A 72089-nucleotide genomic window follows, 5' to 3' on the forward strand; every position below is an offset into this window, starting at 1 on the left:
TTTAGCTTTTGAATTTGATAATTAAATCGACTTTGGTCTATTAATTTAATTTCTGTCAAGATTTGATGATGTGACTATAGTTACCAGAACATTAACAAATTGGACAGATCGAGAATCGATCGATATAACGATTCAAACAAAGGAATTGAACCAATTGGCTTGGAAACAAATTGCTTTAAATTGGTTGAACCGCTTATAATATTTTTATTGTTGGTCCGACGATCGAACTGATTAAATTGTGAATCGATAATCTGACATGTTCAACTACCGGTCCGATTATTAAAACACTAAATGTGGCACAATCTCAATTTATCACATCATCAAACTTTTTATAATTTTTAAGTTTAAGAACCAAAATAAACATATTTGTCAAGTTCAAGCGTCAAAGTGTACCAAATTTAGAGGTAAAAAATTATCGTCAGCACAAATATTAATCTTTTTTCAATGATCTATGGTTATCTCTCCTAACAATATTGTCTCCAATTTTTAAACTTATATTTTTTTAAAGTACAATATGTGTTACCATTACACCCAATATTTTTTTTTGTGAATTACAAGAGGAGGGCTAAGCTTTAACAGCAACACAACTAACCCGACTCGAACTCAAATTATATTTAAAACAGTAAACACCCTAACTATCAAACTAACACACGGAATTCGATATATTTAATTTTAAATACGAAATGGAAGGTAACTTTATTTTTTGTTCTTGGATCACTTGCTTTTTTGAGAATAGACAGCTTCTTTATTTAATTAATTTTGTGACGTTTAAATGAGATATAATTATTGCTAAAGAAACAGGACTTAATTAGTTTTTTATTTTGATAATTATTGAAGAATCTTTACTCATCATTAATATTTTTACAAGTAATTGGATTTAGCAGTTTAGCATTATTTGTCTCCTAGAATAACCATAGAATATCGAATATAGAATTAGCGTACGCTCACCAACTAATATCTACCCGTAAAAAGACAAATGCTTTTTTTTTTTAAATAATATTTAAATAGATTGAGTATTAGTTCGATTGGTATCAGTATTATTATCAGTACATAGAGATATGAGTTCAAGTGTGTTGAAGTACATTATCTTTTTTTTTTAAGAATTAGAGAACAGTTATTGATAGTTCTAGGTATTATATTAAAAAAAGAAAGAATTGTATGAAATTGTGTTAAACACTAAAAATCAAGAGGAAAAAATTGATTTATTATTCTTTCATTGGAAAGAGATAAGGATGACATGGAATAACAGTTTCATACAATCTTTTCTCTATTAAAAACAGCGGATATAATAATAACAACCTTTAATGAAATTAATGTTAAAAATAATATAGGTAATTTTTAAAATAATCATTTGTTTAATAAATAAGTAAATAAAACTTAGTGTTCAAATTTTTATTGCTTAATTGGGTTTCTTTTATTAATTAATTATTATTATTGAAAGGAATGGGTTCTTTTTTTTTCTTTTACAAAGTGTTTGGAATCTATTTAATCAAAATTTGCATATGTTGTGGTGTATTTGATATTCCATTACCACAAACGAAAATATTATTCCACTTTTAATTTATTATTTCTATTTGAAATGCTATTCTCAATTACTTTTGCATCTTTATTAATATTTTAATAAATTAATCATTCTATTAAATAATTTAATTGTGTTAATCAGGCGCAAAAATTTTAAGTTGATTTAGGTTTTTGTCAGATGAACGGTGTGTTTGTTTCTAATGAAGTTAAAAATAACGGTAAAAGTGAAATTGGATACGTGAGATTAAAAACAACAGTAAGGTATGTGTTTAGATTCAAACGTGGTTGTAGTGGTGAGGTGAGAATAGAATATTACTATTAAGGATATTAGATTAAAAATAATATTTTTTTTACCATTATTAGAAATGATATATAATAGAAGTTGTAATTTATTTTATTTTATAAAATTATTAAAATATGTGAAATTATAATTTTATTTAACCATTGTAATAAACTACTAATATTAATATTAATATAATTATGAAAATTAAATTTAAGAAAATTGCTTTAATATATAATACAAAATCTAGTACAATTCTTTTTAAAATAGATAGATATGAACTATCATATGGATCAACTTTTTTTTTCTATGGAATTAAGGTATTTTTCATATCCGTTTTATATTTCATATCTGTTTTATAATTCATAAACATTAATTCTTTTGAGATTCATGTCTGTCCATCTTAACAATACCATTGTCAAGGTTTGAACCCAAGTTATCGTTTTAAAAGTCAAATATACTTTATTATTATTCATTATATCCAACACTTATCGGTATGGAACAACTACTTTAAACAAAATAATCAAATATATAAAAGAACAGCATCTTATCTATTACGGATCATATAATAAAATAATGTTTTAATTTTTTTTTGGATGAGTCTAGTACTTATTTTAATCATACTCATATTCAACAAATGGTTAAAATTGTCATTTAAAAATAAAATAAAATACTTAAATCTTCACATTTAAAATAATTAGTAAAATAAAAATTTTAAAATAGATCAGCTATAAAATTGATTCATGAATTATATGCAACAACACATTAAAAAATCGTTTAAAAATAATCGAATGCCGATTAAGACTTAGCTTGATTGGCATTGATGTTGTTACGAGTGCAGGAAGATGTAGGTTCTAGTACGTTAAAGCACATTATCCTCCTATTTAAGGGTTGAAGAAGGGCTATGAGTAGTTTATAGGTATTGTATCAAAAAAAGCAGATACGATAAGAACCTATAACGAGATTAAGGTCAACATTAATTAATATTATTTTTTTATTATCACATCTTATTTATTAATATACTAATAAATTGTTTTTAATGTTGACTTAGTAATATAATTAAGGCATAATGATAAATTTAGCCCTCTATGTTTACATTTTTTTGTCAATTTAACTGTAACATTCATACTCGACCCGCTCACCAAGTTTGGATACCGGATGCTACAATTACCTGCCATATCTTATTAAATTCCTAATTGATTATTTGCAATCCTAGCCATAGTATCTACTCTTACCCATTACCAAATTTTCATAAGAAATAACAATAATAACTTTTCATTCTAAACGTTGAAATAATTACTATTCCATACAAGTATTGGGCTTATGCCACCCTTCCAACCTAAAAGACTATAGCAATCATTTACAGCTTAACGAGACATATGAATTTACTATGGTTATACTCAACAAATCCCCGAGGCGTGGCCTTTAAGGGTGCCCCTCTATATGCATGAAACAACTACCCCAATTCACATGGGTCTGGCTATGTCTGGCTTGATTCCCCTATCACAATCCTTGAGTCAAACCTTAACCTTGCAACCATATGGTTAAAACGTAAGTTTAGACAAACTTAGTGAGATTCCATTCAGTAATGCTATACATATTATCTAGTACAGGAGATAAGAAATGAAATAAAAAATTTTAAAACTCTCTATGTATCTTTAGAAGCATCATGGACATCTTGGCGTAGCCAATGCTTAGCATTCCTTGTGCTATAGTGGTGGTCTGTCGGATGATCCGTCCCAATTGGTGGATTCTTACTGCGTTACGCTCATTGAGTCTTTCTTACGGTTCTGCACGTGTTGGAACTTTTATTCGGGGTGAAACCCCTTTTAAATCATTCTTATTGGCCATCTTGATTGGAAGATTTAGCGAATATGTGAACTCCCAGATCAGGATGATTTCGTACCTGCCTTATAGACCTTATAGGGCTTTTCCATTTCTAGTTATTTTCCCATGACATCCGCAAAATGTTAGTCAGTACCTAATGGCTCACTCTTCCTTAGGTTTTTCCTTGGCGAATTCATTTACATGCCCATGGTTCCATCCCATATCACATTTGGTGAGTTTCTGTATTATCTAGGTGGTTTATGCCTTTCTAGCAAGCCTCTTTTATGCATATTGGTAATTTATCATGTCATTCGTATTGTTCTTTCTAGGTGGTGAACTTCCTCGTTAGGGTCTCACGTTTTACATTTTGGCGAACTTATCTATGTTTACTATCCCAACGGACTTTCCATAATGTCGTAACGCTATACCGCCATGGTCTGACTTAGCGTAATCCCAATGTTTAACATCCTAGTGGACTATCTGCACTCGCATTCTGGCGAACTCCTTTGGTTTCCTTAGTAAGACCCTTCTCACTACGTATTCCTTTAATCCTGGCGGACCTCCCGGTGTTTACTATCTTGGCGGACTATTTGTTTTGTGTTTACTATCCCAGCGGACTATGTAATGACTTGAAAGTTGGGGGATGTTGAAAAATGTACTTTCGGGACCCCGCCTTTGTGTGTCGAGTTTAAATATATTAATATTATATTTTTTGGAAATTAGTTTAGAAGTTAATTGAATGTTAATTTGATAAATTTTAATTTTTAGGGACTATATTAACCATGAAAAGAGAAATAGTTGCTAGAACTATTTGAATAAATAGTTTATTTCTTATGTTAGTCAAATGGAGTTAGTGGATGTTTATGAGACTAATATAGATATATAGGTTATATCATTAATAATTATAATAGGATAACTATTATATATGAAAGAGAAGTGAATAAATAAAAGAAAAGGAAATAAAGTAATGAATAAAATGATAATAATAGAAGATAAAAGAGAAAGTAGGTGAAAAAAAAGATAGAAAGGTAGAGTGAAAGTCTTTGTTTCTCTTGCTGCTGAATATTAGAGGAAGAAAAGAAGAAGAATGTTCAGCCATGGTTGTTTAATGCATGTATAAAATTGTAAGTAAGGTTTAGTATCTAGGCATGAAATTTTATGTTTTTGATAATATAATGCTATGATCTAGGTCACCCATGTTGAAATTTCAAGAATGAATGAAAATTATGAAAGTTACCATGGATGAGAAACTTAAAGGTTTGGGATTATTTTGTTGAATATTAAATGTTTTTGAGGTGATGATTTGAGTATAAATTTTGTAGATTAAATTGGTCATATTGAGTAGTGATTTTATTGATAATAATTCCTAGGGACTAAAATGTTGTTAAGTCAAAATAACATAGGGGCTGCTTCAGTGGACTATTATTATGCTGGAAAAATTGGGACTTATTTGCTAAGTCTATAAATACATGAAATATGTTGTGATATGAAATTGACTAGCAATAACTAGAAATGAGTAAAATGTTATAATATAAATTTGATTAATATTAGTAGAAACAAGAATGGTATTAATTGAGCTAAATTGTTAAAAATAGATCAAGAGAAGAATAGAGCGAGTAGCAACCGTGGAAAGGAAAAGATCACTGAGTAGATATCCGTCGTATTTTGGTAAGTTCGTAGACTCGAACTTCATTTTACTCCTAATTACCATTTAAATTAGTAATGTTAAATTTGCTAATGATATAAAATGTATCTATGTTATTGAATAATAGTAAAGAAAATAAGTGAGGAAAAAAATGTTGAAGTAAACAATTGTATAATCGTCGATATGTTCGACTAGCACTGGGCGCAATCTTCGCTAGCTCATATGACTAGTGCTGGGCACTAACCGTCTGTTAATCCGACTAGCGCTGGGCGCAATTGCCGTTGGTTTATCCAAATAGAGTTGGGCTCATAATTATTATCGTCGACATATCTGACTAGTACTGGGTGCAAATATTGTTGGTTAATCCAACTAGAGCTGGGCTCACCTTCATTATCGTCTGTTAATCCAGCTAGCGCTAGGCGTAACCCCTTTCTGCGGCTTACTGCTAGGCACTGGGTGCCACATCGTTAATTGATCTCATGAAAAAGTTACTTGAATTATTGAGAGAATTGAAATCTTATTTGGCTAAGTTAAAATTTCATATTAAAGAGAGGTTAGAATTGTGTTTAGATAATAAATGAAACCTATTAATGATAAATTGATTTACATGTTGCAGGTTATATATATAGTAGAATTGGAGACAGCATCCAGTGAGAATCTCGTACTCAAAGTTGGTGACGTTTTTTTTTGTTTTGTTTTAGCATGTACATAGGATGCAAATTTAACGATAGTGTTCTTTTGTTTAATGAACTCTAGAGTACTATTTTTTGTAAGTGTATATAATTGTAAATACTTGTTGACATTTTATACTATGTTTTGAAAATGATGTTTGCTTAAATGAGTTGAATATGAATGATAAATGAAGAATGTGCATTTAACAAATTCAATGTTTTATGTGATGATATATGTTTTAAGTATAATTTTGGGTTGGTTTTAATGCCTATTATATCATGGTCATATGCATATGGTTGAACTTAAGTTGGTACCAATTTGGACGAGAAATAAGGCTTGGAAAATAGCCTAATTTTTATCCACACGGGTAGAGACATTGGCATGTGTCTTAGTCGTATGTGACACACGGTCATGCGTACAGGCGTGTGGTTTGGCCGTGTGTCCTTTGTATCCTTAAAATATGGAAATAGAATGCTTAGGAAATTTCATACGAGCAATGACACGGACGTGTGTCTCAACCGTGTGTGATACAAGACCTAGCACACGGGCGTGTAACTTGGCCGTGTGACCCCTACACCTAAATTGTGAATTTTACATTATTCACACGATCTAGCACACGGGCGTGTGGTTGGCCATGTGACCCAAGTCAGAGAGTTACATAAGTATGGATATGGGCTGGGACATTGCCGTGTGCCTCACATCGAATGTCCACACGGCCTGGGACATGGGTGTATCGCTTGACTGTGTGGATGGCCACACGGGCGTGTGTCCCCTACATCTTTGAAAAATTTCTATGTTTTTTGAAAAAAATTATTGAGTACCTGGTTTAGCCCCAACTAATTTTAATGATTATTTTGGACTTCGAGGGCTTATATTAAGGACCATATGAATGTTTATGAATAATTTGTGAATTGAATGAAATATGTGTATGAAATGTTGATTGATTGAGTTATAAGTCCGGTAATACTCTGTAACCCTGTTCCGGCGATGATGGATATGGGCTGGGACACGGCCGTGTGCCTCACATCAAATGTCCACACGGCCTAGGACATGGCGTATCGCTTGGCCGTGTGGATGGCCACACGGGCGTGTGTCCCCTGCATATTTGAAAATTTTCTATATTTTTTGAAAAAATTTCTTGAGTACCTGGTTTAGCCCCAACTAATTTTAATGATTATTTTAGACTTCGAGGGCTTATATTAAGGACCATATAAATGTTTTTGAATAATTTGTGAATTGAATGAAATATGTGCATGAAATGTTAATTGATTGAGTTATAAGTCCAGTAATATTCTGTAACCCTGTTCCGGCGACGAATATGAGTTTAGGGTGTTACAGACTATCTCTATGGATACCATGAAGTCTTCCATCCATGGTTTTACTTAATATACTTGGTTGCCACATCGTTTTTCATCTATGGTCTTACACTGTATATCATATACCTTGTACCATGCTGTCATGACATCTTTCATCCATGGCCTTATGCTACGTACCTCATACTTAGATTGTTATGATGTTTTTCATTTATGGTCTTAGGTCATATACCGTCATCACAATCTCGCCCCGAAGGACCAATCGATACCGTCATTACAGTAAATACCTTTCTATCATTTTTATTTCCTAAATTCTCTTCCTATTACCTCCTTTACACCACCTAACCTTGATACTCGAACACCCAATGTTCCCTCTGCAAGGTCCGGAGCTTCGCCCGTGACGATAACTGATAATGTCACTCTCTATTTCCCTTCCTAACTTCATCTGTCCATTCACAGTTTTCCCTACGGATATCGTGCAATGTATGCAAGTGTTATCATACAACACAATAGCATGAAGTACTACAAACCCCTAAATCATACCATGATCATTTCATGCATATTGACATGCATCGGTGAATACTCATGTTACTAAGCATACATGTTGTGATAGCCAATTTTGGCCCGGGCAAGTAAAAAAATAAAAAAACCCAAATAAAAGTCCAATTTCTTTAGTCCATTTACAATATGTGTGACCCAAATTACTAAACTCAATAGGCCTAAACCAAAACCCTATTAGCCCATTACCTAAACTAACCCTAATAGCCCACTATCTTTATTTTTTTCAGCAGCCACCAACCCTTCCCCAAGATGCAGCAGCCGCTCAGCCCCTACGCGCGCCGCCTCGCCTTTTCACCAGCCAACCACCGGCCTTTCACTCCTCTGACACCTGCAATCAAATCCAACACAACAACAGAGAGCATGCAGAAGAAATAAATAGCTAAAGAACAAAAAACATAGAACGAACGGTTTGTGAATTGGCTTTTAAAAGCCAAAATCTATCATTTGTAATGTTTTTTTTTACGAACACTGGAAATAAAAAAAAAACACAAAAGGTTGATATCTGATTCTTCTCTCTTTGTTTTTCATTTCGTTTCCTTTTATTTCTCTAATATTTCTTTTGATTTTAATACAAATCTATTAAATCAAAGTGGACATAAAACAAAAATAATAAGGGAGGGAGAAGGCTTGACCGGAATCGCTCGTCGTTTAGTCGCCGGAGGGTTCTCCTTCGTCGTAGGGATCGGGCCGAATAAGGAGGGGAAGACCTTTACTTTCGCAACTTTTGGGCTGAGAAGGCTCCGCCTTCGGGGACGCCTTGAAACGCAGCTTAAAGCCCGCCCTCGCGTGTCGTCGGCCGTCGTGTTCAGTGGCGGTGCGGCGGTGGGATGGTGCCTCCCTTGGTCGGCCAAACAAAAGGCTACAAGGGAGGAGAGAAAAGCTGCTGTTTTTTTTTTCTTTTTTTAAACCTAGGGCTAAAATGAAACAAGCACAAAATTTAACCTTTTATCAAGCTACAAAATGGCACCGTTTAGAAAGGGGAGGGGTCCGCATGTCTCCCTTGAATGGGAAATTACCGGCTTTGGTCCCTCCCACTTTTCCTGATATTCAATTTAGTTCCGATTTCCTTTTTTTTCTTTTTAAATCTAGCCCGATCATTTTATTCCCTCTCTGATTTGGTCCCTGATCTGGACTAATGAAACACAGCGTATAGACTTGAGACATTACTCCAATTGGTCCTTGCAAGTCTCAGCGCGTTTCAATTTAGTCCCTGGTGGCCCCTTTTTATTATTTCAAATTTATACCCTGAAGTTTTGATTTGTTTTCATCTATATCCTAAATTCATTTAATTTATTCTCTTTACATCTATCTTAATTTGTTTAATATACTGTTTGTTCATATCATTATTGTTTGTTGTAACTCACTTTAATATGTTGTTTATTCTAATTATTACTTTATCTCAACTTACTTTATGTATGTATTATTTATTTTATAATCCTTACTTATCATATTTGTATATATATATATATGCCATCTATTTCAAGTTTCTGTATGTGTGCTATTATTTCAAAACTGCTTTGCTATATACTTATTTCATATATTATATCTAAATCGTTATGATAAAGTATATTTATATTGTCTATTTTTAATTCTTTTACGTATCATATATTTTAAACTTCTTATTAATTACTTTTAAATTAACTTATATATTATTTATTTTAGAACTATTCATATATGTCATTCTTTAATTTGCTTTGTGTATTATAGATTTTAAAATGCTTTATACATTATTTATTTTAAACTTGTTTCTATGTATTATTCATTTTAAATTGTTTTATTGTTTACTTTAATTTCTTTTCCCTATATTATCAATTTCAAATTTTTATATGTATTATCCATTTTTATATATACCCTTTTTAAATGTTTTGTATGTTACTTATTTTAAATAATATTTATTTTTGACTTATTTTTATTATTCATCATAAACTATCTTATATATTATCTATTTCATACTGTTTTGGTTTTACATATCATTTTAAATTATTATATACATGTTAATCATTTTACATTGCTTTTCATTTATTTATTTTAGACCTTTTTATATATCATTTTTGAATTACTTATTATTTTAAATTTATATAATATTTATTCTTAAACTGCCTTTTGTATAGGGCATTTATTTTCAAATTTTCATATGTTTTTATCTTAAACTCTTTGTACATTGTTTATTTTTTTGTTGCATATACTTTGAACTTCTTTTTATGTATTATAATTTTAAACTTTTCATTAATGATTTTAGATTTTTTTTATTTACTTTAAGCTGCCTTTATAGTATTTTATTTTAAAATCCTTATGTATATATTTTATATTTAAGATTATCTATTTGTTTGATTTAAATCATTTTATATTATTACCTCATTTCTGTGTTTATTAAGCTTCTTATTTAATTGACATATGTTATGTTATTGCCATTGTGTGTGTTATAATTCGTTTATTCGTATTTCCACTATTGTCATTTGCTCGCGTAATACTTTATTAATGTATCATCACTCTATGTCGTATCATATTTTTATTTCTTATTATCGCCTTATGAATTAAATTTCGCTACATTTATCCAATAAATCGCTTCGTTTTAACCTAAATAAATAACACATGTTGCTTGAATATTGTATTCATTACTATTCAAAAACAAAATTTTCCAAATAAGGCAATGTTATGCATTTTGAAATATCGAGGAATTGTACCCTAACTTACGGGGTTTCGATTTTCTCGTTGTTTCTAAATGGCTAAATATCATTTTCGAGTTTTAAAATACGAAACTCTCATTTAAATTAAAAGACGACCTTGTGTTCGGGAATTCATGGTATTGTGTCCTAACTTACGGGATGTGATACTCCGATATCTTGAGATAAGAAAATCTTTAAACAAATTGTTTTGAGCTAATTCAAAAATTTTAAAATCGATATTTATAGAAAAGATCGTATTTCAAATTCATTCCCGATTTTCGATTTTCGACATTAAGACACTAAATAATCAATTCGGTACCAATTTTTGGGCGTGTCGGGGGTGTTAATCTTTCCTCGCACGTAACCGACTCACGAACCCATTCTCTCGAGTTTCGTAGACTAAAAATGTCGTTTTAGTAAACTAAAAATTGTTTTATTAAAACAAAGGTGATTCGATCACATCTAATAAAGATCGGTGGCGACTCCCGTTTTAATTTTCACTTTCAAACAAAGTCGATCCCCGTTTTTCAAAAAAGGGTTTCAACACATGTCATACTAATCCAATAGAGAAAAAGAAGAATAGATAAACAGAATTATAAAGAATTTTGTTCCCAACTTGTCCTATTTTCCCTTGGCACGATCTCCACAGACTGTTGTCACCACTCAGTTCTAATTATTGTGTCTTCCACTATGGAACCAGTCGGTTTTAGTCCAACCAAATTGGGTTTGAGATTTAACTTTCCCTAACCAGCCATTAAAATTTCTAAGTGCCTTGTTAATGCCCGTGAATTTATACTCCTATTCAATTAGATCCCCGACTCTATTTCGAGTTCAGGTATTTAAGATAACCAGGTTTGATATTAGCCTTTATTCTTTTTTTTTAGCTAAACTTGATCATTTTCCTTTCAAAAAGAGTCGAATTATTTTTTAATGGAAATGCTCACTAAAATATTAATTTTTTAATGATGTTGGCATGACAACCTGCATGACAGTTCATGTGCACTTTATGCTTACATTGCTCTATTTATTTATATGCCACGTCAACAAATAATAAAAATTATTAGAATATTCTAAAAATAAAAAACATATAAAGTTCATAATTTTAAAAAAAAACATTAAGTATATATGGATTGTCAATGGAAGTTGCTATGCTTAAAATTTTAACGTTTTAGTTAGTATTTTCGTTTAAAAAAAAACAATTCAATTCTTTTTAAAAGGTTGTTGTTCAAACTTGATTCATTTTAAAAAGTTGAAAGTCAATTTAGTCCAAGAAGAAGAATAAGGGCCAAATTGACATAAAATATAAACGTTAAGGGCTAAATTTATCATTATACTTATCATTAAGGATATTTTTATCCGTTGAAAACTTTCTCCGAACTTATACTTATATATATTATAAATTTAAAGTAAAAGTTATTTTATTATTAATAGTAATTCATACCGACCCTAAGGGAATTACAAATTACTTATCTAAAACTCAAATCGGATAAATGGTATTACTTTAGACAGGTTCGAAAATAGACTTGTCCATGGGCTGTGCCACTTGAAAAGTGAGAGGATTTGGGCAAAAATATAAGCTTGAAAATTGGACTTGGGCAAAAAAATTCTCATTTAAAAAATAGGTCAAGCCTCGAATAAGGCTTTTTTGAACCAGGCTCAGCTCAAATAAGCAAAAAGAAAAAAAATGTTGTTTTCTTGTTATTTTCTCATTGTTTTGCTACAAATTTTTTATTATTTTACTACTATTTTGTTGTTATTGTTTAGTTATTGTATAACTCTTATTTTATTATTAATTTTATTGCTATTTTAGAGGCATTTGTTTGTTAAGTTACACTATTTTAGTATAAATATTTTTTAATTTATTTTCAATTTATTGGGAAACATTTATTTTAATGTTTTTAGTATTTTTGATATATTATATTTTTTTAAAAAAATATATAACAAAAAAAGTAATTTGAGCGGGTCGAGTCAAATTCGAGTTTTAACATTTTTATCTGAGTCGAGTTTATATAAAATTTTGACAAAACTTAACTTGAACCCAATGGAAAAATCTATTTGAAGAGTTTAAGTGTTGTAGTTTGGTAGATGTGGTTTTTAATGAAAAGCAAATTATGGATTTATATCCATATGAAATTTCAAAATTGGAATGATGATGGAGAATTTCTCCATCAAAGCAATCAAAATAGAGCGCTATATTATTATCTTCAAAATTATTCTTTTGTGAGTAACAACAAACCAACTAGAAGGATCTAAGCTTTATGACGCTACATTTATGATGTCACCAAGTATTTATTCAACAAATTCTAGAATATTAAATATGACTTCAATTAATTGTATAATAAATATTTTCTATTCGTATTTCGTGTAAATATTTTATATAAAAAAATCAAAATTACTCTTAAAATAATAAAGTTATGAAAATTTAGATTATTCATTGAATTAAATTCTGAAATTTTCAATAAAAATCTTATATAGTAAAATAAATATATAAATATCCAGAGGAGAAATTAAGGGCGGTTGGCAGGCTCGACCTCCTAAAATATAAAATTATTATTTAGACTTTTAATTTTTTTAAAAATTTTAAATTAATAAATATAAAATTACATTTCGACCTCTTAAAATTATAAAAATTTAATTTAATCTTTTAAAATATATAGATAGATGGGAGAAAAGCCTTGAAACAGAATTAAGCCATGCGCGTGCACGTCACACTCTTCTAGATGGAATTTAACAACACAACATTGTTGTCTAATGCTTCCTAATCTTATCCTTTTCTTGAAAATTTTAGGATAGAAATATATTTTATTCATTGTTAAAATTTATCTGAACCTTTCCACATCATGCCTGACCTTTTAGGGTCTCTTGAAATTTGAAAAACACAAATTTAAAAATATGTTTTAAATTTTGGTAAAAAGGGAAAAAAAAATCCCTGCATTGGGTAAAGAGAGAAGCATTGACGTATAAAAAATGATGATAATGAAATTTTAGAAAGCAAAAGCAAGAAAACAGACAGAAAAGAAAGTATTTTATATATTTTGATGAAATTTAAAAGTTTAAATTCAGAAAAAGCAGAATGAAGGGGATAAACGTCAACTTTTAATCCCCAGTAAAGGGCTACCAACTTCCCTTTCAATGGAAAAAAAAGGGGGCAAAATGATTGGTCCTCTAAATGGAAATTTTGAGATACCAACTTCCCTTTCAATCACAAAAAGAAGAATGCTTTTCACAATTATCAATATTTTTTTAAAGTAATAAATATGGTTTTCAGAATTAAAATTTCCTGAAATATTATATATAGCTTTAGCAGCACAAATTCTGAGATTTATTCATTAAATTTGTATTAATTAATAAACCAACCCTTGTAAACTCCTTGCTTTTCAATTAATAGACACCAATACATACATGGAGGCCCAATTTGTAATTCACGAAATACAGGGACTCCACCCCTTTCACTGGATTACCTTCTAATTTTTTTTATAATTTTATAATGTATTTCCTCCCTTTTTTGAACTTTAATGTATTTTTTATATTTATATTTTTTTACAAATCTAATTTACATATTTTTATACTATTCATTTTTAATATGATTATTTTTAAAAAACTATGAAACTTTAATAAGTAATTTTAAAAAAATTCAAGACATAAACACTTCTAATCTTAATCTTAATATATCGTATAAATCATACCAATTCAATAAGAATAAATTGGTATGTACTTATTTTAAAAATAAACTTTGTCTTTCTTTTTCTTTTTAATAAAATGTAATCATGAGAATTAAATAAAAAAAATAGCGATCCATATCACTGTCCTTAGTTAAAAAGGTGTCACCAAAAAATAAAATATGGAATGTGTTTGACATCAACTAAATGAAATCAAAAGTCACACTATCTGTGGCTGAAATCATAGTTCATAAATCTTTTCTTATATAATTAGAATAAATATCAAAATTATACATTACCTTTTAATATAATTTACAATATTATATATTAATTTTAACTTGGTGTATTTATATATATCAATTTTTTATTTTAGTTCAATTTTCATATTTCCTAACCCCATTTTATATGTGACACAATTTTACGTTTAAGTCATAAATTTCTGACATTACATTTTGTTAAATTAGAACACAAACAAATAAATTTAAATTATTTCCACTTAAATTAAAAATATGCACTCTTGATAAAAATGTTTCTTATTTTCTCATGAACTTCCTGTTTTTAATCTAGATAGAAATAATATAAATTTGTTTGTTTGTTTTTAACCTAAAAAATGTCATGTTAACATTTACACGACTTAATAGAAATTTATTTCACATAGATAATGGAGTTAGTGAAACTTAAGGAAATGTAAAAATTAAACCAAAATTAAAGTTTGATGTATATAAATGTACTAAATTAAAGTTGCTATATAACATTACAAGCTGTGTCAAAATTAATGTATAATTTTAATATTTATCTCTATTTTCATTTCTACCCAAACTCTTCTTTTACATATATATATACACCACTGCCTATGTATCTCAACTATAAATTTTAGAAAAATAACATAACATGGTTTTTCCTCATTAAGCAGCAGTGTAACGCTTATTAAAATGATTTTTATAGAAATAAACCTATAATTGATGCATTTTGCTTAAAAAAACCTAAAATGTTTAAATAATCCTTAAATTCTGCAAAAATTTAATTGCAGAACTGTTTCTTTACAGAGCTCAATGCAGCAGCCTACATGCAAATGCAATCATCAGCTTTTATGACAGTTGATGCTTGCATGCGAGGAGAGTTACCTTAATTTATACATACATCATGTATTTGTTTCAGAGATCTACATTTTCTGTTTCAACGATCAGCTCAGACATCTGATGCAGATCCCTCAGACGTTCCTTGAGCCAGCTCCTCACTCTGATGTCACCGAGTTTCGGTAATTGATCATTGAAACAATTTGAGCAGCAATCAGCAGTAGATATCAAAAGTTCTCTTCGTTTTAAACCCCCGACTCCAGGCCACTTAGAGCTACAATGAAAAGGCACAGCACGCAGCAATAGAGAAAAGGATACCTATCGTCTTTTTGATCTTCGACGCTTCCCCAAAAGTTTTAACATGTTGTCAGTGACATCAAGAGGGGAACCATCATCACCACGACTATTGTCAGAGGTATGAGTCAACCATGCCAATGCTTCTACAGCGGCATCCCTCTCAGCAAGCTGCTTGTTTTTCATAGGCTTTCCCACAAACTGCATTCCTTTGAATTCCACCAGTGCCCTAAATTCATTTGTCTTTAGATGCTTCGTCTTGTATTTTGGAGGTGAGTGCCCAGCCCTCATTAACAAAGTTTGTAGCAAGCTCTTCGGATTTGTTCCATCCCTCGTGAATCTACTGTTGTCAGCAGAATCCTTGGGCTTCCTACTTGCACGGCCAAAAACAAATCGCCCTTCACATAGATCTCCAGACACTAGCTCTTGAACTGCAAGCATAAGGTACTTCCCTTCCTGGAGAATATCAACACTAGGATCTTGAAGCTGCATATAACAAGGCAACATATCATTTTAAACACAAGGCAGGTCATGCAGCAAAATACAAAAGCCAAAGCATAAAATCTATGTTAATCTCAACCGAGAGCCGGATATGGGTATGTTCAAATTTTCTTTTTTTAAGTTCTTCATATTTAGAGAGACATTTTCCCAAACTCATGTCCATATGTGCATCGGACACAGATACCTGCTACATCTACACTATAGAGCACCTTAGCATGAACCGGAACTAAATAAATCCCACCAATGCTACATTTGACCTCATCCTCGAAGTCAGCAACAGGATTTAACAGCTATTTGCAATGCTCAATACATGAAATCTTGAATTCAATTAAATCGTGTGAAGAGAAAAGAATAGAAGGGCAAAAATTGTGGTGTGATGATTCAAAATGCCAACTGAATACATGAATTCTTTTTTCCCATTCTCGATAAACTATTCAGATTTTTTCAAACAGATAGGTGTGCTATAATCAGTGAGATAAAGAATTAACAACTCAGAAGAAAAAAAAAGTACACTCAAGATATTGACATCCAAGTCGAGGCGGTATATATTATGCTAGTAAAATAAATATGGTAAAAATATCAAAAAGAAAGAATCAACTTTTGATTGATAAGACAAGCAGCAAAATCCTAACACTTAACACAAGACACATTTTGTAATTTCTAATATGTAAAAGAATGCATCATAAGAATTGCATATAGAAGTATTCTTTCACCTTCTTCTGAATAAGTCTATCAAGTTCTTCTTTGAGCTTCAAATAGCATTCAGCCAAGGTAGAATCCATGAAGAAATCAATGTACCCTTGCAACATTTTCAAATGCCCAACCTGGAAGCAACCAAGAGATTAGTTAGAAATTTTTTAACAGTTCAATTCTATAGGAAGGAAAATTATGCGTAGGTTTTCAAAAAATGAAATCACCTCTGCCCCACGGCTTAGAGAGCCACCAAAGAGCATTAATATAGAATCCGATACGCCAGTGGAGTCACGTATGAAAACTGTATTGACCTTTACTTTTTCACCAAACACTAGCCACGGATAAGGTATTGTTTGGTACCGTGCATTCACAGAATTCTGAAACAAAAATCATTATCAGCCTCAAATAATAGCAGTGGCATCTGGAATTTAAATTCCAACAAGAGAAAGAAAGGGGGGGGGGGGACACACGCTAACAGTTCTTCCGCTAAAAGTTCTTTTCTGAAGATTGTCATGCAAACTAAAGCCCTAAATGCACCTTTATCTTTTTTGATAACTGACAATAACGCACAAAATTACAAGATGTAGTTTTGAGTAAATAACCCTTTCAATATCCACCCGAAGATTCGCCTTTTTATAGCATTATTGACTAACCATAGATGTCTGGCTAGTTATTAGGACCAACTGATCCATAAATTTGTATCCATGTATGATGAACTATGTAACTCAAACTTCGGGGTGACTGCTGGATGGGGTATGCTCAATTTTCAGGTTTACTATGTACTTGAAAGGTCAGTGAATAAAAACTAAATAAATAATTCAAAATAATTTCTAAAACTGACACTATAAAGGCCTTGCATGGATTTCCAAAATAAGCTATTACTTCACAAATTTGTACTTTGGTGCCAAACTTATAAATTTTGGCCCTCGTTACAAATATTTTCTTGACTTGTGTGCATTCGTATATAAACTAGAAAAAAAAGGTTGAAACAATCTGATTGGCAGCAGAAAATAAAATATAAAAGTAAAATGATTGACAATAACTTTCTGGCCTAAAGGAGTTCAAAGAATGTAAAAAAAAAAATTGTTGTTTTAATTTGCAACTTGCGCCTCCCATGATGAAATAAAATTGTACAGGAAGCAAAATAATTAAATATCATTCTTGCTCTACTTCTGGTAAAGAAAAAGGCAATCTCAAGACAAGATTTGCTCTAGCTTCCTTTAAAAAATGCAGATAAGGATTATTAAATTTTTGTTTCATTGCAAAGGATGAGTTGCCAAGGAAGCATGGTTCATGGAACAGCAGAGTCTTAATTTGGTGTTTTCACTTACAGCATATAACAAAACCTGGCCATCATCCATTGTTTTAAAAGACATTGATGTCTCTCTGTGCTGCACATAAGACACAAAAATGAAGATATCATCTCATATAATCAATAAGAAATATTGAAGCTGCATTTACAGATAATAAAGATGTCTCACCACTACAGATGCTATTCCAGGAAAGAGTCCGGAGCATATGACAGCTCGAACTAGAGACTGGTTGTGACTTAATTTATTGTTTGCAGCTACATCTTCATCTACCAAGCCAGCTTCTCTTAGAATATAACCAAATTGCTTCCTAAGAGAATGAATAGCCTGAAGAGTTTGTGCAGACAGGAAGTTTCTCCAACAATACTCGTATGCTGATCCTTCTCTTTCTGCATCCTTCCACCCTTCATAAGCACGGACAAGAGCCATGTGATCACTGTAGTCTTTCGCAGAAAATCTAGACTTGGCTGTCCCAGCTAACTAAAATATACAAAGGATAATTAGTCAAAGAAAAAATTGACTTAGCCCAGATATATTAAAAATTTTAAAATGGCAAAGAATGTTGGTAATACAAGCAATGATCTACAAATATCAACAGCCTACATGTCAAATGATCAAACTGATAACTGTTATCTTGTAGAAAATTAACTTAACAGAAATAAAAGTAATTAAGCACTTAAAAAAAATTACATAGAAGCACCAGACAGTTACGATACTATAAAATTAACAAGCTGCAGAAGAGATGGGCCTCAAATAGCAATAAGCAAAAGATCTTTGGTTGGGCTAATATGGAGTGCAAAAGGATGTTTACAATAAAAACAGAATATACATCAATAATTCATAGTTCAGTAGCAGCAAGTCTTTCCACACAAAAGATGGAGCTTGTCAGATTACAGTTTACTAATTAAGGAATATTTAAGTGTATCAGATAGGATTCTGTAAATATTTTACTGATTACTATCCCTAACTTTAAGGCTGTTTTTTTTAGACAGCATCCCTAGAGTTAGTCTGTTTCCTAGTATAGAGTTTCCTAAGTTAGGCTTACTATGTGTGTAAATATTTATGTAATTTCTTATGAATAAGACGGAATAGAAAAAGCCTGTTCTTAACATGGTATCCGAGCCGTTTTTTTAGCTCAAATTCTGGGATTTTTTCTTTGTCTGGCAACTTCTTCTCATTCCCGATCAACCCTCAAGCCTGTAGAATTTGTTCAAAAGAAACATGGCTGAAACTGTCAAAACCAGCAACACTGGAGAAGGGAATTCTCAAGAATCATCTGTTGAGTTCAGTAAAGAAGAAATTGAGAAGTTGAAGAATCTGCTGGGATCATTGGAAAAATCTCCTTCAATAGGTACTAGTGGTTTGGTTTTTTCAGGTATATCCTCTTCTCAAAATTCTAAAATCTCGGATATACCCACAAAAAGTTCTTGGGTCATTGACTCAGGAGCTACAGACCACATGACCCAGTCCTCACAAAAATTTGTTTCATATACACCTTGTCCTAGTAGTAGAAAGATAACAGTAACCGATGGTTCTGTGATCACAGTGGCTGGTCAGGGTGATATTGTTATAAACAAAACCCTTACTCTTAAAAATGTCCTTCATGTTCCAAAACTATTTACCAATCTTCTATCCATCCAAAGAATTACCAAAGACTCTAACTGTAGTGTGGTTTTCTATCACAATCGATGTCTTTTTCAGGAACAGAATACGAGGAGGATGATTGGACATGCTAAGGAAGTAAATGGCCTATACTATCTTGAGGAATCCAGTGGAGAAGTTAGTGCTCTGAATTCCTCACCATTATCTTTCATATCTGAATCTATTAAAACCAATAAAAACCAAATTTGGCTCCATCACCTCCGCCTTGGTCATCCATCGTTTAGAGTCCTTAAAATTATGTTTCCTTCATTGTTCAAAGGATTAACTGTTGAAAAATTCCATTGTGATGTCTGTGAACATTTAAAACATAAACGTACCTCTTTTCCGGTAAGCAATAAAAGAACATCCGCTCCTTTTACTCTTATTCATGGTGATGTTTGGGGACCATCCACTATTTCAAATATTTCTGGGGCTCGGTGGTTTGTATCCTTTATTGATGATTGTACCTGTGTGTCTTGGATATTTCTTTTAAAACAGAAATCTGATGTAAGGTCTGTCTTTCCAACCTTTTACAACATGATCAAAACACAATTTGGAGCTGAAATAAAAAGGTTTAGGTCAGACAATGCCAAGGACTATTTCAATCAGTTTCTCTCACCATATTTCCAAGAAAGAGGCATTATACATGAGTCATCTTGTGTTAGCACACCCCAACAAAATGGTGTTGCCGAAAGAAAAAATGGTCACATTTTAGCTATTACAAGAGCCCTCTTGTTCCAAAAAAATGTCCCTAAACAATACTAGGGGGAGGCTGTTTTAACTGCTACTCATATGATAAATAGATTGCCTACAAAAGTCCTTGAATCTCAAAGTCCTATGCAAGTTCTAGCAAAATTCTTTCCTGATTTTAGTACTTCAAGTAGCCTTCCTCCCAAAATATTTGGTTGTGTTGCCTTTGTACATGTACATTCTCAAATAGAGGAAAATTTGATCGACGAGCTGTCAAGTGTGTCTTTCTCGGTTATTCTTCCACTCAAAAGGGTACAAATGCTATCATCCAGCCACAAAAAATTTTATGTATCAGCGGATGTTACTTTTGCAGAACAAGAGAATTTCTTTACTCGTCCTTATCTTCAGGGGGAGATCTTATTCACAGAAGATAAGGACAGAGAATTCTTTCTTCTTGACATTCCAGCTACTGTCCAGCAACCAAACACTCACATTCCAGCTCCTGTCCAGCAACCAAACACTCACATTCCAGCTCCCGTCCAGCAACCAAACACTCACATTCCAGCTCCTGTCCAGCAACCTGAAACAGAGCCTAATACACCCAAATCACAAAGAGGGATTCAGGACACTACTCGTCCTTTACTGGTTTACTCAAGGAAGAAGGCACCGGTGCAAGTTCAATCATCTTCTCCTCCTATACAACCTGAGGTAATTGCTGAACCTACTACTGAAAATTTAGATGAATTTCCCATTGCTATTAGAAAAGGGATTAGAGCCTGTACAAAACATCCCTTGTACTTATTTTTGTCTTACAAAAATTTGTCCCATAACCACAAAGCCTTTCTTACTAGCCTAAATTCTATCTCCATTCCCAAAACAGTATCCGAGGCATTAGAAGATGAGAATTGGAAAAATGCCATGAAGGTTGAAATGGAAGCTCTTGAAAAAAATAAGACATGGGACTTGGTGAAATTACCGAGAGGAAAGAAACCAGTGGGATGTCGCTGGGTGTACACAGTGAAGTATAAATCAGATGGTTCTTTGGAGAGGTACAAAGCAAGATTGGTTGCTAAAGGGTACACTCAAATGTATGGAGTAGACTACCTTGAGACATTTGCCCCTGTTGCAAAGATGAACACTGCGAGAGTGTTGTTGTCACTAGCTGCCAACCGAGGCTGGAAATTACAGCAATTTGACATAAAAAACGCCTTTTTACATGGTGATCTTGAGGAGGAAGTCTATATGGATGTTCCACCAGGATTCGGTCCAAATACAGGACAGGTAGTTTGCAGACTAAAAAAGGCTTTGTACGGACTAAAACAGTCCCCGAGGGCTTGGTTTGGAAGATTTACCAAAGTAATGCTCAAGTTGGGGTATAAACAGAGTCAAGGAGATCACACTCTGTTTGTAAAACACTCATCTTCAGGGGGAGTGACTGCTTTATTAGTCTATGTAGATGACATTATAGTGACTGGTGATGACCTGGAAGGAATGGAGAATTTAAAGAAATGCCTAGTAAAAGAATTTGAAGTCAAAGAACTCGGAAAGTTAAAATATTTCCTTGGTATTGAAGTGGCACACTCTCGGGAAGGAATCTTCATATCTCAGCAAAAATACATAGTTGATTTGTTGACAGAGATAGGCAAGTTGGGATGTAAACCAGCAGACACACCCATAGAGGTGAATCACAGACTTGGAGATGCACTAGAAGATGCAGCAGTTGATAAAAGTTCATATCAAAGACTTGTGGGGAAGCTCATTTACTTGTCTCATACCAGACCGGATATTGCCTATGCAGTCGGTGTTGTAAGTCAGTTTATGCACAACCCCAAAGAATCACATCTTAGAGCTGTGTATCAAATTCTACAGTACTTAAAGGGCACGCCAGGTAAAGGAATCCTATTTAAAAAGGGGGAGAATTTAACCCTTGAAGCCTATACTGATGCAGATTATGCAGGGTCTATGGTTGATAGAAGATCAACCTCGGGCTATTGCACTTTCCTAGGAGGCAATCTTGTGACTTGGAGGAGTAAAAAACAGAATGTTGTGGCTAGATCTAGTGCAGAAGCTGAATTTAGGGCGATGGCTCTTGGAATTTGTGAGCTATTATGGCTAAAAATTATTTTGGAAGATTTGAAGATCAAGTGGGAAGGTCTAATGAAGTTGTATTGTGATAATAAGTCTGCTATCAATATTGCACATAATCCAGTTCAACATGATCGTACGAAGCACGTTGAGGTTGACAGACATTTTATAAAGGAAAAACTGGACAGTGGCTTAATTTGCACTCCATTTGTGTCCACTGATGGTCAACTAGCAGACATACTTACCAAAGGGTTGTCTGGAAAGTTGTTTCAAAAACTAGTAAGCAAGCTGAGAATGGATGATATCCACTTCCCAGCTTGAGGGGGAGTGTCAGATTACAGTTTACTAATTAAGGAATATTTAAGTGTATCAGATAGGATTCTGTAAATATTTTACTGATTACTATCCCTAACTTTAAGGCTGTTTTTTTTAGACAGCATCCCTAGAGTTAGTCTGTTTCCTAGTATAGAGTTTCCTAAGTTAGGCTTACTATGTGTATAAATATTTATGTAATTTCTTATGAATAAGACGGAATAGAAAAAGCCTGTTCTTAACAGAGCTTATAAGATTAATCAATTTTCAGGGTCAGAATTTGAGCCACTATTTTGACATTTAGAAAAATATGACCTTTTAAAAATAGACAAATGGAGTAAAATGCAAGTAAATGGCTAAGAGTTATTTGAGCCAAGTTCAGAGGAGTTGTGTAAGCTACTTTAGAAACTCCCGTTATATTAGTCAAAACACACATTCATAAACCTTGAGGGCTTTACAGCTACCAAAAGTGCCAATATCACAGTTACTTTTTCGGAAGCCAACAAAATGATTATAGCCAATTTGCTTTCTTTCCCTATAGCAAAATTAGAAGCCATTATATGAAGTTTCTGATTTCCAAAATCATCTACAACATCGAAATGAGATGCTTACATATAAGCCTCTAGTTGTTCCTAGCAAGGTAGTCAATACTATACCGGTAGACATACCGTTTTTCTACCAGTACCGGTCTGTTTCGGTGTAACGTTTTGGAGTTATCGTTATTTTTGAAAAACATTTGATATGTGTATATGAAAAGTATATACAAATATCAAATAATGAGATTAATCAATACAAATATTAAATAATTCTTTTTACAAAACATTTAAAAATATATTAATTCTTTTTACAAATAAATAATAAAATTTTAAAATTAAAATATAATTTAAAATTAATTTTTTTGGGCACCAGGCAGTACAGGCAAAATCAACCGGTATGCACCGGTACGAGTGGTACCAACTGAAATTTACACTGAAACAGAACCTAAAGTTTGTTGTTCTGATTTACTACCAGACCGAAGTGCTCCAGCTGGTACGGGCTGTACCAGAATGGTACCCGACTACCATGGTTCCTGGTCAACTTTCTGCCATCAAATATCATTTTAATGAATTATCACCATAAAACCAGAAGTTGCGTTCAACTTGTACCTTAAAATAGCATTATGATGAATAAAGGCACAAAAATTATTCAAAGCAACCAGTATTTTTTTCTTCCTAGGATCAGTAGCCATTGTAGTCTTGTCCTGCACCTACCCCACCCAACTCAACCCCAATCTGCACTATGTGGATTCCAGAAGAATCATTTGAAACTCATAAAAGAGAGAAGAAATGAAAACCCAGTAATGCAGAGGCATTATCTCATTTACTAAATCTGAATCCAGATTAATGTTGAATTACTTGCAAAATACTATTCTAGCAATAGTGGCAACCATTCTCCTTTTCCCCTTCTTGTTTCACTCTTTTAGATTTTTTTTTTCCTTTTGTTTTTAAGAGTCTGCCTCTTTATGGTTTTATTTTTGGTTTGAGCCAATGACACAATTAGAAAATTGTATTTTGATACTCTTTTATTTGTCTTCATTTTTAAAATTTTCCACTTTTCTAACGAACGCATTCACATATTCTTTTCCAATTCCTTACTTGTCCTTCGTCCCCTTTCTCTTATTCAAATATTTGTTGCTACATTTATTCAAGTTCTGATACAAATTTTAACTATACCTTTCTATATTAAATAAGTCCCACAATTGCAGCATCCATTCTTTATATCGATATCTCCAATTTGTTCTTTATGACAAATAAAGCTGAATTCTTCTCTAATTGTTGATCCTATCCTTCAGTACTCCATCAAACTAAGTGAATTGTTAAGTCACATTGTAGTGCAAATATAAAAGTTCTAATAAGTAAACACTTACTATTACTACTTAAATCAAGTTAATCATATTATATGCACTATCAGTTTAATTTTTTTCATAAGAAGAAAAAATTACATGTTAAATCTATCATACTAATGAAAAATACTTCCATGAATCACTTATACATGTATAACAAAATTTCTAAATTATATCGTTCCAATACTAACAGTAAACTTATATTTATCCGTATCTTTTCAATCAATAACTTAATGGAAACATAAAAATAATGTCTTGCAACCTTGCTTTACATTTCAACTGCAGAAGCAGCAGAACAACTAATGATTATCAAGGCGTCATTTTTTCTGTTCTCAATGTGGATTTGCATGGAAAGAGAAAGAAAGGAGAATAATTTGAAGAGAGGAATGGAAACCATTATATGTGTTGATATACATTTTGCAAGAAGCATATGGTAGTATCAAGGCAGTTGAGATCTTGTCATAGTTCTCAACACATAAGCAGCAAACATCAAAAGATAAGAAAGCAAAACACAATTCAATATACCAAAAAGAACAGATGTTTATGCACTTACATCCTTCTTGTCTTGAGGCAAAAGAAAAGGATCCCTGACACTAAGTCCAGACACTATTGTTAATACAGGATCAAAGCAACGGAAGATGGCACCCATGATTAGCATTTTCCCAAGCTTGGGATCTACAGGAAGCATTGCCAAAAACTTTCCTGATTGGAAGAAGGGGGAAGAAACAATAGAGGGAAATAAGTAACAATAGCGAATTTTCCTTCAATTCCACACTGAACATGCACATTTGACTTGCACAAAGTTTAAGAAAAGAACTAGAACTCATGGCTTTTATTTTAAAATTCTGAAACATCATAAAAATCTAATGTCTAGTTTTTTAGTCCAAAAGGATGAAAAAGATCATGATAAAAAAACGTATGAAACAGTAAAGTATTAGCTTGAGATATTCAAAAAAGGAAAGAAAACATAATTTTGAAACACCCAAAGAGGACAGATGAACATTCAATCAGTCATAAAGGAAAGAACAGATATAAAGTTTATGCTACAAAACACATTTACCCAGCATAGCAATAGCAAACTAACCTAGATTAGTGAGATTTTCCTTCTCATCTAGTGCCCCAACCATTTTTAGAAAATCAATGGCGTTTTGGACCTGTCATTCATTATTTTGTCAATGAACCATATTGCAGTATTCATAAAAGTGAAAACAAGAAAGAAATAAAGAAGAGCTTAAACGAAATTGCTAAGAGGAAGACAATGGAAGTATCATATATATATATACATATATGTATGTGTTGAGTATTGAGTATTCATTCTTGCACTGGAAGAAACTGCTGTCTTGCCCTCCTAACTTCCTTTTTCCCTTTCTTTTATTACTTTTGAAAGGATCTTAACCAGTTCACGCTATCTATAGTCATACATGCCTCAATTCTCACAGGTTTTCTATGAAGGAAAACTTTTACATTCTCGCATGTTTTCGTAACGTATCCAGTCACTGGAGTATTATTTTCATAATTTCTTCAATTAACAACCTTGTTCTCTTATAGGAAATATAAAGATAAGATTTCATACAGGTGAACCAAATTCAATAGTGGCAGATATAAATATGCTTAAACTATAACTAGTAAAAGCTTAAAATAGTACTTACAGCCAATGGTTCTGGTGCTTGCAAAGCTGCTGACAAGAATCCTCCAATGCTTTCAACCTGCAAACTTTTTATTTGCAAGCAGAGAGAATTCAAAGGAGTTCTCAGAAGTTCAGGAAGTTGATACTCAGAGAAAGCTTCATAAACACATCTCGGATATAGGTGGTAGCATTCGCCTGGCTGCACACGACCAGCTCTACCCCTTCTCTGGCCACCAAAATATCAATCAAAACCACTTACATCAGCCACAACAAGATAAAGTAGGCAACATAAACACAATGGGATCTGATATAACAGAGCCAACAATCAGAGTGTAACTCTTTTAAACATTGTTAAAGACACACGCTAGTCTTTGAAAATGTCTAAAGGTTGACCAAGTCCCAGAAGAACCTAACCATACTCTCAGGCAATCAAACACAAGTAGCATCTCCTGGACAATGCATATGAACACATGCACAAATAGAAAATTGAAAAAAAAAATCATATTGCTAAGCTTCTGTAACACCCAACAATTAACAAAGCCAAATTTGTATAATAGGGGTATACATGTACAGTGTATACTCTACAGAGTATATGCAACAATTGACATAGCCAAAATTTTATAATAGAGGTACATATATACAGAGTATACCCAACAATTGACATAGATAAAAGTTTATGATAGATACACATGTACAGAGTATACACATAAAAGGATAAATAAAAATTACATAAACCTAGTTTCAAAGGATACTTACTTGCCGGGCTGATGCTTGAGATATCCAGGAAGGTAGCAGACATGGTGTATTATTCAGAGCATCATATGTGGTCTCTTTTGCTTTTCCACAATCTAGCACAAAAACTATATCATTGATTGTAATGCTTGCCTCTGCCATATTTGTAGCAAGAACAATTTTACGTATATTGGGAGGCGGTTTCTCGAATATTAATTTCTGCAGATAATAACAACAGAAGACAGTTAAATGAATGAAATGAACCTGTACAAGAGCATAGTTTCCCTTTGCTTTATTAAAAGCTTAATCTTCATTTAATGGTATCTTTGCTTTGAGATGGTTCAAGAAAGTATGTTAGGTTCCTGAGCTAAAAAATTTAAGTTATTAGCAAAGGGATATATACTAACTGGATTTCTAAAACCCCTCCAAATTTGTGCTAAAAGGGATCAAATTATTACAGTGATTGATAGCATCAATGAAAGAATTTTACAGAACTCAAGTTTGGTGCTTGCTAGCTACTTAGCTTTATCATATGGCATTGCTTATCTATATGGGAAACAACTCAATGCTAGCACATTTGGTTCTCCAAAACCTCTGGATCAAAAGTTAATATTTCATGGTTTTAGGACAAGGTAAATTTCTTCATCCATGGCCTGCCTACTTGCTATCTTTAGTTTCCAATTCTGTATTAATACATATCGCCTCTTATTTTTCGTTGCAAAACTAAATGCTGAGCACCCATTAACTAAAAGTTACTGTGCTTGAATTTTATTTGAATTTTGAAATGCTTGTGAATGCAATTTCTTTAGAATGATAATGCCTTTATTTTCTATTCATTGTTTGCGCAACCTTCAATCATAAATTATAGCCAAAACTTCAAGTGATCCAGAGAGCAGAAATAAATCTACCTGTTCAGATGTTGCCATAGAACCATGGCATGTTAGAAGCAGAACCCTGTTAGGGTCTCCCAAAAGAGGATGAGCTTTAAGTTGATCCCTCAAAGAACTGATATCTTCCCAACCAGTCATAAATACTAGCACAGCACCTGGTCTTTCCTTTCGGCATATATGGCATAGAACTGCCTCAATAAGATTGAATCCTATGCAATCAGGCATCCAACATGCAAGAGAATCACGTGCTCTTGAACTATAATTCTCAAAGCTTGATTTGTTGAGAGCATCCTGCAGAAATATGAGAAAAGCGAAACATTTAGAGATAATCAGAATTTTTGTATTTAAGTTTAGCTTTAGAGGGTTTCAATCAAACACTATTCAGAAACAGGTATAACTGTCACACTATTCAGAAACAGGTACAACTGTCAAAATAAAAACAACAAAACCAGGCCTTAAAGTAAGTAATCATATCATAATCCCCCCCCCCCCAAAAAAAAAAAAAGACCCAAGCAAAAAAAAAAAAGCAAACATTACATGATATAATGCTATTCACTGGCCAGACAACTCCTATCTGAGGATAATGATGAATAATTGCAAAAGCCTTACTACAATTTAGTGAAATCAATAGAGTATTTGCAAGTTCAATACAACTTTGTTTGAACAATAGAAAGTTCAATTTAGTGAAATCAATAGAGTAATGTAAGTCAGATGATCATCATCCAGTCCCAGTTATTCTAAGGTAGCTTCCTATGAGGGTTGACGCTTGTGACATTTCAGCATCAACTGCTATTTAGCCTCACTAGTCCTAAGTATTTGCAAGAAAGCACAATTCCAAAACATGCATTACAAGTGGGATTAGAAACTCTTCTAATCTAAGTACATATAAATCCAGACTTTTCATCTGTTCAGTGGTTGCTAAGTCACATGCCCAGACACTGCACATTAGCTACAGACGAAATAGTGCCTTAGACCTTTTCAAACGAAGTGCATTTGATCAGCCAGACTTTTTATAAGGTGACAAGCCAAAAAAAAAAAACTTGACTGAAATTCTCGCCAAATTTTGTTTTTCTAATTGTTCCTTTTCCTTTAAAGAAAAAGGAATAATATCAAATTATCTACTCCATAATGTAAGTATTTAACAACACAGATGGGACTACAAGGAAATCCTTCATTGGGGGGAGGGGGGGATTGTTAGAAAATTGACCAACAAAAGAAAAAGAAAATTTTGCAGTATAAACTGTACCAGTCTTTAAAAGTGTAACATCAGAATTACATATCTACAGACACAAATATACCTGCTTTACTTAGGCAAGGCCCTTAGGCCTCAAACAATATAAAGGTTCTAGTTTCCAAAGTGTTCCTTGCACCCTTAGCAATCCAATACCAAACAAAATTGACTTTCTTTTCTACTATCCTCTTTTAAGTACAACAGTCTGAACTTTGAAGTAGAGTAAGCCAAACCAAACTGACGAAATTGATTCCGACGCCAAAGTTTCCACTAAAGGAAGTAACTTTGATGAATTTTTAATCCTCCCAACAAGTCATCACTTCTGGGGTAGAAACTATACCCTGCCCACGCCCACCACCAAAAAATATGCAGATCAGATTGAAAATATCCAGTTGGGACACTTACTTTCAAACTAAACTACCCCCAGAAAGGAAGACCAAAGTCCAAAGCTCCTCCCCTTAACTTAACCATCAGACATGTTCTTAAATAATTATACAAAAGCCCAATAAGGAATTGCAAGAAGAAGACGAAGAAGAAACCCCATATGATAAATAATTATACAAAAGCCCAATAAGGAATTGCAAGAAGAAGAGGAAGAAGAAACCCCATATGAAAAATTTTGACAATATCACTGCATTCATCAATGGGACAAATGCCAACAATCCTACAAAGTTTAGATTGCTTAAAAGTTAAATCAAACATTATCTTTCTAACAGCAATTAATTATCACTATTCCAAACAATGATGCCCAAAAATGCCATGATGTCCCCAACTGATAACCAAGTAATTGTAGCATACCTCTACAAGAGAAGTAATCTGGTTTTTCCTTTTCCGTGGGGCAAGTTGCTTCTGCATTTTCCACATTTTCTCTTGGCCATAATCATCAATTTGATTGAAAGAAGTCAACTTATAGCCAGTAAATTCCAAAACATCTTCCAGAAAATGTGCCCTGACCGGATACGTAAAACCCTGAGCATACATGAACAAAATTAGACTAGCACAAAGAAGAATTTGGGTAAAAGGATCTCACTAAATCCCATCCAGAGTAAAATATGTCAAAATCATGAACAGGTTTAAGATAAATACTTGAAACAATAAAAGAAACATGAAATGAATAGACGAGCAATAACACAGAAACATGCAAATGCACCCCTTTTCCCATCAACATGCATGGGTACATGATAGGATCCTTCTAGCTATCAACTATCAAATTAATTATGGTAAGAAGAGAAAAATGAAGATAAAGGAAGGAAAAAAAATGATTAACTCCTTCAGGATGCAAAAATGGATTTAATTATATGAAGCAACTGAAATTTTATTATTTACTATTTTAGCGTGCAAACTAAGATTTATCATGAATTTGATAATTTCACGATATCAATCCTGTGAAGGTTGTAAAAAGTAGGGACAAATTTAATCATTAAAAGAATCAAACAAAAAATGAATTCCTCTACTGAAGTGTGTATATGGGGGGTCAGTAGGTAAGACAACTTTGCTGACCAACAGACCTAGAAATTTGGCAGATTTTGGAATGAATAAAGAAACTACATTTAGGTTTCCCAAGAATACAGAACAATTTTGTAGTCAATTAGATGTACAATCAATCCAACTCCAAAAGCCATATATGAAAATCTAAAATCAAATGCGTAAACTCTTATTTCCAACTGAAATAGAGATGATACATATGATAAAGCAGAGCTTATTATTCAGATTGATGACACACCCAGCTTGCATATTCTGTGAACACATAGTAACAGAAACCTACAAATCAGTACACAAAGAGTAAGCTCAACTTCTAACTTACTGGAATGTGAATTTTAGGTGCCCCGCCAAAATAATTGGAGAAAAGCTCAGCATTCAAAGTGGCACTCATTAAAATTAATCTCAAATCTTGGCGACGTGGAAGAAGATCCTTCAACACAATAAGTAGAAAATCTGGAAAATTTGCCAAAAGGGCAACATACAATATTAAGAATCACACTAGATGGCTTTTCAAGAGTGAAAACACATAAAACAGAGTCTAATAGGATGGCACCTTCATTCATTCCTCGCTCATGTATTTCATCAACAAAAACATGAGTTATACCATTCAAGTTCCGGTCACTCAGCAGCCGCCTGAGTAAAATTCCACTGGTACAAAAAAGTAGTTGGGTATTTTTCCCTTTCATTCCCTCTAATCGAACTTTATAACCAACCTACCAAAAAATATCTATTGGAGCATGGAAGCAAGAATAAAGAAGTTTTCAAAATTAAAACTGCTGTGAGCAAGAATTTTATAATATTGTCCGCATGTGCTTGTTTATTGAAGAAGACAATACTTACTGTTTCCCCAAGTGGCTCTCCTCTTTCTGCAGACACTCTTTCTGCAACTGCCATAGCAGATATTCTTCGAGGCTGTGTGCAAATTATGCTACAGAATGCTCCACGACCAGTTTCTATTTCTGACTCCAATATGTATTGTGGAAGTTGAGTGGTCTTGCCACATCCAGTCTCCCCCGATATCACTATGACCTAAAATAGTAGTAAACAATTAACAGGGGTACTAGAAGCACAGGCATGAATAAGATTAGGTGCTAATTAACTCTAAAGAAATTCAGAATGCACTGCTTTTTTTAGTAAATTTGATGCAGGGGGGAATATAGAGTAATCATTTACACACAAAACATGTTCTAAATTCATGATTAGTCCAACTTGTATCATACTATAATAAGCAACTAAAAAATCTGTTAGCTGCAATTCAAATTAACACACAAGGAAAGGTAACTCATGTGTTGTTTCACAATTTTCTAGAATAAAAGAAAACAAAAGGCTAGAAAAACTACAACAACCAATAACCAAGAAGAATATGTAATATGCAACAGTCCTTCCCAAGTTTTTCTTTAAAGCAGTAGAAAGAGACATACATTGTTAAAATTTCTTACCAGGAGAAACTTCTCCTTTGGTACTCAATAATATATCCTTCTATATTCAAGGTTCTTCTTCTTTAAGAGATTCCTAATGAATTAAGTGGATTCAATTTCCTTAACATATCAATTTGCCGATACAAGTCATGATCAATACTAAGAATATAATTAGCAAAGGCGAGAAAAAAAAAAAAGAAAAGGAAGAAAGACATCTCTATATAATTAATCAGAGGCATAAAGAAGATCAAACCAAACAAATGCAAAAAAAAGAAAACCAGAAACTTCTCTACACAGAAAAGTGAATACAAGGAAATCTCTCAGCGACAGTGTTGTATGATTGAATATGCTTAGTTGAAAATGATCACAAGCACAAACCTGATTACGTGCAATTGCTTGCAGAAGCCTTTCCTTTTCCTTGAATGCAGGCAGAGATTTCCGAAATTCCATCATCTTCTTGCCTTCAGGTGATTCCTGAAAATGAAAAGGAGAACTGATAAAAAAGGATATAAATGGTGGTTCTTTTGCACTTTTTACCAGCTCTCTACAAGTATATGAAACATGATACAATGTAAGTGCCTCCAATTTACAACAAAAATGCACCCAAAAAAAATCTCTTTATCATAGGGGAAGCAATCAAAACCAACTAGGCATGTAATTGACTTGCAAATGAAGGAATTTGAACCTCAAGGCTGCACCCAAAAACTCTCTGCTTGAAATCAATACCAAGTTACTTGTGGTTTAGCTTAAAGTAAATGCACAAAGGCAAATCCAAGACAACTTGGAAGTAACACACAGAAAATTGTGTCTGATTTGAACTATTCCACCACTTCAACACAAAATTGACATACATTTGATCCTTAGTTGGTGATCAACAGAAGGCAATGTGTATAATAACCCAACTCATTTAACATAGTTTCACTCACTGATCATATACAACCCAACCCATGCAGATAATATATTTAGCAGGTCAATTTTGTGTTATTATGAATTACTTAAAGAAAAGTAACACAAAGGACGAATCAATGGAAAATAAATAGGTCAGCTCTCTATCTTGCTTTAAACAGGGATGTAATTTGCAAGAGCAAGACTATAATTTACCATCCACCATTAAAAACAGAAAATTACGGATGCAAACAATGATATCAAGTTTCGAAATAAACACTTAAAGAGCAAGAATATGAAAGGAGACAAACAGACAGACAGACGGAGAACCATTATCAGGGAAATCAATGGCAGGAAAGAGAGGTTTACCATTGTACTCATCAAATAACTACTTGCAATAGAACCATGATGAAGAGTACAAGCCATTAATGCTTGAAATTTGAATATATTGTCAACAATTCAGGTACTGATTAAAATACAACATCACATATGCAGATCAAAAATTGTAAGTAATGGAGAAAAACTTCATATCTAAAACCAAAATAAATGGTCAAATAAAGGGAAAAAGGTACAAAACCATGAAAGTTTATCACAGAAAGCAAAAGGCTAGAAATTGAATGTCACAAACCGTACGCAATTAACAAATCAAAAGCATTCAAGGAGAAGTTAACAAACCAGTCATGCCCCCCCAAGCTCTTACAGGTGCACAAAGGAAGAAGAAATTTGAAAAAGGTCATACCTGCCAAGCTCTTTGCATGTTCCGTAATCGCAAACTCCTCCTTTGAAGAACCTTTTCCATAACAGAACTATCCAGGAATGAATCTGGATTCTCATCTGGGTTCACATATTCAGCCGGATCAATGGAATTAGCAATATCTGAATTCTCGCCAACCTTCCTAGAATTTAACTGCAGCCGATCAAGGTATTCTTGCAGTAAACCCTCAACTCTCCTTTGTAAGCCTAATGGTACAACAACCTAAAAAATTAAACCATCAGAAATTCCAATTCTCCTTTCAGGCAAGAATTAATTTTAAGCTTGATGAACTTAATAGGTTGCCAAGCACTCCCAGAGCTTGTTACCTCCCGTTGTGGCCGTTTATCATCCAAATCTGGCCTATAGTTAGGAAGTGGAACCTTGCTTGCAACAACCACTTTTCCATACATTTCACTGATACATAAGAAAAAAATATGCATAATGAGGGCAGAAATTCCATTCTCATCATGCCACATACATATAAATATTCAAAAATATATTTCCCCATACATCAAATATATTGTTCAAAGCATGTAAAGGTAGTATATATACCTGTAAAGTCCCATCCTTTTAGCAAGGTTGGAAATTTGTTCATAGTCTCTCCTATCTCTTTTATCTCTAGATACAATTTCTTGGTCATTTTCACTACGTAACAGCATGCCGAGTTTCCATTTCCATTCATCAATGTTGGCAACCGAAGACGACGCCTAATAACATCAATCAATTATAAACATAGCTATCGATTAGCAATCAAACAAGCTTTTTTTTTTCGATTTTCATGAAATGTAAGTGAAAAGAAAAACACACAATTCAAGTAGGAGGAAAGGAGTTGAGATAAGGAAGAAAACCTTATGACTCTCGAAATCACACTCGTATTCATCGTCTGAGAACTGCTCTACGGCGTACCCGCATAAACGGCGTCGTAGAGGAAGATAAAACCTGGCAGAAGAAGAAGTATTTGGGAGTATGAAAGGGAGTGAATCAAAAAAGGTGGAGACCCTAGCGCTAGTAAAATTGAATCCCAAAAGGAAACATCTGAGCTTTGGATTTTGCATTATAAGCGGAAGAGCATTTGAATTCAAAAAAAAAATCGAACAAATTCAATATACTACATATAAAATCGATTGTTGAATTTTGGGGGTGGGGGGGGTTTAGGGTTTTGGGAATCAAATTTCTTTCATGAATAGAAAGCTGGGCAAGAAGATGACGATGGAAGGGGAATGTTTGTGAAAGCCCATTAAGGCATAGCCCACTGGAGATGAGTTCGTTTGTTTTGGTTTTTTTCTTCTTCTTTTTTTAATTAATTTGATTTAGGTTAAATCAAGGTTGAATGAATATTTGACACGTGTTATATGGAAAAATATATATAGGTATTAAATTGAATGCTGAAACCAAACTCAGGTACTAAGTTAAAGACAAAAAAACCTCAAATATCAAATTGAAAATATTCAAGTACTAAATTGAATATTGAAGCCAAACTCAAGTACCAAATGGTATATTAACCCTTTGATTTGGTATCTGAGTTTGATTTTAAGGTTTAATTTAATACTCAGACTAAATGATATAATGAGGTTAAATAAATGGTTAACATGTGTTATAGGGAAAAAAATAAGTACTTAACTGGGACAAAAAATCTTGAGGTACTATGTAACACTTCATTCCCAACTCAATCACCGAGTCCAATAAGTGGCCAAATCAACTACAATTTCATTTCAATATTGAATGAGAACAATCCATACAAGTTAAAATGAGTTTTAACACTTCTAAAAACATTGTCTATTCAAGTTCAGGTCATAAGTAGGCTTATGAAAGCTCTTATGATACTTTCGTAACAATTGAGGGGTTAAAATATAAAAATATCAAAACAGGATAGTTGTTGTCGCAACATTAACGAGTAGTATGGCAACATTGTGGGCAACAACTTATGTCACTATTTCAAAAGGGTTAAGTCATGACCATAGAGGCAATAACCTGATAACGTGACATAAGCAGGGGAAACATCGCGACATTGGAGACAGTGGGTTTAGTGTCATGACTTCAGCAGAGGCAAGTCACAACATTGCAGGTAGTGAGCTAAGGCCATGACACCAACGAAAGAGAGTTGCAAATTTGAGGACATATTCTCCAAGTTTTGCATATTTTCCCCTAAACCTGCTAAATACCAATTTTAAATGGCCTAAGTGACCCAAAAACTCATCACACTAAATTGTAGGCATTATTTCAAATGCCAAATTAACATCCAATTAACTTGTTACCATACATCGACTTCATACCATGTCAACTAAACCTATACACGACAGAGTCATAAGGCTCATAATAATAAAAGGACTTGATCAATAGTATATAACAAGTATTAGGTATTTCCTAGTTCCATCGTAATAAGGTTAAGCATAACACTTTTACACAAGAGTTTGACCATTACTTACAAAAGACATCTTAAGTATATACCACAACATTAAATACAAACATAAACATACTCTAATCATCTTGTAGATAGTGTGGTATCCGCACCAAGCTGGCTTCAAGGATTCTGATAGTTGTAGATATACACATAAAGAAACAACGATAGGTAAGCATTCAATGTTTAGTAAGTTTAAATGGAATTTAATATACTTACCTTGATCATAGTTAAGCATGTTAAATACCAAGTGAACTAAGCACAAGTCTAGCTAACAAGACACATAACATTAAAGCAATGTGAGTATAGGAAGCATATGTATTCATGTATCAAATATCATAACGACAACCAAAAGCATCATGTAATCGTACCACTTCTTATAAGATCATATAGTTATCATTTCCTTTCAATAAGCTACTCGTCTATACCATAATGGTTATAGTTACAAAGGTTTATAGTATAGCATACCAAGTTCATTTTTTTATTACTCAATTTCATTTTCAATTTAATGTTTTTCCCAATGCAATCTTAGTAAAAATAGACTCAAACATGTAGGTAAACTACACCACATCAAGATTGCTCAAAAGAGCATGAACTACACAGTACCAAAGCACATGAGTACAAAGCCCATAGGCAACAAATGCATATACATATGCAAACACATCCCTCCACCATACCAAAGTCTTCGTAGAAACAATGCATACTCAATGCTCCGCAACAAAATCTAGATCTTGAAATATCATAACATAGTCTCCACATTAATATCAAACTCGTAAGAAATGCGCATACAACCATATTGATTTATCAATTGTATCCTAGTATTTCTACTAAATTTATATGGCCATCTAACATTCATATATGTATTTACATAAGTTGTGACAATCACATATGCAATTAGTAACACATTTAAAGATCTTTTCACATTCTCTTGGCTACATTTCAGTAGACATATCATCTTTCATATAAACATTACTTTCATTTCATAGTTCACGTATCATTATTCAACTTACCACAAACTCACTCCAATTCATTAACGTTTCCTTGCCAATTTTGTCAATTCCATTATAAACTTAGCATGAATTATAATTGTAGATAAAATTAACAAAAAAATAAACACAAGCATACATATCAAACAAGGAATGATAGTAAGTTCCATGAGAACTTACCTTTTAAAACACAAAATGAGTAAATTTTTCAAAGCTTAATCAACAACTTTAGCCTTTCCTTTACTTACTCCACTTCTTTCTCTATACAAGTATATATATACACAATCAATGACATGAATTAAACATACAATAGTTATTCAATGGCTCACCAATAATATTGTCATGAGATGCATGACTCTAGTTAACCCTTTTGAATCTTAATGTCTAACATACTCATATTTTTCTATATTTATCATCGGATAAAAGTCCAATTTCATTTTCTCTCATTAGGGACCTTGTACTTCTAATCTATAGTATATATATTTTTAACAAGTTTCAATTTATTCAATTAAGTCCCTAATGTCATAAAATTAAATATATAGCTTAGTTAAATTTCAAATCAATTCCAACACTTTTCTCTACTTTCCAACTTAGTTTTAACATGCTCAAAACTCATACTTCGATTTTCACGTCAACATTAAATTCAATTCCATCAAATACTCATTAATGGGAATTTGATAAACTTTAACACTTATAAAAAAATCTAAAACATGGGTAAGCTTAATCTAGATTAATTAATCTCAATTCTATAAAAATCTACCTTGGTGAAATTTGGAATAGTTTGACTAGAAAACGAAAGAGATTTTTCTCCCTTCTTCACTAAGCAAAAACAACTCAAAAAAGCAGAAGAGAAGATGAATACCTTTCATCTTTCCACTAACTTCCTATTTATACCAAGATTTAAATACAATTAATCCTAATTAACTAAAATTTCACCTTTAAAACATAATTAATCTATTACTTAGTCCTTCTTAATGGAAAGTAAGTGGATGAACATCGACATCCATTAATTCCTTACAATTTAATGGTTAAATAACCACTTGATCCCTTGTCTATTTGCTAGATGGGTCCTTTTGCATTTTTCCCAATTAAAATTCAATAGTAATTAAACTTGTACAATTTAGTATTTTTATATTAATTAACGATTTTCTCCTTTAAATTTATCAATCATTCATTAATATATTTTTATACTAACTCTGCAAATCTCCCCATTCATATTTTCATTGACTTGATTTACGGAATTGAGTTTTGAAACTACATTTTTTGACATCGGTAAAAGTCGGGCAATTACATATTAAATTAAATGTTGAAGCCAAACTCAGATACCAAACTGGTGGTGATAATACGCTTTTAATTCATCACGAGGCATTTGCTAGAGTACATTTCATACGCAATACCTCTTTAGGTGCCTAGCATTTTATCTCCTAGGGACTGTATTGTCTCTCATATCAGCTAACTTTTAAGCTTTGAAGCCACCTTCTTGACCTCCTTGTACAGGTCTTCCCAATTGGGAGCCATTTTTCTTCTTTGAATTGGTGTGAAGCTTACTTCTATGTTCCTCGTTACCAGATCACCCACTTGGAATTGTTTATTTCTAACATTGGAATTCTATTTGTCGGTTACCTGTTGGTTTCTTGCAGCCAACTTGGCTTCAACTTGTTCTCTTTTTTCCTCCAAAAGGTCAAGGTTGGCTCAAAGCATTTCTACGTTGAGACCATGCTCATAGTGTGCAGTTTTAAAGGAGCTGATTATGAATTCAGTGGGGACCACGATCTCTGTTCCAAATATTAGATCAAAAGGAGTTTCCATTGTTCCAGTATGTGAAGTGGCTCATAGTATGCAGTTTTAAAAGAGATGATTAGGATTTCAGTGGAGACCACGACCTCTCTTCCAAACATTAGATTAAAGGGAGTTTCCCCTGTTCTAGTATGTGAAGTGGTTCAAAAGGCTCATAATATCCCAAACAGCTCCTCCAACCAAGCCTCTTTTGCCTCACCTACTTTCTTCTTGAGAGAGATCAAGATCTTTTTGTTTGTAGCCTCGGCTTGCCCATTTTTCTGAAGGGTTTTCACTGAACTCTTTGCTGCTGTAATCTTGAGGCTTTGACAAAACTCCTCAAATTTCCCTTGAAATTGTAAGTCGTTGTCAGTATTGATGACATGCGGAACACCGTACCTACATATGATTACCTTCCAGACAAAGTTCTCAATCTGCCTTTTTGTTATAGCAGCAAACAACTCCACTTCCTTCAACACTATGAAATATTCCAGTGACTATTATGAATTTTTTTCCTACCTACAACCTTTACGAAAGGACCAAGGATGTCCATTCCCCAAGTAGTAAATGGACAAATGCTAAGATGGCTTGCAATGATTTTGCAGGTGGGTGAGGTATGGAAGCGAATTTTTGGCACGACTCACACTTCACTACCATTTTCAAGGCTTCTTTATGAATGGTTGGCCAATTATAGCCCTACTTTAGAATTTTCTTAGTTAGATATCTTCCTCTCATGTGATGTTGCAAGTATCTTGATGAACCTCTCGAAGGACATAGTTTGCTTCATTGGGACTTAAGCACTAGATAAGGGGTTGGGAAAAGCTCTTCTTATACAAGACTTCATCTATGAGCGCCACTTTATTTCTCAACTTTACCCTTTCGGCCTAAAATTTAACTTTTGGTAGCATCGTATCCCTCATCAATGCAACACGTTTTTTGTTAGTCTTAGCTCGAATGTGCATGACGATCTAGTAAGATTTTGCCTTTTTGTTGGATCTCTATTACTGCCACTAACTTGGACAATGCATCGGTTCGAGAATTTTCACTCTGAGCTATCTATTGTAGATTCATGGTTTGAAAATTACACGACAACCAATAAACTGCTAATGATACTTGGCTAACACTGACTCATTTACTTCATATTCCCCAATCACTTGCTTGGTCACTAGCTGAGAGTTTGTATACACCTAGATATTTTGTACCCCAAGTCGGCTATCCAGTTTAAGTCACATTATAAAATCATTAAACCCAAAAGATAATCCATCGTGTCATTCATTGTTTTAAGGGTCAACAAGCAAGATTCCAACGCCAACACCATCCTTCCCAGCAGACCCATCCACAAATAGGGTCCACCGAGGTTCAGGTGAGGGGTTCTCTTCACTTGCATTACTTGGTTTCCTTTCCACCCAAAGGGTGCCCTTTTCCACCATAGCTTGATCTTTTTCCACTGTTAACTGAGAGAAGGAACATTTTGCAACAAATTCTGCAAGGACTTAAAGCTTTAATAGCTTTCCTTAATAGGAAATCTAGTCTGAACACGCTTAGCTCAATGCTCCATTTAACCATTCTTCTTGAAGAAACAATTCTCTGCAATACCTCCTTTAAGGTTTGATCCGACAAGACCATGACTGGGTAGGCCTAAAAGTATTGCAGAATCTTTCTAACAGCTATATATAACCAAGGCGAAGATAATTTTCTCAATCTTTCTACTACTCTTTCTATTAGTCGTTGCACCACCTTTATTGTTCGAAGGGGGGGGGGGGTTCATCTCCAAAATAGTTGTTATTTTCTCTAAATTGGCTTCAATTCCTTTTCTAGAAATTAAAAACTTCAGGAACTTTCCTAGTCCAACCCCAAAGGCAAATTTCGCAAGGTTGAGACGCAGGCTATATCCTCGAAGAACTTGGAACACCTCTTATAGGTCCTTTAGGCGTTACTCCATAGTGGTGCTTTTAATCATCATATCTCTGCATATAAAAGGCATCACCTTGTAACAGAACAAGTCATCCTCTATAATAAAGGAAGTTTTCTCCTTGTCCTAGGGGTCTACCTGGATCTGGTTGTAACTTGAAAATGCATCCTTAAAACTCATATATTTATGGCCAATAATCTAATCGACTAACCTGTCGATGAAGGGCAAAGGGAAACTATCCTTTGGGCATGCATTATTCAGGTTGGTGAAATCTACACATATCTGCCAATTTTCTTTGGGCTTCTTAACCATCACCACGTTCGAAACCCCAATCAAGATACATCACTTCTTGGTTAAACCTAGCGTAGAGGAGTATCTTCTCATTTCCCTTTTTCTACTTGGCAAGTTTTGTCGAGTCGTTGACATTTAATGAGTGGAGAATCATCGAGGGGTCAATACCTGTCATGTCTATGGCAATCCATGCAAAGACGTTTGCATTTACTCATCAGAAACCTCATCATATCTCTCCTTTCTAGTTTTGGGAGCCTAGCAACAATTTTGGTTATTTTATCTGTTTCACCTTCAAAAAGGGGGAAGTTGTCGGTTTACTCGACGAAATTTGCTTTATACAAGCTTAATTTCGGACCCATATCCTGGCTTTCTAAATTGAGAGTAGCCTTGTCCAAGAGATTCACCTGATTGTCAATGTTTATACGGGTTTTTCCACCTTGTCTCGAAGAGATCCCTTGTTCTGACAACTGCAAAGACAAAAGATGGCAGTGGCTTGCTATTTGTTGGTTGACTTTCATGTAACTCGTTAATCGAGGGGTGGGGAACTTGCCTGTCAAGCTAAAGGGTAGCCAAAATTAAACTTCACAACAATAGTGTTGAAGGCTGAAGGCTGATCTACCACTAAGAACTTTGCATCAACTGTCACTGTATGGTCCTTATCTCCCTTGGTTATAGGTAGGATAATGGAACCCTATGCCTCGGTTGGTTAGGAAAGCCATAGATGGGGCTTTATCTTCCTAACTGTGATTTTGAAAGACTCATTTGCTAAAAAGCTTTCCAATGTAGGACCTCTACCACGCTACCACTGTCGATTAAAATCTGCTCTACATCAAAATCACATATCCAAGTTGTTACTGACAATGAATCATTGGCCGTCTCATGTATAACCATTGTTGCATCCATGTTTTCAAAAGTTACCCTCCAATATTCATCGGGCGAGCTTTATTTATTGTTGTACTTATAGACAAAACACTTCATGAGCTAGCCGTCCTTTTAAGAGAGGGGGTCCATTTCTCTGGCCCCCAAACTATCACGTTGATAATGCTCCCACGCAGGTTGCTTTCCTTCAGCTTTAAACTGCCTATAGTGGGTTTCTTCTTGGTCTATGAACCCATGGTTATGTCTACCTATGAACTAAGTTAGCTTCCCTCTAGGAACAACACTTAAATAACAGACCGTGGCATAACCCATGGTTGTGTCTACCTATGAACTAAGTTAGCTTCCCTCTGGGTTGCGGTATGTTTGTTGTAGTTGTGGTTGGAATTCTTGAAACTGCTTGAATTGTTCTTGAACTGTTGTTGTGGCTCTAGGAATTGTTGAGAGCTAGCGTTCTTGTTTTGGGTTGTGCAAGTTTGGATAGGCCTCGTAATATATTTGCTAGTACGGATATGGCTGAGCACAATACTAGTAGGGGTCATAGTAGTAGGTTTAAAAGTTTTTATTTGCTTGAGTTTGGTTAACATTTTGGGATTGATTTTTAGCCTGATCCTTAAGGATATTTGTTTCTAGGTTAGCCATTGGAGAGATGTCACTCTGGGAGTCAGTCTGTTTTTTATTAAATAAATTATTAAAAAATTATAAAAAATAAAAAAATTAAAAAAATAGAGAAAATTTATTCAATTGTTGCTTTTAACTCGATTAATTAGTTCAACCCTTCTCTATGAACCAAAACCTCAGTAGGTTCCTGATTCGATCGATCGGTCCAATTCTGAAAACATTTATTTGGATTAATAAAAGAACTTTTCAATCCTATTAGGTCAAGTAAGAAGACAGTGAAGTTCAAAAAAAAAATAACCGTAATTTTCTAAAACCTCGAGAGGGTGAATTTCAAATATTGTTGGTAGCGTTTTTAGAAGAAAATAAAACCACACATTACTTTTGTAATCCTCACCATCGACCATTGCTTAGTTTTCAGATTCTTTACTATACTACACATGGCATAAAAATGAACATGTCATCAAGCCTATCATTAGTTGAGGAGTTGCCACCCTAAACCAGAAGCTCAAGTTGGCCATCCCTTAAGAATTGGGAAAAGATAAAACCTTTCGAATCGAAACCGTAAGAAAGTAACAGTGAACATGTAACTTATTTGACTGTATTAAACTTCAAAATAACTCATTGCGCTCTTTGACATAGTTCTTTTACTAAAATCCTGAGAATACTACCGTTGGATCTCATGTTGTCAACGCTAGTCTCCTTGGATAAGCTAGCAAAATAGCAACCCACTCGTGTTACCACCTACAAGGTTTGTTAGGAAACGGGTTGCTCAGATTTTACTTTTTAACTGGTATGAAACGCGCTACCGAAAATTAGTCGATGTCCTCTCGTTGTCACTCAACAGCAGCGGTGCTTCCTTCCTCGTGAGCGGTTATTAGCGCTTGGCGAAGGATCTTTTCTAACGTCGCTATCGTTGTCACCAATTGGTTTCCCTAACAGTGGATAAGTATGTGAAGGAAAAGTTTGTGGAGTGGCAACAATAATTAATACCTCAATTTTAGCTTAATCAGCTAATATGTCACCTTATTAGTGGATTATCAAAAAACAATTAATTAAGCCAAGAGGTTTGCCTAGAAACAGCCACCCTTGAAAGAGTACGTAATAGCTCACTGATCGAGCGCTCTTGCGCAGATCGACCGCCACTCCTCCGATACGAAAATAATTAAAACTATTAATTAAAGTGATTAAATTGAGAAAAAGGAGAAAAAAATTTAGAGTAACCAAAAGACATTTATTTTTAGAGTGACTTTAAATGTATCACTATAAAATAATTGTCTTGACTTGCACGTTATAGTGATTAAAGTTAAAGTTTATGTAAGATACTCAATTGATACGAGTTCTCAATTAATACGAGTTCAAACCGCATAACTTCTAATATAAAAAAAAACAACATTTTAAATGATAATTTCAATAATATAAAAAAAAGGACTATATTGATCAATTCAATAATTTCTCCAAACCTATATAAATAGTAAAAGACAGTTAAATTATACATATAGATAAAATATAAAAAAAAAACAACTCTATAACTCATGTTTTTCATTTCTTGACTTGAAAAAATCTACAATATAGCTCTAGTTTTCGTTTTTTAAATATATACATGCCACATTATTTTCATAAAATTACATGATAAAATTTTATCATCTCAATAATGTTAATTTATTTACAGAAAGAAGAGCTTAATTATTATATAAGTAAAATAACTTGTTCAGGACAGAATAACTAAACTAAATTCAAAACTTAAAATAAGATGAGAAACTCAAATGAAAAATACCTCTTTAAAATAAGTAAAATGCCTCCCTTAATCAAAAGGGTTGGTGACTAAAAATCATTGATCAACTAAAACATGTTCGAAAAACAATAATACTCTTTACCTTTACATGACCTCTTAAAGTGGACAAATGACTATTGTTGATAAGCAGATTGAGAGGCATATTATAATGTTAATACTCCTACCAAACAAGTCAGGAAATTGGAGGTTCAGATTAAACGAATATAGTGCAAAAGAATGCCAGTGTGTAAAACATCAGGGATTCACTAAGGTTGGGCTTCTTTGACTTAAAAAAGTGCATTTGGGCCTTCATCCATAATGATGGTTTTAATGGTATGTGTTGCCCAATTCACCAATTCATAACAAACACCCATACATACTCAAATGGGCACAAACAGTTTTGCAACAAACCCCATAGAAATAGGAAAAGTGTTCTCCTCCAAAACACTACCAACATCGAAGACTTCAGAAGTGGTGGCGTCGTCGCCGTTGAGGGGACATACTACTTACACTGCTTATAAACACTGCCAAAATTGTAAAATGTCCACTCTAACATATACGCACTTCTTACCTTTTTCTTTTTGCACCAGCTCCCGAGCCACGCCCACCTTTCTTTTCTGCAGATGTGGCCCTACCACCACCTTTTGCTCTACCAGATGGCGCCTTCTTAGCACTTGAATTCCCTGTCCCTTTCAACTCCATTTGTACTTCGATTCCTGGATAAAACAATGCAAAATATTTAAAAAATGATTAATTAGTGAGGTCGGGTAATATAATAATAACTTATCAATCAAGAACAAAAGGATGAGATAACATCAGCTACCTTTCGAATTCAAACTCTGAAGTTCGGCCTGCAGCTTCTCACCATTGGTAGTACCTTCTGGTGTGCCAAGTCAAAAGGCATAAACATAATTACTTAATGAACATATTCACCCATAAGATCATGACTTTTGATCTAGATTATCTTATGGGGGCGGGTTTACAAAATGGCCGACAGCAGCACCCCTAATACAATCAAGGCCTAGTGGAGCCCAATACACATCACACAGGTAAAAAACCAAAAAACTTTCTACACCCACACTAACCAACTTTTTTCTTTCACTTCGATGCCAATAGCATCGCAATTTTCCCAGATACAATGATAAACCCAGTGTCCTTGTCCACTTTATTTTGCATTAGTAAGCAGTATAACATATTTCCCCTGCCACTTTAGTAGGTTCGAAAGTATGTGTGTTTCCATTTTATCTCTCTTATTACTTTTAGTCTGTAAACAAATAACTTTTCTTATAATCGGAAAGTAGAGAGACCTCTGGCAATATCATGTCAGATCAAATGAGGCTAAAAACAAGTGAGACATTGCTAAGGGCATAATAGAAAGATGGGAAATTTAGTGAGTAAATGTGAAATGACTTGACACATATATTCAACAAAAGTAATTACCCAAGTCCTCTGAGTCTGAAGTGTTCTCATCATTTTCTGGCAATTCGTCACCATTCTCCTCCCCTAATACATCATCTGATGGTTCTAGAATTGCAGCAATCCGCTTCTTTGGGGCTTTTTTCATTCCAGGAAGAGTTACTAAATCTGCAGCTCGTATAATTCGTGTTTTGCTTCCTTCCTTGTATGCTTTTGTCAGTGCTGCTTTGACAGCTGATGGAATGCCTTCCATTGGATTTGGATAGCCCTGAGCACAAATTATTAAAAAAAAATACCCAACCAACCAAACAAACTATGCATGTTATATAGAGAAGTAGAGTTACCTGGAATTTAGATAACTCCACGATTGTATCGAAATCCTCTTGGCTTATTGAGTAAGCGTTCATAAACTCTAAAACCTGCTTAACAGCTTCATCCTGCTCCACATCAGAGAAAAATGGAAACACTTTAAAACAGCAACCCTTCAAATAAATACAAGGCACAAAGGGCAACTGCAAACATATCCAGATGTTTGTATACACCAACAAACCACAATGAATGGAAGAACAAAATATAACAGAAACAGGAGAAGCCACGGGTACAAGATAAATAATGAACATGCATCACAATAAACAGATGAACAGAAATAAAATAAATGAAACTAGGAAATTAGAGATGCAATAGGTAAAGGAGAGTATGGAAACTAATTCTTCAGGCCCACGAATCAGGCATCATGCAGAAGCAAAAGAATAGCAGAAAAGCAAATTGTGAGGTGGTCAAAGGTTCCAATGAACAAAATTCACAGCAAGGGATACCAATCGATAGTTGTAAAGAGTGCTGAACACAGCCCCTTCCCCATTCCACCCATCTCTCAAACATGCAAATTCAACAAACAAGGAGCCAATAAAAATTATAAAAAGAGGTAGAGAGGGAGAAAGGGTGGATAAGAGTAACCTATGTCCATTTAGAGTAATAAAAACCAATGGAGAACAAAGAGTTCATAAGTTGCTTTTATATAATTCAGAAAGGCAAAGTACAAATAACATTAGTGGTTCATTGCATGCCCAAAATAGAGGCATGAAATGGATTAGATGATAGGGCACTGGTCATACAAGGCACGTCCTAGTCTTACATAAAATCCATACAAATGAAAAATGTAAGCTTCAAACCTTAGGCATGTCTCGAAGCGGATTGGTCAATCTTTTCAGAAGAATTGGGAGATATTCAAGTCGAAGAGTTTCTCTGTATCATTTACAGTACACAAAACATTATACAACATGGGATAAATCAACAAAGACAAGGTAGTCATCTCAGGTGTAATAGATGTTGGAACTAGTAAAAATAACATGAAACCTAGAATAAGCTGCCTTCTTCTTTCAATATCCTCTTATGGTTCTTGTCAATGAGTACTATATTTTTTATTAAGGCCATGACTCTGACACAAGCATGCAAAAATCTATAAGCAGACATGAACATTCACATAGATGAATGTGGGAAATGAGCAAATAAATTCAATTTGAGTTCTTCAGTTGTCACTTTCTATCTCTCTGAACACAATAAGACTCAAATATTGAAAGCCAATGCCTAAAAATCAATCAAGCTAGCAACAGAGTAAAACTTAGAACAAAAGTTCTGATTAAAAAAATGTCAATCAATGTTATCTCCTTTAACTGATTGACATAACCAGATTATGGGAGGGCATTTTCTGAAATGAGTATGGGAATCTTTTGGTTTTTGTCAGGGCTGTTCGATCATCAAGCTAGCAAATAAAACTGATGAGATTAAACATCTGCGTCAGTACATCTCAGTATGCCAGCAGTTGCACTGAAAAGTAGAACTAGTCAGACTTCAGTAGTAGGCTCTCTGCTTCAGTTAATTTACCTATCAAAATTGGCTATGCAAATGCAATAAATGATGAGGCAAGAAAAACAAAACATTAATGATGATTCAAGTTTATTATAACTTATCAAAGATTCAGCTATGCATATCAATGGAGGATATGGATAATAAAATCTAAGTGATGCTAGCATGCCTTGTATTATGTGTTCAGCAAACACAACCCAAAATGTTAAAAACTCACGATAGTTATAAAACAAAATTATGAATTACCTTCCTGAACAAGACTCACGAGAAGCAAGGAAATGAACATGAAAATCCTCCAAAAGCCTATAATTTTTGCCCATGGTTGAATTCTTTCCCAGCCACCCACCAAATCTATTGAAATTGCGTTCTCCCTGCAAATATGACACAAGCATTGAATATTAGGACCTATCTAAATTTCAACAGGAAATCATCATTAATAAAAGTGCTAAAAGTTAAGCTTCATCACAGAAGGTTCTACTCTAAGCATCTGAACAAGAAAATGACAAGAACTTTGAGATTTTATTCCTAATGGAGGCAATTTTGTAAAAGCATGTAGTAGCAATTTCCTTGAATTCTAATGCATCAAACACTGCCTAGTACATACAGACTCCTGAGAACAAGTAGCAAAAGTGAAATCAAAAGAAGCCACCAAAGAAGAGTTGCCAAACAGTATTTATCGTGTCCCCTTTCTCTCCTCAAGACTCTAGCTGCCTCCAAGGCAGAAGCGTAGGACCTTACATGCTGATCAGATAATGCCTCTTAATTCTCTTAATTGTGATCGACTGGGATTTAAGACATGGGTGCTACAGTTTTGCCTTAATTTTCTTCATTGTTTGGTAAAGTTGTGTTTTAGCGTATGTCAAGCTATAATAGAGAAATCTTAATGTAACATATTTTAGGGGTGCTTCTGTACTAGGGTCAGGACAGGAGTAGCTGTATGCAGATTATTTGGTTTGGACTGCTGTTTTCAAAGGTATCAATGGAAGTTTAGGTTGTTCTGTAAGAAGGTTTCTAAGCAACGGTTGAGTATATGATCTGAAGTGAAGAGAATAAACACATCCACGCTCAAATCACTTAGAAGATAGTGGCACTGGTCAAGTCATAATCATCTTGTTTAGGCATTGGATTCCTTTCAAGAAAAACAATAAGAGGATAGAATAGAACACAATGAAAACAAAAGCTACGGAGCTGCAATACGGGATTGGGAACAAAATGAAACCTTATAAGCATATCAGTCATCGAAGGACAAAAACTGAGTTAGCCATGATCAGATTTCTTAAAACCACATAGAACAATTCAATATTTTGGATTGAAAATTTATTTACGCCTAGTAGAAAAATAGATGTTAAAGCACCTTCCATACAGTACTTGTCAACATTGTAAGAAGCATACAGTAAAAACAAACAAGTTCATTTTTTTTTAAAAAGGGAACTGGAAAAAATTATGGCACTAGAATCAAGAACCTTCATGATAATATTCACCTGTTCAAGCGTCTCCCTTTGTCCATGTAGCAATGCAGCACTGATGAAACAAAAAATACACATATATATCACACAGAAACATGAAAATAATTTGAAGAGCTCTTGATAGTTTTAAGGCCTGAAGAAAACAACACATACGGAATGATACATGATGAAAGGGCACTAGTTTGTGAGAGCTGCCACTGTCGATATCTTCGAATCTGCACGTTTATTATATCACCATCACCAATAGACTCAGCAGCTCGGGCAATTGAGTTCATTCGTTTAATTCCACTGTCATCTTTACCAATTGAACTGGGCCTATAATTGATATAATTTTCCTGCATGTAGAAAAAATACCAACAATTAGCAAGTAGTTGCAACATGAGCAACAGGTAACTGTCTCACCATACATGCAAGTATTGCATTATAGAAAATAATGGCTTAGGCAAAACAAAAACATAGAACAATTAATCAAACAAGTGTACACAAAAGAATGCAAACGAACTAGCAAAAACTAGAAAAAACTAGCACAGTAGAGAGGAAAGAACAGTGTGCAACTTTCAAGCTAAGAACTCTAATCTTCAGCTGTAGGGCACACTAGTAACAGAGCTCATAACGCAAGGGAAATCTTACAAACCAACACCCAAAATTATGCATAAGTTGGAAACCACTTCCGGGACAGGAACTAAAATGAGCATAAAGTCCTCCAGTAGATAAACTAAGGACCAAGGAAAAATCCTGCCTTCATAAGGGCCACTATGGTATTGTGGTGTTTATAGTCATAGCAAAAAGAACACCTACTCAACCTAAAACCATATAATGGACAAATGAAAAGCAACATTTCTAGACAAACCTTTGTACTTTTATTTGATTTACTACCATCTTCCAGATACTATTTATAGTCTCGAAAGTTCTAAGAAATACCATAGAATTAGAAATGATCAATCAATAGAGCTAAAATACATGGAAATAGGGCCAGCAAACAAAGGCACTAAAGTTTTCTACATTTTTTCATTGATTCAGAGAATCCCAACATAATACGTTTGAGGTCTCCAGGAAGATCTTTCATAAATGAATAATAGCATCCAAACTTATGGAGACAAGCAAGAAAAGGCATAACCTGAACAAGAAGTGGGACTAGATCAGGATCGCTCATGCTTAGATCAATTCTTTCGTCCATCCTCAACTTTCCACCATTAAAACCAAACAGCCTAAATTACAACAGATTCAGATGAGAGACATGAGGAGGGAGAAAGAGATTAGTAACTAACAACATATTGGTTACCATAAGCTTCAACAGAGGTAAAACCAAATTATCATTAAATCTGCAAGCGCAATTGAACATTTATAAATGCCTCATGATTAGGGATTTCAATTGACAGGAAAAAGCTTAATAGGATTGTATTAAAATTCTTCTCAATGATTGGCCAGTACAAACACGAAAATTCTAAAACTCATCAATAAATCATGCTTGAGCGAATAACATACATCCTAATGGTGACATAATTGTGAGGCACCAAAACTATAAATTTTACATCACCAAACCAATGAACCACAAAAAGATGGATTATTTTGTGAAAGGATTTTGTGATCCGTAAAACTTGAATTTGCACTTGCCAAAACCATTGAGTTATTGGAAATGACAAGGGAGATAAATACTAAGAGAAAATACAGGATTGGCTACATCCATGATTAAGTAGCTCAGTAACAAATATGGCACATCATCTCTATACATGATCAAACAGTAACAGAGAAGCAAAAGGGAGGAGAGATGATTATCAGAAGAGACCAAAGTCCATTTTAGATAGAAAATGACAGTAAGAGAAATCATATCTAGGAAAAATCAATCAAAGAGCAACACCCAGCAAAACTTATAAGCTCTTAGTTCATACTTATCAACAGCTGTGAAGGGGGAAATATCTTCATCCTTGGAACTGCTAAGAAGGCGTTGCTTTATGTCATTGTAATTAATAACAGACATGGACAGACTCATGTACTGCAACTGATTTAGGGCCATACGCATGTCTCCGTTCACTCTTTCTGCAAGTTCCTCAAGAGCAATCTGGAAAATTAAAATAAAAAAAAAAAGATTATTTTCCTTTATTTTCCTTTTTTTTTCTTTGGTGAAGGGGAAGGGGGTGGCGGAGGAAGAGCTGGAGGGAGAACATAGCAGATCTTAGGTGAGGGTAACAAGAAGTATAATCATAACTACAAGAGCAGCAGCTATACACCTAACAGTGAATGAGGAATACAAAAAACAGAAAAGGTGTTGAGCTTCCAAAAGTAAATTTATCCCAACTTAAAACATGCCAAAATCCTTAGATTACACTTTCTCCAAAACTTAGTAGACAAATTATCTCAAAACCAAAATGAGAGAGAGAGTTCATTGAGCCAGAATCCAGTAAGTCCATCACTAAATCACGACTCAATTTATACCATAAACCATTTGGAACAGCAATGGAACAGGAATACACTCCGAGTGATTTTTACCTCATTAACTTGAAGACCTTCAGCATTTGCAATTTGCATTAATCTCTTTGCCATCTGTCATGCATAAAGTTCAAAGTTAGAAACTGGAATGATGATAGTCTTCTCAGAAGGGAGAATCCCACCCCTAAGCCCCCAAAGAAACAAGATTAATTTGTGTAGAAAGGAAACTTCATATAAATGCATTAAATTGCATACAGTTTAGAGCTAGAAACTGGAACGATGATGGAGAACCCCACCCGTGATCCCCCAAATAAACAAAAGCGCTATAAGAAAGAAACTTCATATTGTTAATTTTTTGCGCACCCTGGGGAGGGGGGGGGAGAGGGATTGCTATTCAACAGGCACTTCGTTAAAAACCCTAGTCCACATCCATGCCACATGCACTGATGCACACAAAATTTAGACACATTTAACTAATATAGACTTGTATGAGTTTATATTTGTTTAACAGATCACAGGACTCAACAGAAAAACTGGACTGAAAAAATAGTGTTAATAAACAAAAACTGTTTATTAACCAACAATAATAACAGCTGGCTGAAATAACCAGCAAAGTCTGGTGCTCTCAGCAACATAGAAATAGGCTTGCACTAATTTTAGTAAAACACAGTGCATATTGGCTCTTCAGAGCAAAAAATAGGCCGCAATCAAAAGAAACATCTATAAAAGTAATAACAAAGATTACCTGCTGTTTTGTAGGTTTACGGTAACTGAGAAGCAAACAGTAGTTTACAAGGCTCTTCAGTTTCTGACTGTAGCGGTCATTACAGATGCAAATGATTGGTATTTTGGAAATCCTTATGCTAGCAATAAGATCAGCAATGCCACCTCTATCACCAGCAGACATGCCATCCACCTCATCCATAATTAGGACAGTCTTTGGATGTTTTGAACTGCAATTTCCATTAAAAGTTTATAGCTCAAGTGAGAAAATAATTGAGAAGGGATTAAAAATTTCCTGTGCAGTACTGATGCAGGACTGAAGAAGCACAAAAACAAACCGATCCATATTAACACCCAAGGCTTCATTGCTAACTAGTTCCTTTATGGAATTTGCATTGCTTCCACCTATTCCTTTAGAAACATTGGCGTCAGCCTTTCCACGACTATCACTAGCATTTACCTATATGACACACACAAAGGATACAAAGCAAGAAAGGGTATATAAATTTTGTGCAGTGTAATCAGAATTTAACTAATAATCAAGATTTATTTGGGTAAAATAAACTTCACCTCAATGGTCTGGAAACCTAGCATCTGACTAACCAACTTTGCTGATGTAGTTTTCCCAATTCCAGGTGTTCCACTTAATAGAACAGCCTTTTTAGCACCAGCATCATTTTGCTTTTTGCCCTTTCCCTTGCTTCCAGTACCAAGAAATTGCTTGTTCCATTGTGTCAGCCAATCATGGAGTTGTTTAACCTGCAGCCATGACAGAAAGAGATCATAATGAGAATGCTTCTACCATATGATCAGTCACTCAGACTCAGGACTCCTCGACAAAGATTTGTAAATCAAAACCCCATATCAACGACCATCAGATATGTCTGCACATGTAAACAATACGGCTACTAAACTTCTGAAGACAAATCATAATGTAACTACTCACAAACAATGGCAGAACATACTCATACCAGTGACTGATTCCCAGTGATTTCATTTGGAACTTTTGGCCTATATTTTTCAGTCCATGGCAGAGATGAATGCTGGACTGGTTGCCCTCTTTTCTTGGCAGATGAGACACTTGGACTCGGACTTTTGGTTAATGTTGCTGAAGAGTTGTCAATGCAAGAAGTAAGATAAGTTTAAGACCATGCGCTTAAAATAAAATTAATGGCATTCAGAGTCCATCCATGAGAAAACAACATAGAAACAATTCACAGAGAGATATATACAGGACAACAATATTCAGCAATAGTAGCATCAGACTGATCTCTAACACCAAACTCCATATTTCACGCCACTACTCATAATCTGTCAAATGCATTCTACACGTTGCCAAATAGTATTCAACAATGACAATTCATCAGCCTTCATTATAAATTTTGGCTGGAAAGAATAAGTCTTTTCGCAAGTCCCATTTCTATAAAGTAATAGTCATGCCACAACAAACATATATGCTGCTAAATGCAATTGACCACTAAAATAATGCACCAGAAGCAAAAAAGAAAAAATGATATTTAGAGCATACTCTTCACTTCCGTCTTTTGGGGACTCTTCTTAGGTAGAGAAGGAGCAACGGTGACTGCAGATTTGTTTGACTGTCCTTTCAAAGGAGCTTTTCCATGATTTGAAGCACGGATCATGTCAAACAATCCATCCTCAGTAAGAAATTTAGTGCTACAGTAAGAAATAGAAACTAAGCATAAACAAGAGTAAAAAACCAATAGGATACAAACTAAAATTTTCAAACAAGATAAAAAACAAACCCAAGCTCTTTGGCTTTAGAGGACTTTCGACCTCCAATATCTTCATCACATAAAAGATAATTCTGCAGATGGACAACATTAACCACTCTCAAATATTAGGACCAGGAAATTAAGCTATTATTAGGTAGAAAAATGTATTAACCGTTTTTTTGCTGACAGATCCAGTAACACGACCACCATATCGTTTGATTAGGTCCTCTGCTTCTTCCCTTTCTAAACTGTAAGGTCAAAGTTCAATGATTATGGGACCATGAAGAGCCAATAACATCAAGGGAAGTCATTCTTAAGAAAAATATATATTTAAGAAATAACACACAATAATAGTTGCAAGAAATATCATAATGATAATAACCTTCCTAGAAAAATACTGTTTATTGGTCCAAGCTGCCGAGAAATATGTGCATGTGCATCAAGAATAGTTTTACACAGGACATCAAGTGGAATAAGTACTTGCATACCAATATCAGTAACAAATACAATACCTGTCAAGTGTTCCACTAATTACAAAAGTTAGACCATTTAAGCAATCAGGGGCACCTTCAGGGACTTCCTGACAGGACAGAAATTCAGCGTTACTGAGATCAATAGACCCCTATAACATTAAATCAGAAATTGCTTTTATATCTTCACCTTCTCTCCTTTATGTGGAGGGTCTTTCCTTTCTCCAAAATTCATAAATCCACCCCGTCCACCGCCTCTGCCTCTTCCACTAGCTGATCCTGTTGATGCACCCCTACCACCACGACCCCTTCCACCAGACTTCACAGGAGACTCCAAATCTTTAATATCCTCTTCATCACTTTCGTCAATATCACCACCTCTGCCTCTTCCGCCAGCTGGGCCTTTTAATGCACCCCTGCCACCACGAACCTTTCCACCTGACTTTACAGGAGACTTCAAATCTTTAACATCATCTTCATCACTTCCATCAATATCTACAGCTTTTTGTGCAACACCCTTGCCTGAACCACTCTTCAGTTTCTTACTAGGAGTGACATCGACAGAGTTCTTAGATTTGGGCAGAACAAAGTCATCATCAACATCGACTTTGCTTGGTTTCTTTGAAGGTGGGGCTTTTTCACTACTTTCATCTTGAACTTTTCTCTTGACTGGAAGTTCCTCATTTTCTTGTTCATCTTTTGGCTTTTGCTTTTCTGCAGGAAAATACTTACTAGTTTTCCTTCTGCCCGAATTTTCTTGGCCTCCAGGTACCTTGATTAATTGCAAAATGGAAAGGGAAAAAAAACAGATTAAAAAATAAACGTTTAAGACCAAGTTCCACTGACATCTGGTAGAGATCCATATCTGCTCATATGCTTTTTTTCATGCATCTCCTCTAAGTACATGATTTAATACATGGAGCCAGCCCATTAAGTATAGATTGAGCAACAGTATTCCCAGAACTATGAAACAGCCTAAATTGAATCCTTAGATGGCAATACATGAAATTCATTCAAATCAATCTCAGCAATACCAAAAGTCTAAGAATAGAGAATCATGCTGAAACCTTATTCTGGACAAAATAAACATACATGAGACAAGAAATATACTCACAGAATCTGTTTTGGTTTCTGCTGCATTTGCCGGATTTGAAGCAGTGCCATTGCCTTTGCCTTTATCATGTGCTTTCATAAACCACTTCCTAATATCCGACTGCAATTAACAATGAAGTAAGGCCCATTGAACAAAAACAAATAAAGCATCAACATAATTAAAAATTAAGTTTTACATATAAACCTCAATTTCCCTCATAACTGAAAAGCATCACATTTCATATATGAACCCTAATTCCTACTCGATTCTTGACGAATAACGAAAAAAAATTGGGAAAAAAGCCTCTGTTATTTTAGCCCAATTTTTTTAATATAAATAAAAAACCCTTAAACCCTAACTATCCATTGTTCATGTTTAAAATTGAAAGAAATTAGGTTCAGGAACTTACCATATCCAATACTTAAACAAACCCAATTTCTTCCGGATTTCACCTTCTCAAAACAATCTGCAAGAGAAATTTCACCCGATGTAGGTTTAACCAAACAATGCACTCGTAATTTTGTCAGATGAAACTTCAAAAACAGCAAATTTATCAAAGGGTTGCCCAAACAAAGCAGATACTTTAGTTTCTAGTGTAGGGTTTCCTTGAAAGTTGAAACTGGAAAGTGAAAGGACTTTTTTTTTCTTTTTATTTGTTCTCTACTTCCATTTTTAGTGCCCGGGAAGCCTGATTCTTCTAAATTCATTAGTACGCGGGACAGTACGGGCGTGTCACCCCGTAGGCATATTGGGTAAATTTTAATTTTAGTCACTTATAAAGGGGATTAAATTAGTTTTGGTCCCTGAACTTTAAAAATTACAATATAATTACTTACGTTATAATCAATGAATCATAAACTCCTACTAATGGTATAACACCTCTCACCCGGTCCATTTTACAGACATAGGCTATGAAGAGCTACATTCAAAGCCGAAACATAACACATTCAATTCACATTGATTAATTCAAATAAAAATAGAATTGCTTCATAAATACACAATTAACATTCAGATTAAGTATGAGTTGGATAATTATAGTAAATTTAATGCATAATCATCAAATGTAACTTTTCTCGGGCCTTATATGAGCTTACCTATGCTCTAATATCAACCTAGAATTTAACTATTATTGGTTTGCAATATTTTCAAAATTATAGATCAATTAAATCATAAATAAATCCTTCAAATAATAAATCATGTCATAAACATTTAAATATTATGATATAAAATTAAATTCAAGTCTTATTTGAGCTTACGAAAACTCTTAAGTTACCCAAACACAAATAAATATCAAATTGAAATATTTTCAAAAGATAAAGGTAATCATGCAAAATAGCGATCACACAGCCATGTACCCAGACCGTGTAACTCACTGTGACAGTGTGATCCAAAATACCAATTTCACCAGAAGATACATGGTTGTGTGGCTAGGTCTGTAACAAACGAGAACCATGTCACTTGAAAGACTCCTACATTATAGTGGTCACACGGTTGTGTCATCAGTTCGTGTGTGACACACGATCATATGCCAGCCTGTGTGATACAAAATTTGCCATTTAACTACCCAATTCACTTCAAGACAAACCAATGACTCGAATGGTGCATATTTGGCCATTCAAACCTACGCAAACCCAACTAATACTTATATCAATACATGCATTTAGCCAACCGCAAGACCATTCAACCAAACCACATAAAATGAATTGTAACAGCTAAATTTTCAGTGGTGTCAGAAATAGTGATTTAAGATCACTAAATCCGACGAGTGAGTTCAAAAATTCTATTAATTATAATTTATGAGTTAAGTATAATTTTTGAAATATTCTTAAATTAGTGAATTTTGTGTTTTAAAAGAATTATTAGGTTAATTAGTTTCAGAAACGAGGTATCGAGACCCCAATTTCATAAACCGAGCTGTAAATATTTTTATAAATATTTACGGAGTGTCATTAAGTTAGTATTAAAGTTTCGTTAGAAAATTTTAATGTTTGGATTGTTAATTAAGTAAAAAGGACTAAATTTAAAACTTACTAATTAAAGAAACAGTGATTAAATGGCTTGATAAATAAATAAGGGAGGACTTAAGGAGAATTAAACCTAAAGAAAAGAGATGAGGCGGCATAAGTATAAAAAATAATAAAATATAGCCAATTTAATGGCAAAATAGTAAATAAAACAAAATTCTAAATTCTAAATTCTAAATTGAAATCTAAAAGTCTCTAGGCCATTCTTCTTCATAATTTCGGCCAAACAGCCATGGGAAAGAGCTCTCAAGCTGGTTTTGCATATTTTTAGTGCATCTGATTTTATTTCTTGCATTTTTCTTGTAATTTTTGTATTTTTAAGATTTTTGTAATTAGGTTTAATTATCTAAATTATTAATTTTTTATTTTATGGGTGATTTTAAAAATTATCATTGATGAGTGCTGAATGTTTATGATGAATTAACATGGAATTGAAGCTTTAATTTTGTTATATGATGATTTTATTTAGTGATTTTGATAGAAATTAATTTTAGGACTTAATTGTGAAAAGTTAAGAATTTGATGTGGTATTGAAATTCTGAATATTAATGGTTGAATGGTAGCCTAAAATAATTAGGTAAATTGTCAATTAAGGAAAACTAGTTCAATGGATAGGATAATTGATAAGGGACTAAATTGTAAATTTTGTAAAATTTGGCGTAAATGTGTAATTTTAAAATTTGAAGTGTATAAATTGTAAAGTGAATTAGAATTAAAATAGATGCTAATGAATGAGTAATTTTATATTATAGATCAAGAAACTGAAGATAAACGGGAAAAAAAATTAACCGGCTAGTCCTTGAATTTCTACAAATTCTACAAATAGGCCCAGATAAGTTCGTATGATCTAACTTTGATATTTATATTGAATTGATGTATGGAATTATGTATTTATTTATATTATATGTTAAAGAAAAAAATGGAAAATTTATAAATATGAAACTTGACTAATAATTATGTATATTCATGTTTATGAATGATTATCGAAATAAATACATACAAAATTCATGAAAATAATGGTACAGGGAATATTGATTGTTATTAAATTGAATGTATGTGGAATTATGATATTTGAATATTGGATATATTGAAACGAATTAATTTAACAAGTGATGAATTTATTGAAATTATATTGATTAAGTTGATATATATATATTGATTATAATGACTAACTGAATTGAAATAAATATTGATTGTTATTGAAAAGTGAATTGAATTGAATTATGGATATATGTGAATACTGAAATTGAATTGAATTGTATTGAATTATGAGTTTGTGAGATTATTTGAATTGTGAATTGATTGAGAATTAAAAAGTGATTTGAATACCCTGTTAACTGTATCGAGTTGAGTCGGATATAGTTAGCATGCCATAGGATTGGAAGAGTTCAGGGATACTTCGACCTCGAGTCGATGAGACACTGGGTGTCAAATTGTTACTTCGGATAAATTCGATGAGGTAATGGGTACTAATTTACTTCGGCATAGCCGATGAGACACTCGGTGTCAACTTATTTCTTCGAATTATCCGATGAGGCACTGGGTGTCAAACTGGTGTGTTCTGGTTGGATCCGGGTATCTGTCCGAGTCCAAGTAGAGTTAATAAGGGTACATAATGATTTGGCAAAATTGATCGATACTGAACGATATTGTCTGTGAATTTTGGAATTGGAATTGAATAGCGAAATAATTTATGCAAATGATATACATGAACCATGGGTTAATGAATGGAAATTTTTATAGTTGAATGATGTGTGAACACGATGAGAAAAGCCATGAGACACTGAATTGAATTATATAAATGAGATGCATGAATCATGAATTTATGAAATTGATATTGATATTGTTAAATGATTGTGTATTAAATTGTGAAAAGTTATTTGAGATCGTAAATTGATGAGAATTGTACGTGCTATGAATAATGTGTATATATATGTAATTAATATTGAAAGACTTATGGTTATTATCAGTATATATATATCTGAAATACTCGATAATGATAATTAATTGATAAATATTGAAACGTGTTTCGGAAATGGTATTTATTTAATATATTGAAAAGTGACGTGTAAATATGTGATTATCTTTAATATGTTGATACAAGAAAATTATGTATATGGTGATGAGTAATAAACCCAAGTATGATATGTCAAGAAGATAAGTTTGTCAATATTGAATTTATATGTACTGTGTGCAAGTATACTAACTATTGTCGTTGCTTAATGATTAGGCAAGTGCCAAGCTATTGATTGAATAGTAGTATGTGTATTTATTTGAAGCACTGAAAAGGTAAGTATTTAAGTAAAAGTGAGTTAGTGCTCATGAAAGAATGGTAAGGCTTAAATTATGAAATTTCTTATGAAATGATTTATTATGTGTCCAATATGAAAAAGGCTTGGTTAAATGCACTAACTTGTAACTATGGCTGAATGACATGTATATGAAATAAGTGTAGAAGAGTTAAAGTTATATAAAATTTTACTAAGCTTGAGGGTATATGTCTATGAGTGATACTATGGATTAGTTCACATTGTGAATTAATGAGAACAGTTTATAAGTATTATAGTAACAATAATGGGTTATTTTTTATATGTAAAGTTTTATAATTGAAATAAATTAGTATGATTAAAGATTATATGAGCTTACTAGGCATTCATTGCTTACATGTTTGTTTTATTTATTATCTTACAGATTATCGGAAGCTCAAACGGGTTGGAAGCTTATCGAAGCCATATCATACTATCCATTGGGTCTATTGGTAATTATGAATTATTTGATTCTGGTTATAATAGCATGTATAGGTTATTTTGATTAAATGTTAGTCTATAGGTGTTATGTAGATATTAATCATTTATTTGGTTTGCGTTTTGGTATTGTGGTATTTGCATGATTTGCCTTATAATGTTGATGTGATTGAATGATGAGAGGTAAAATAGTAGTCGAATATGCATAAGAGGTGCCTAAAAGTATAATGATTATGTATGTCTAAATAAAAGTTAATACAAAGAATCATGAAAGAGTAAAATTAGTATTAAAATAGTTTTTCGACAACAGAAATGATTCAATTTTGAAAAATCACAAAAAAATTGTCGAAATCGAATTAGAGGTTTAATAAAGCATTAAATTAAATTTTATTGAGTCTTGTTTTTCGTAGAAGAAATGTTGTAAGCAACGGAATTGTAAATTATGAGATATAATAAATTTTGTGAGACAATGTCAGGATGATTTCGGGTTTCCCTGTTCTGACTTTGGAAAATCATCAAAAATTTTAAAAAATAATTAGAGGTTTAAATTTATATGTTTAAATTCTTAATGAGTCTATTTTCAATAGAAGCAAACGGAAACATCATCAAACTCGTACTAAGAGATAATTAATTTTTAGTGAAGAAAGGTCGAAACTATCAAACAGCAGAACAGTGATAAATTTGAAGATTTTACTGTACTTATTGGCCAACTTATAAATTCTGAAATTTTTATGGTAGGAAGATATTTGAGTCTAGTTTCAAAATATTAAGCGGATCTTAATTTAGAATTCTGTAGCTCTAGATATAAATAATTTAGTGACTACGACTCAAGTGATAGCTTTGATATGAACATAAGTAAACAGTGGAATTATCTGTAATTTTCCTATAAACTTTGGTAACATCCTATAACCTTATTCCGGCGATGGATGTGGGTTAGGGGTGTTACATGAATAGTCAAGCTTAACAAATTAAGTATTCATCAACTACTCAAACAAGACACTTCTATCATCTTAACATTTCAAACTTAACCAAAACATGCCGTATATCAAATTCCTAATCACCTAGCCAATGTCTCATTGGCACCATTTCACAGTAATGTTATAAGCATAACAAACCAATCAACTAATTTGGTACAAATCTATACCATTCTTATCACATTATTCCAACTCTTTTCCCCATCAAATTAACCATTAGAGATTTACAAATATAACATATCACAATGCTGACAAACATACTTCAAACATCATAATAAAACATCCAAAAACCGATCACGTTCTTAGTTCAAAGATATGAATACCTCAATTACTTAACATATACAATTCAAGCTCTAAATACATATCATATATAAATCCAAAATAGGCATATTATATAGACCATATCATCACCATTCAAAAATAAACACATTTTCACATCAAAACCTATACACATGCCACATAATCGGGCCTGGAACGGATTAAAAATCTATTGAGACAGAAGTTGGATAGTGTGAGCCTTGGAGATGATTCGGTAAACACGTTCCGCAAAGTGCTAACTACAGAAAACAAAAAATGAAACAGAGTAAACATTAAATATGCTTAGTAAGTTCATAGGTTCAAAACAATGTAACTTACCTTAATTCTCATATTACAAACAAAGTAATTGACTAAGCATTTTCCTTGTTACCACAATTCACAACAATAGTGAGAACATCATAAGTAAGTCTCAAAGCAATTCAATTTATACAATGTCATTCAACTCAATTTAATGTCATTTAATCAATACCATCAAATATTTATATTCTTAAGTAAGATTATTCAATCATCATATAACATATCAATTCAGAACACATATCATCATTTCAGTCATTTAACACTTTCAATTTATACAATTCAATCCAAATCAATAATCTTCCATCGAAACCTTTGAACAGAAACAACATTTCCAACATTTCCAATTTCAAATAACCAATTCCAATCATAATGCACAATATCAAACAATCAGTTTCTTTTAACTGTAACCATTTAGCTCAATGAGATATAATGAATATATATGGAACGCGAGTAACCACCCAAAACATACTTGATTGCTCAAACGAGCTATACCATCCATATACACACCTGGGCACTGAGTGTCAAGCCTGTAGGTTATACATCCCTCCAAAACACACCTAAATCTCCATAGAGATAAACTCAGTAATCTGCAACAAATGTTGGATTCCGGTACCATCAGTGGATTTTTCATACATCTATATCACATCTCATATAAATCCTGTACAACACACGAATAACCTTATTAGCATGCCATTTGTATCCTATCCTATCATTCATTCAAGCACGATTTACACATCAATATCATTTATTACAATTTATTCCATTCCTCAAATTTTGTACAGTTCCAACAACAATTCAAAATATAATCACATATCATCAATTTAGTCCACTTGATGTCAAAATAATATATATACACCTTTTAACAATATAACATCACCATGTATATATCATACACTCGTGTAATAAAATTTACATTCAATCAACATTGTATATCTATCTGCATTTTTCACAAATCTCACATTTTCTATTATAGTCATATTTATGCCATAAGTTATTGAAATTATATTTATATATAATTAATAAATACAATCACACAAATTAAGCATAATAAAAAAAAAGTTCCATATGAACTTACCTGGAAAACGATAACTACAAAGTGTTAGAGACTAATATGCAATTTCTCCTATTTCTTGATTAACTTTCGATTGATTTAAATCCCGATCTATGATAATTCATTACCAGTTGTCAGTGCCAATTACCTTATAACATCATATTCAATGCATGTGAAAACTTAATTTCATTTTACATAATTTCTCTAAATTTTTACATTTTATTCAAGTTAGTCAGAAAAATCAAAGCTATCATAATTTTCACATTTAAGCCACGTTTTTCATTTTGATTTCAATTTCATCCCTGTACAACCCTATAAATTCAAAAATTACAGAAATTTCATGTCCACAATTTAGTCCCTGTTTCATCTCCAAGCTTAACCACTAACATAATTGCATCAAAAACTCCAAAATTCATAAATGCATGGTAACATTTAAGATCTTCAAAAATTTTGAAAATGAAGGTATACAAAGCAACCTCTTAAAATTAGCAATTACAAAGTAACAAAAGTAATATGCTAATAAAGTCCAATAAAACACGATTTGATGGAGATTCAGTTCTCAAGGTAAACAACAACTCGATAAATGATTCTTCATAATCCAAGGATGGTAATTGTTCAATCTAATCCAATCCAATCTTCACTAGGCAACAAATTGGTTTCCATAGTTAGGCTTTCATATCTTCAAAATAGCAACATAATTACCAGCCAAAAGATTTTATTTTAATAAATTGCCAACACTGTCGCAGGGATGGACGATTGTGGGCACTACCAAGTGCCACTCAAATGTTTCTTTACTACTTGCCTCGTCAAATTGTTATCAATTTTTTTTGGAATGTAAAGAAATTTAATGATTTGTTAGTAGGTTACATGAGCCACATATAGCAATATTATGATTAAAATGATTGCATACCTTATTATATAATAAATAAATTTAATGATGTGTTAGTTACATATGCCATTTGAATAAATACAAGTTCATCTATATAAAAAATAACTTGGAGGATATGCTCATCTTCCCTGCAAAGTGGATCCTTCCTTCCACCAAATGTTGTCAAAAAAACTTTTAAGGGAGAAGATCTTAATGTGCCCTTACAATTACATCATTATTGTAAAAATAGCCCAATGAAAATTAAGGAGTTATTTATTTTGAATAACATTTAAGATGTATTTGGTTTGTCGAATTTTAGATTACATTCTGTAATAGGATTACAAGAATGTAATACTATGGGTGTAATGTGAAATTACCTTGTTTGGTTCATTTGGCTGGAATATAAGATGCAAGTGTTTGACTGACGAATCTAACATTACTTAGAAGCACATTTTACTCAATTGTTTTTTTTCATAAAATTTGTTTTTTTAAACAAATTTAATTCCTTTAATATTTTTTAGTCTCAATTTTGCATAAATTATTACAATTTTTACTTTTTATTATAAATTCTATATTAATAAGTAAATATACGATGTTGAAATAAATTTATAAATCGTAATTATAATAATTCGTGAAAAGTGATTGCAATACTAACCATAATTATAAATATAATCATATATAATTAATATATTAATAAATAAATTATTAAATATAATATAATAATTATAATTGTAATGCATGACATTTACGGTTTCACTATTGAAAAAAGATATATATATTTTTAATTACTTTTAAATTTTATTTAAGAAAAACCATAAATTGATTAAAATAATAAAAATAATGGGTAAACTGGTCCAAAATTTAATATTAAGCCCGTAATCTAAGATAACTTAGGGAATGGGTCGTAAAATGGGTCATAATAATATTACACTCTATATTACGACATCTTAATACTCCGTAATATGAGATTATGAGATGCCTGAAATGTTGACAATCCAAATAGGTGAACCAAACACACCCCTAGTTATACTGCTTAGAGAAAAAATTGAGCTAACAAGATGGCCTTGTCAAGATAATAAGTGGCCTATAGGTGCCTAAGATGAGTTGGATAAATAATAATTGGTGAGTAGTAAGAACCTAAGGATTTTGTTCGTCAAATTCTTGATCGTTACAAAAGAAGACTTATAAATAAATGCAACGAAGGATTCTTATCTGTCAAGTTTTTTGTGCTCTTAGTTTAATAAATCTATCATATTTGATAAATTATTAAAATGGTCAAACTAATTATTCATGAAAATATACAAATGTCATTATCTTTAATCTAAAATGTTTTTAATGGTTTTGTATGCCAAGCAAATTATAACTTATTGATTATTTAAAGTTTAACTAATATTAAGTTGCATTAGATGAATTGGTTATAATGCAAAAGGTAACTTATATTAGTAGGTAATCTAAATGGTCGATAGTCCATGAGTCAAACTGAGAAAATGATTCATGTTAGGACTATTATGTCTTGGCTATTGGAGTTGGATGACTCCTAGAAATAGAGATATAAATGTGTTTGTTTGGACTGATAATACATCAGACATGACCCAAGTTGAATTAATCCTAAAACCATTTATGAATTAACTCACTCGTAACGTTCATAGTGTAACTGCTAAATCTTGAGTAAATGAATTACCTCTCATGTACTTTGATATGATGAAAACTTGTGCTCTCAAAGTAGTGGGTCGAAAAACTGGTATGATGGGTACATAGCTTATGTATAATATGACTTCGCTTACAAGAGTGGAATTATAGCTTGATAAAAATAGTAAATGTTATCCTATCAATAGCGTCCTATGAATTATGAAATGGAACATAGTCATGGGTCATTTGCCTTAAACAAATGATTTTATCATTATCAATATGAGTAATGCTCGTTTTCATTGCAAAAGATACCATGATGACCATGAGATAAAAAGGATCAAATGAGGTGAACAAATTTAGCCTTAAGTGGTGTCGTATATCCTACGAGGATAACACGCATACTACAAGGTGATTGATCTAAAGCTTGAGGTAAATAGTTTTAGTAGTATATAATGTGGAGTTCAATCATGATATTTTTGTTGGATCAACTCTCTAAGTAAATAACAATGTAACTAATAGATTATGAGTCAGAACTTCATTACATTTTATTTTAACTCTAATTATATATGATCAATCGATGTCTCCACTAATTCAACATAACTCTTGATATATTGTGTTTAATATGAAAATTGTTTTGGAATCGTAAACAATTGAATAAGAAAAATAGTTTATTGGATTTACTTATCGGAGTAATAAGTGTTTTTTCAATATAATGATGAGTTTGATATAAAATTAATTTAACGAGTTATAAATATTTATATGCTTAAATTGTTAAACAATAAAACTAAGTACAATTTGTTGAACGAGATGAACTAAGAGGTGCCTAGTTGATGAGAAATGGTATAAAAGAGAGAAGCTCCTAGTCCCATAATAATCAGCAGTGCTGCGCCCACATTCACCATCAAATTCACATCCGGAGAGGAAGGTTGCAGATTGTTTTGGGGCATGGATGACGTGGACGAATATTCCTTGCCATTCTTATTGCTTTCATCTGCTGCTCTCTTGTTGGCATCATCAGTCTGATTTTTCTTTTCCAGATTGTTTTGGGGCATGGATGGCGTGGACGAATATTTCTTGCCATTCTCATTGCTTTCATCTGCTGCTTTCTTGTTGGCATCCTTGCCATTCTCATTGCTTTCATCTGCTGCTTTCTTGTTGGCATCATCAGTTTGATCTTTCTTTTCCTCTTCATCACTTTTGGCATTAACCCCTGTCTGTTTATGTTGCTGTGGTAAAACCTTGGGGAATTTAAGGGAGAGAGTGCCTTTTCCAAATTCTTTGAGCATGTTAGACAAGTCGCAATCATCGGGAATGTTGAATGTTTCGTTTACAGGGAGCAATCTGTTGCTGGGAAGCCGACGCTTCCCTTCAACCTTTACCCTTCGTTCTGAGTACTCCGGGCTTATTGTTAATTGCTCCATTGTAAACCCTGCTTCACCATTAATTTTAATGCATAATCACATCATTTTTCATTACTCAATCTTTAGTTTAAAACTAAATTTTAATATTATGAAACAAAATTAATACAAATTTCAAATAAATTAGGTGACTACTAATGCTACTTAATATTATTGTTATTATTATTATTATTATCAATTTTCAAGATAAATTGCCAAAATAGTCATTTTTGTTTGTCTCAAGTTACATATTAGTCACTTATGTTTGAAATGTTACATTTTAGTCACTTACGTTATTGTTTTGTAACATTTTAGTCACTGAGCGTTAATTGTCGTCAACAGTGTAACGGTAAGCTGACATGACACGTTAAATCATCATTTCAAATGAATTTTTTAGGTTAAATTTTAGCTCCAAATGAAAAAAATATAGGGAACAATTGTATAATTTAACCTAAAATTTTTGTTTGAAATGATGATTTAACATGCCACGTCAACTTATCGTTGCACCGTTAACGACAATTAACGGCTCAGTAACTAAAATGTTATAACAAGTTAATGTAAGTGACGAAAATGTAATATTTCAAACATAAATAACTAAATGTAACTTGAGGTAGATAAAAATGACTATTTTAATAGTTAACTTTAATTTTAGTTCATTTAAAACTTAGTTCAATAATAATTAATTGTAATATGTTTAACAAAATAGGAAATTAATTTGTCTAAATGCTAGCAAAATAATCTTCACTATATGTATAATAAATCACATTGGGAAATAATTGTATAAAACAATGACATTACGTCATCTGTATCAATTTTCCAATAGTTTAATGCCACATCAGCATATCAAATCTTGAAAAAAATCAAATCCATATGAAAATCCTAAAATTCATGATGAAATTACTGATATGACATTAAATTATAGAAAAAAGAAAATATCTCTATTTTATATTATCATTTCTCAATTTAAAATGCTAATAAATCGCTCATAACGATAATTTGTCTAAATCCTAGAATTATTATACCTATAATAAATCATTTATGTATTAATAATTAAAAATATGCCACTTATCATTCAATATAGTATGCCAAAACTTTAAAAACATATATATATATACTTAAAAAACTTAAACTGAAAAAGATAAATGTTGTTAAGATTGGTATATGTATTGTTGTCAATTCAGAGGACGTTGGCTCAAGTGCATTGAAACGCATTATTTTCCTATTTATGGGTTGAGGAGGGTATGAGTAGTTTTAGTTATTATGTCAAAAATAACATATATAGTCAGAATCTATAATGAATTTGGTTACCAATGTAATAATATGGAATTTTTTTTATTTATTACATATGATTACAATGATTAAATATTATCGATTGAATTAACTTTAATCCTTAAATAAAATAAACATATTTTATCAATAACGTCGATATCGATTGAGTTAATATTTAATCGGTTTTAAGCAAAAATGTTAAATAAATTATTTGATATTTAAAAAAAAAGATAAAGCCTTTAAAAAAAAAAGGAATATGAATTAGAAATAAAGAGAAAATGTTAAAAAAGAAGAAATACCAGGAAGATAAAGCAACAAGACGGTAGCTTCATTTTCATGAACCCATTCTGATTTGGGTTTGAAAGTAAGAGACTGTGAAGGTAACTGCTGAGGACGGGCGGCCGCTGAAATCCCAGTAGATGTTGACGATTGAGAAGGTTGCTGCTGAGGAAGGGCGGCCGCTGAAACCCCACTAGTTGTTGACCTCATCATGCTGGACCGATCCTGCCAAAAACTATACACTTTTTCTGTTTCATTTGCTCTATCAAATTTATATCTAACTTTTCCTATGCATATGTATGAAATTGGAATTTTGGAATTGGATTGTTAACTATATTAAGCAATTCCTTTTTTGCTTCTCCTGCTTTTCCAACGTTTATATGTATATATGTAGGTTAGTCATGGAGGAGGTATAACTTGTTAAAGAGGAAACACCCTCTTTTTGGCTTTTATACATGAAGAAGGGATCAATTACCTATTTTATATGATTTTTATTTGTTTCATCCATTCTCTCTCTCTCTTTTTTTATAAACAAAAAAGTTTTAATAAAAAAATTCAACAGTTATATTTATAAAAATATATATAAATTGAAGATTTTATTAAATGATGGGAGCGGATTGTGGAGATAAATATAACCCTTGCCACCTCCCTTATAACATGTCTATTAAATTCTGTAAATCCTGACTAAGATGTAGTTAACATGAACTGATTTTACTGAGCTCCTTACCTAAATTTGTAGATCCTCCATCTCCCATATGACAAATCCTCCCGATTAAAATGTAGTGAACTTCAAAGTGATTTCTTTGATTTTGCTACCATATCCTGTAAATCCTCCTGATAGTAACCATTTTTTTACCCTTCCAAGTTGTTTCTACTGTCGATTTCATGCATAAAACTCTCTTATAGTAATCACTCTTACAGAAGGTAAAGGAAATTTGTTCCTGCACTGAACTTTCTCTTACATTTCGACCCACCAGGTTGCTTTCTTTTACCTTTGAACTCTTAAATGAGTGAGGTAGCAAAAAAAACTGGGAGAACTTTCTTCATAAATTGAATAAAGCTTGTTATCATAATTCTTATATTGGTGGTGATAATTTACCTCAAATCGTAAGAATCCATTGCATAGCTGACTTCCAAGATGGTAGATTTCATTGGGGGGGGGGGTGACCATTTGATAGTGATTAGTTAGTGACAAAAGTGTAACCAAAATTTCAACTTAGCACTGAATGTTTAAAAATTCACAATTTAGTACTCGGAAGTTGAAGTCCATCTATTTGCTCTCAAGACTAGAATGTTAGTCAAATGAGTGATGTGTTGCTCGAAATATGAGATTATGAGATGCTCGGAATATTGATAATCCAAATACTATAATCTCATTCCGAAACGTAACATTATGAGTGAACCAAACACCTCCTAAATATATTGCTTAAAGAAAAAAATTGAGCTAACAATATGGCCTCATCAAGGTGACCTACAGATGTTTAAGATGAGTTGGATAAATAATAATTCGTGAGTAGTAAGAACCTAATGGTTTTATTCGCCAAATTCTTGACCTTCACAAAAGAAGATTTATAAATAAACGCAAGAAAGATCTTTATCTATTAGGTTTTGTGTGCTCTTAGTTTACTAAATCATCATATTTGAGAAATTATCAAAATGGTCAAATTAATTATTCAAGAAAATATACAAATGTCATTTATTATCTTTATGCTAAAATGTTCTTAATGGTTTTGCATGTCAAGCAAATGGTTAAGCAAATTTGACTTATTGATTATTTAAAGTTTAACTATTATTAAGTTGCATTATATGAATTGGTTGTAATACAAAAGGTAACTTATATTAGTAAGGTAATCTAAATGGTTGATAGTTCATGGGTCAAACTAAGCAAATAATTCATGTTAGAACTATTATGTTATTTATAAGTTCAATTGGTGAGATAGTTTGCCACTGCTATCAGAGCTGGATGACTTAGAAATAAAGATATAAATATGTTTGCTTGGACTGAAAACACATTCGACAAGACCCAAGTTAAATTAATCCTAAAACCATTTATGAATTAACTTACTTGTGAAATTCATAGTGTAACTTACCTAAATCTTGAGTAAGCGAATTACTATATGTGCATGACTCTGATGTATTTTGATATGCTGAAAACTTGTGCTCTCAAGGTAGTGGGTCAAAAATTGGTATGTTGGGTACATACCTTTTGTATAATATGACTTCGATTACAATAGTGGAATTCAGGGGCGAAGTTAAAAAATTTTTTAGGGGGCTGAAATTAATTTTTAATTTTTAATAGCATATATCTTCATAAATTTTAAAAGATTAAATCAAATTGAGAAGTCACATAGAAAATGTAACATAATTTTTATTTCGTATTTTACACAGTAATTTATAAAATCCTCACCTAATTGATAAGTTGCAATTAATTTTTTTTTATTTTCTCTCGATTGCAATGAAAACAAAAATCATCAACTAATTAAGGGGTTGATTATACAAAAGATTGTATGAAACAATAACACCACGTCATCCGTTTCCTTTTTCAATAGTTTAATGTCATATGAGTATTTTTATTTTGAAAAAAAAATTAAATCCTAAATTTAGAATGAAATTTATCGATATAGCATTAAATTATTGAAAATTGATAATATCATTATTTTTTACAATTCTTTCCCCTATTTACTACTTTTCCTATAACTTCACTGCAATAAAATAAAGAATAGAATAGTTTTAATTGTTGTCAATTATGTTATCATAATATGATTCAATGATAATTTTTTTAGAACAAAATTCATAATCTTAGAATAATCAAAAATAAATTGTTAACACGTCAATATTATTTTCAATAATTTTGCTAACCGTTGTTATAAGTTTATAAAGTGAGAACACATTAGGGTGCTTAGACAAGTGAAATCCATGTCAAACTGAAAATGTTGTGCATGGTCTCATGACTTAGGATATATAGGTCATTGCTGGGGAGCATGTTATCACTTAAGCTAAACTAATATGTGATAAGTCATCAAGTCAGGTTCAAAATTTTCAACCTGTCATGGTTCAGTCTGTTGAAGTACTCTAAAATACTTTTGACTTTGTAAATCTGTTAAGAGTCTCAGCAAAATCAAAAAATAAAACGTGACGTGTTGCGGTTCATTGATCATTTGACGAGGTTACTATGCACAAGAAGTGCTGATATTCCTGGTGGAAATGAAGAAAAGAGGCCTGAATTGATCTCAGTGGTATCTCATGACAAGAAAGAACTTCCAAAGACCCCAGTTAGTGACTGAGAACCATCGTATTTCAACACCTGTTGTCAGCTCAAGAAAAGCTTTCTTTCCTTCAATTTACTTTTGGGCTAACATATCTTCAAATGATTTTTACTAGTCTGTATAATTTTAATTTCATAGATTGAAAAAAGAAGAAAAACACTTTTATGGTTCTGCAGGTCAATGAAGATGTTGTTGCTTCACCTGCTGAGCTTGCAAAAGCTTACTGGATAGTAGGACGCCAAAAGAATCTGTATCAAGGCCTGGACTACAAAATCAAGTGCCTAGGGGAGATTTAACTTGTTCAAGCAATAAAAGTTTCCCTTCTATGTCTTCCACAATGTCACTTTGTGCCAAGATCTTCCGGTCTTGTTGGTAATCTTGGAAACAGTTTTGTGACCCCCAAGATTAAGGGGCAGGTCTGCAATATACAGCATGGCACGGACACCTTTTTCCAGGGTTAATTCATCAACTCCCCTCAAGGTTGTTATGCTTTGCTATCTT

General features: G+C 32.9%; 4 protein-coding genes and 1 long non-coding RNA gene across 10 annotated transcripts in view; 1 reads left to right on the top strand and 4 right to left on the bottom strand.

Annotated features, from left to right (window-relative positions):
• Positions 1-7778: 7778 nt before the first annotated feature.
• On the bottom strand, positions 7779-8790 carry LOC107898718 (uncharacterized). Its single transcript, XR_001684481.2, has 2 exons — positions 8452-8790; positions 7779-8147 (listed from the first exon to the last, which is right to left on the bottom strand). It is a non-coding gene; the product is annotated as an uncharacterized lncRNA (long non-coding RNA).
• Positions 8791-14838: 6048 nt separating this feature from the next.
• Positions 14839-34897, bottom strand: LOC107927597 (DExH-box ATP-dependent RNA helicase DExH3). The gene is made up of 19 exons (XM_041114473.1): positions 34496-34897; positions 34200-34354; positions 33974-34061; positions 33633-33869; positions 32387-32482; positions 31431-31619; positions 31144-31303; positions 30913-31043; positions 29907-30077; positions 27896-28168; positions 27012-27206; positions 26278-26481; positions 25713-25782; positions 25182-25330; positions 18190-18498; positions 18040-18099; positions 16933-17085; positions 16729-16839; positions 14839-16000 (listed from the first exon to the last, which is right to left on the bottom strand). The coding sequence occupies exons 1-19, from the start codon at positions 34700-34702 to the stop codon at positions 15539-15541; spliced, it is 3420 nt and encodes a 1139-aa protein (XP_040970407.1). The 5' UTR covers positions 34703-34897; the 3' UTR covers positions 14839-15538.
• Positions 34898-44540: 9643 nt separating this feature from the next.
• LOC107927582 (replication factor C subunit 1) lies at positions 44541-56196 on the bottom strand. Its single transcript, XM_016858676.2, has 22 exons — positions 55882-56196; positions 55494-55592; positions 54570-55151; positions 54422-54489; positions 54082-54157; positions 53940-54001; positions 53702-53850; positions 53145-53281; positions 52744-52932; positions 52512-52633; positions 52196-52403; positions 51511-51564; positions 50913-51082; positions 50141-50231; positions 49177-49358; positions 49039-49078; positions 47804-47928; positions 46864-46936; positions 46039-46131; positions 45719-45962; positions 45102-45158; positions 44541-44994 (listed from the first exon to the last, which is right to left on the bottom strand). The coding sequence occupies exons 1-22, from the start codon at positions 55882-55884 to the stop codon at positions 44846-44848; spliced, it is 2973 nt and encodes a 990-aa protein (XP_016714165.2). The 5' UTR covers positions 55885-56196; the 3' UTR covers positions 44541-44845.
• A 9917-nt stretch (positions 56197-66113) lies between these two features.
• Positions 66114-68757, bottom strand: LOC121229687 (uncharacterized). The gene is made up of 2 exons (XM_041114474.1): positions 68343-68757; positions 66114-66806 (listed from the first exon to the last, which is right to left on the bottom strand). Exons 1-2 carry the CDS (start codon positions 68533-68535, stop codon positions 66190-66192), a joined length of 810 nt encoding a protein of 269 aa, XP_040970408.1. The 5' UTR covers positions 68536-68757; the 3' UTR covers positions 66114-66189.
• Positions 68758-71336: 2579 nt separating this feature from the next.
• LOC121229688 (uncharacterized) overlaps positions 71337-72089 on the top strand; it is a 3708-nt gene continuing 2955 nt past the window's right edge. For 4 of the 6 annotated variants that reach the window (XM_041114480.1, XM_041114477.1, XM_041114475.1 and 1 more), the window contains exons 1-2: positions 71337-71594; positions 71765-72068. The gene's annotated coding sequence lies outside the window, so the exon portion shown is untranslated. The other 2 variants (XM_041114476.1, XM_041114479.1) reach the window with 2 other exon arrangements.

This window comes from Gossypium hirsutum, chromosome A05 (genome assembly GCF_007990345.1).
Source record: "Gossypium hirsutum isolate 1008001.06 chromosome A05, Gossypium_hirsutum_v2.1, whole genome shotgun sequence".
NCBI classification, from domain to species: Eukaryota; Viridiplantae; Streptophyta; class Magnoliopsida; order Malvales; family Malvaceae; genus Gossypium; species Gossypium hirsutum.

Coding starts and splice junctions, on each gene's coding strand:
- LOC107927597 (XM_041114473.1), bottom strand. CDS start 34,702: ATGCAAAATCCAAAGCTCAGATGTTTCCTTTTGGGATTCAATTTTACT. Junction 33,870..33,973: donor ATAAACGGCCACAACGGGAG/GTAACAAGCTCT, acceptor TTAATTTTTTAG/GTTGTTGTACCATTAGGCTT. Junction 17,086..18,039: donor GCCAGGTTTTGTTATATGCT/GTAAGTGAAAAC, acceptor TTTTTGTTTCAG/AATTCTGTGAATGCACGGTA.
- LOC107927582 (XM_016858676.2), bottom strand. Junction 54,158..54,421: donor ATTAGTGGAACACTTGACAG/GTATTGTATTTG, acceptor TTGACCTTACAG/TTTAGAAAGGGAAGAAGCAG. Junction 53,282..53,701: donor CCAAAAGACGGAAGTGAAGA/GTATGCTCTAAA, acceptor ACAACTCTTCAG/CAACATTAACCAAAAGTCCG.
- LOC121229687 (XM_041114474.1), bottom strand. CDS start 68,535: ATGATGAGGTCAACAACTAGTGGGGTTTCAGCGGCCGCCCTTCCTCAG. Junction 66,807..68,342: donor CTTGTTGCTTTATCTTCCTG/GTATTTCTTCTT, acceptor ATGGTGAAGCAG/GGTTTACAATGGAGCAATTA.